The sequence below is a fragment of the Camelina sativa genome, chromosome 2, assembly GCF_030686135.1.
Source record: "Camelina sativa cultivar CO46 ecotype springtype chromosome 2, ASM3068613v1".
Classification (NCBI taxonomy): domain Eukaryota; kingdom Viridiplantae; phylum Streptophyta; class Magnoliopsida; order Brassicales; family Brassicaceae; genus Camelina; species Camelina sativa.
Window position 1 is genome coordinate 11,459,767 of NC_141881.1, and position 69,689 is coordinate 11,529,455.

General features: G+C 37.2%; 7 protein-coding genes, 3 long non-coding RNA genes and 5 pseudogenes across 15 annotated transcripts; 6 read left to right on the forward strand and 9 right to left on the reverse strand.

Moving 5' to 3' along the window:
- The first annotated feature begins 11,263 nt into the window (after positions 1-11,263).
- On the forward strand, positions 11,264-13,183 carry LOC104750203 (B-box zinc finger protein 23-like; annotated as a pseudogene).
- A 163-nt stretch (positions 13,184-13,346) lies between these two features.
- LOC109126531 (putative F-box protein At4g10190 pseudogene) lies at positions 13,347-19,857 on the reverse strand (annotated as a pseudogene).
- A 1,184-nt stretch (positions 19,858-21,041) lies between these two features.
- Positions 21,042-22,649, reverse strand: LOC104750219 (uncharacterized). Of its 3 annotated transcripts, none has more exons than XR_002033987.2 (5): positions 22,353-22,649; positions 21,857-21,940; positions 21,694-21,766; positions 21,420-21,522; positions 21,042-21,261 (listed from the first exon to the last, which is right to left on the reverse strand). It is a non-coding gene; the product is annotated as an uncharacterized LOC104750219 (long non-coding RNA). The 3 variants fall into 3 exon arrangements; XR_015573670.1 differs by having other exon boundaries at positions 21,358-21,522; XR_015573671.1 differs by having other exon boundaries at positions 21,358-21,522; positions 21,668-21,766.
- A 3,818-nt stretch (positions 22,650-26,467) lies between these two features.
- LOC104721189 (light-mediated development protein DET1) lies at positions 26,468-29,918 on the reverse strand. 2 transcript variants are annotated; one of them, XR_756936.2, is made up of 9 exons: positions 28,700-29,538; positions 28,416-28,610; positions 27,907-27,975; positions 27,749-27,805; positions 27,558-27,638; positions 27,310-27,471; positions 27,133-27,193; positions 26,949-27,048; positions 26,468-26,836 (listed from the first exon to the last, which is right to left on the reverse strand). XR_756936.2 is itself a non-coding variant. In XM_010439116.2 (9 exons), exons 1-9 carry the CDS (start codon positions 29,438-29,440, stop codon positions 26,697-26,699), a joined length of 1,641 nt encoding a protein of 546 aa, XP_010437418.2. In that variant the 5' UTR covers positions 29,441-29,918; the 3' UTR covers positions 26,468-26,696. The 2 variants fall into 2 exon arrangements, 1 of the variants encoding a protein (XP_010437418.2); XM_010439116.2 differs by having other exon boundaries at positions 27,133-27,228; positions 28,700-29,918.
- A 73-nt stretch (positions 29,919-29,991) lies between these two features.
- On the reverse strand, positions 29,992-31,029 carry LOC104721200 (phytolongin Phyl1.1 pseudogene; annotated as a pseudogene). Its single transcript, XR_015578303.1, has one exon. The product of XR_015578303.1 is annotated as a phytolongin Phyl1.1 pseudogene (transcript).
- A 3,918-nt stretch (positions 31,030-34,947) lies between these two features.
- Positions 34,948-36,650, forward strand: LOC104721221 (UDP-arabinopyranose mutase 3-like; annotated as a pseudogene). Its single transcript, XR_015578306.1, has 4 exons — positions 34,948-35,333; positions 35,466-35,716; positions 35,800-35,968; positions 36,180-36,650. The product of XR_015578306.1 is annotated as a UDP-arabinopyranose mutase 3-like (transcript).
- Positions 36,651-37,179: 529 nt separating this feature from the next.
- LOC104721208 (RING-H2 finger protein ATL7-like) lies at positions 37,180-38,896 on the reverse strand. Its single transcript, XM_010439137.3, has 3 exons — positions 38,400-38,896; positions 38,221-38,303; positions 37,180-37,717 (listed from the first exon to the last, which is right to left on the reverse strand). The coding sequence occupies exons 1-3, from the start codon at positions 38,643-38,645 to the stop codon at positions 37,339-37,341; spliced, it is 708 nt and encodes a 235-aa protein (XP_010437439.1). The 5' UTR covers positions 38,646-38,896; the 3' UTR covers positions 37,180-37,338.
- A 3,980-nt stretch (positions 38,897-42,876) lies between these two features.
- Positions 42,877-44,053, reverse strand: LOC104721230 (uncharacterized). Its single transcript, XM_010439166.3, has 2 exons — positions 44,044-44,053; positions 42,877-43,367 (listed from the first exon to the last, which is right to left on the reverse strand). Exons 1-2 carry the CDS (start codon positions 44,051-44,053, stop codon positions 42,877-42,879), a joined length of 501 nt encoding a protein of 166 aa, XP_010437468.1.
- An 801-nt stretch (positions 44,054-44,854) lies between these two features.
- LOC104750228 (F-box protein At2g16450 pseudogene) lies at positions 44,855-46,211 on the reverse strand (annotated as a pseudogene).
- An 814-nt stretch (positions 46,212-47,025) lies between these two features.
- Positions 47,026-48,896, reverse strand: LOC104721239 (uncharacterized). The gene is made up of 5 exons (XM_010439178.3): positions 48,611-48,896; positions 48,036-48,106; positions 47,830-47,935; positions 47,564-47,696; positions 47,026-47,484 (listed from the first exon to the last, which is right to left on the reverse strand). Exons 1-5 carry the CDS (start codon positions 48,685-48,687, stop codon positions 47,320-47,322), a joined length of 552 nt encoding a protein of 183 aa, XP_010437480.2. The 5' UTR covers positions 48,688-48,896; the 3' UTR covers positions 47,026-47,319.
- Positions 48,897-48,937: 41 nt separating this feature from the next.
- LOC104721248 (uncharacterized) lies at positions 48,938-51,008 on the forward strand. The gene is made up of 2 exons (XM_087481873.1): positions 48,938-49,769; positions 50,435-51,008. The coding sequence occupies exon 1, from the start codon at positions 49,029-49,031 to the stop codon at positions 49,569-49,571; it is 543 nt and encodes a 180-aa protein (XP_087337999.1). The 5' UTR covers positions 48,938-49,028; the 3' UTR covers positions 49,572-49,769; positions 50,435-51,008.
- Positions 50,601-56,083, reverse strand: LOC104721265 (sucrose-phosphate synthase 4). The gene is made up of 15 exons (XM_010439210.3): positions 55,610-56,083; positions 55,239-55,525; positions 54,909-54,998; positions 54,529-54,782; positions 54,362-54,425; positions 54,050-54,249; positions 53,468-53,948; positions 53,194-53,325; positions 52,930-53,061; positions 52,641-52,817; positions 52,456-52,509; positions 52,300-52,362; positions 51,362-52,201; positions 51,123-51,250; positions 50,601-51,024 (listed from the first exon to the last, which is right to left on the reverse strand). Exons 2-15 carry the CDS (start codon positions 55,494-55,496, stop codon positions 50,748-50,750), a joined length of 3,150 nt encoding a protein of 1,049 aa, XP_010437512.2. The 5' UTR covers positions 55,497-55,525; positions 55,610-56,083; the 3' UTR covers positions 50,601-50,747.
- LOC147948454 (uncharacterized) lies at positions 52,317-53,684 on the forward strand. The gene is made up of 3 exons (XR_015578321.1): positions 52,317-52,430; positions 52,610-53,343; positions 53,438-53,684. It is a non-coding gene; the product is annotated as an uncharacterized LOC147948454 (long non-coding RNA).
- LOC147948455 (uncharacterized) lies at positions 55,595-56,661 on the forward strand. Its single transcript, XR_015578323.1, has 3 exons — positions 55,595-55,700; positions 55,804-55,890; positions 56,262-56,661. It is a non-coding gene; the product is annotated as an uncharacterized LOC147948455 (long non-coding RNA).
- Positions 56,662-66,834: 10,173 nt separating this feature from the next.
- LOC147948456 (uncharacterized) lies at positions 66,835-67,698 on the forward strand. The gene has a single exon (XM_087466962.1). The coding sequence runs from the start codon at positions 66,835-66,837 to the stop codon at positions 67,696-67,698; it is 864 nt and encodes a 287-aa protein (XP_087323088.1).
- The last annotated feature ends 1,991 nt before the right edge of the window (positions 67,699-69,689 follow it).

The window sequence follows — 69,689 nt, forward strand, 5'->3', positions numbered from 1 at the left end:
ACCTTATATGGTAATTATAATCACAATCTAAATCACTATGATTTCGTAACTAACATATTTTCCGCAATTGTGATAATGTATAAGGATAGTTTTAAATTTTAATGCACAAACACACTATTCATTAATTTTTTTTTTCAATATATGTCTTAAAAAATTATGATTAATGTTTTGTTGTATAAAATTTGTTTTTAAATGGTATATCTTTCATATAATAATTTCAATTTCAATTTTAATTTATATAGATATCTTTTAAATTTATTTTAATTTGCATCAGGTTTTTTTTTTTGTTTTACACATTCCCTATAATCTGTCATGTATATTCTATTTCAAAATGTTGTAGGTAAGATTGTGAACGTATGCCAAATGAAGAAATTTAAGCATAGAGAATGTCAAGACGACAAAATGACATTTTAACTCCGAAAAGCAGAGTATGTATCTTCAAGACAATTGTTTTTATCATTTACGCTTATTCTTATGTTTATGTTTTTGTCAAATTTTCATGTATCCTGCTAAATTTTCTTTACAATTACATTGTGTGTGGGCAATATCTACGAGATTACGCGTTTAATTATGCTAAACTTTTTTATGTTTTTTTTTTTTTTTCAGAGTTATTATTTTGTCACGGTAAGTAGGAGAAAATTTAGATTCATTAACTTTGTTTCTATACATAAAAGAACATATAGCATTCGTGTCAATATTCCATACCCATAACGATTTAACACTATTAATGGGAATAATGACGCAGAGTTTCAGATCCTGGAAATAAGGACGCAGAGTTTCCAATCTGTTCACCAAGCAAAATCATAATTCAAAGATATATTTTATTAAATTATTTTAATGTTTATTCAAAATGATAGTTTTTTGTAATTTTCACATTAAATCTTAAAATAGATCTTAGAAATGAATCTAAACAACCAATTAATCAAAATCTTGCCAAAAGTTTTAAATTTTAAATTATAACGATTTGATTTTAGATTTTATCCATTAATTATATATTCAGTTTTTATTACTTTTTTGAACAATCTTCTTAAACAATTGAAATAGATATATCCTTACAAAAAAAACAATCAAAGTATATATTTTAAATCGGGAACAATTATTAAGTAGATTTTGTGCTTACATATGTTAATATATTTTAATGTATAATACCAAAATGATTAAAATACAAATTGTTATAATTGATTGACATTAATTTTGATGATTTATATTAAACAGAAATTGTTTAATACACTTCCCATGTCTATCTCTATATCAGATCTTTGATCAGAAAATAGTTAAAGTCTGAGGGTTTTATCTATAGACCTATATATTTCAAATATCATTGAAGAGCGAGACCAGAACGAGTATTTTGGAAAATAAAAAATAGGATTCAAACAATTTTCGATATAAATATTTTTGGATAACCAGACAATATAAAAAAATTTGGATGTTAAATTCAATTTGTAACTTTAATTGGTAGTAATTATATTTTGTTGGTGGACCATGCGGGGTTGCGGATTTATCTACAAGCTTTTTAAAAAAAAATGAAAAATATATAAGTATATATTTTTATCTAAATAGAATATTAAAATTTTAAAATAATTTATAATATATATAAAATAATTATCAAAATCATTTTTCTTAAATTATGTTTTCTACTTAAGTAAATTATGAAGGAATTCCGATTGACTCACAAACACTATATCGAAGCACGTTGGTAACGCAGCAATGGCAAGGGAGGGGGAGTTTCTGGGGATCGTGGTGGTAAGTTATAAGGCTTTTCTAATAAACCTCAATCTCCATGGAATTCACAAGACTGATCCATTTACAAAGCATAGAGAAATTTATTAGCCTAAAAAATCATAATGATGTGGCTATATATGAAATATATCACTGCAAGGGTTTATTGTTATGCACTACGAAAGTTAAAGTTAGAGATCTATTATTCGGTTACTTTAGGTTAGTCCGTCAAAACATTCATTGTGAATGTGTAATTTTTATTAATGCAACCTTTACAACTTTTAAAAAAAAAATTTATTACTTTTACATGATCAAATTGAATTACATATCGATAAATATTCATATGCTGTTTTGACTCATTATTTTTATTTTTCTATTATTTTTAGCCAAACTAATAATAATATTATATTTTTAATTCTTTTAACTTCAATTTTTTCCTATCAATACTCATTGTAATACCATTTAGTCGATTATTTTTTCTTTTATTTTATCCAAACATATTACCAAAATTTGATACTCTCCATGATTGATCAAATTATAGTGAAATGAAAATGAATATTATATCCAATCAGTAATGGATCATAGTATTTGTATATATTAATATTACTGTCTGATTATTTATTTTTATTATATCAAAATTTCTTATATTATTATTTTATCCAAACACATTATGTAACATATTTCAATTTGTCACGAGTCATATGTATCTGAAAATTTTCCCGCGTGATATAGTATATAGATCATGTCTTATCGAAGACAGATATGAATTTGGGGATTATCGTGTGAACATCCAAATTAATTGACGATTTTAGTGGAGATGACAAGGATCATATCTGAGACGGCGTGTAAACATCAAATTTGATGGAACCATTATAGAGTGAATCATCTAACTTTGTTAGTGTCGATTTCCTCTGGTGAAGATACCAATTGTTTTTTGTCGTTTCATTTTTTCTTTTGTTTTTTTCCTTTTGATCAGAACTTCAACCAATACAAAAAAAATAAGTCTCATATAATTTCCAGCATATGATCCATCTAAAAATAAAATGGACTTCTAAAACTATGGCCCCCAAAGCCTTTGGGTTAAATTAAATAAGACTAATTTATATTTTTGTCAAAATTTAAATATTATAGGTCTGTCATTACTTTTAGTAAAATACAAACAAAATTTATAAAAACAAAAATTAAAAAACCCCGTACGATGATCGTTTTTTTTTATATACAAACAACACTGGATGTAAATGCAGATTCTAGAACAACTTGCTGTGAGGAACAAGTCGTTGTGCCGAACAGAGCATTGTGCCAATCAGGAAGCTGCATCAGATCACAGACGCTTGAGTTGCTGACATGGATGTGTGAGCTGACGTGGCAAGACGTGAGTGGATGTGATAATGTGTCGAGGAAAGTTGATGACTTGGCATTGAAGATAGAGACGAGATTGTACTTGGAGATATGGAAAATATTCTCTGTGATAAATAAGGAAAGGATAAGCTTGAGCAGCAAGCAGTTTCCGTTTGCTTGGAGATATGAAAAATATTCTCCGCAAGAGTTAAGGAAAGGATAAGGCTGAAAAACAAACAGTTTCCTTATCCCGTGATATTTGGAGATTTGCCTTCCAGGGTTTCTCAAGTCGTGTATATATATTAAAGGAGTAGGCCACGAGCCAATTTGAGCACTCTAGAATATTGATACAGTTGTAAACTTCGAAGCCACAAAAATAAGGCTTAGAAAGGGTGTTCCCAGTTCTCTGTGACGTTAATCAGGGTGGTGATTAAGTGCGCAGAGAATTGTTTTTTCTTTCTCTTAGATCTACTCTGGTGAGAGTTTAGATAGAAAAGAGAGAGGGTGAGTTTATTCTCTTAGATCTACACATGTGTGTGTTTAGATAGAAAAGAGAAGAGGGGTCAGATTCATTCTTAGTCGGTTCAATCCTATTGGGTAGAATAGGTTGAGTAAGGGCCGAGACAAAATTGTATCCTTGTAAAAGATAAATTTTGTTAATAAGATTGAATAGAAAAGCGTTGGCTTGGCTCGTTCCAAGTGTGAATCAGTGTGTTGTGCTTCTCTATACCCTTTCAATTGGTATCAGAGCAGATGCCTGATAAAAGAATTGCTTATCTTTTCAACAGGTGAGATCTTGAGACGAGGTATGGAGAATCCACAACAGTTCGTTGATGAGAACAATCCGCTGATGCTTGACGCTGAGCATTATGATGATTGGAAAGCACAAATCAGACAGATGATTCAGAGTCGTGATATGGAAGCCTGGTTCGCTGTTAAAGATGGATGGTCACTTCCAACACTTACGAGCATGAGAGGAGAAACTCTAATAAAACCCTGTAAGCTATGGACGGCTGAGGAGAAGTTAAAGGGAAAACAGAACACTAAAGTGTTATCTACAATTTTCAGCTGCTTGCCGATGGATCTGTTCGCGATGGTGCAAGAGTGTATGTCGGCGAAAGAAGCTTGGGATATTTTGGAAGCCTTCTTTGAGGAAGCCAGAAGGGTGAAGAAGGAAAAATCTGATGTATCACCATCCTGTTGTTTCAACAGTCAACTAAGCTCCCTTTGTCAGGAAGTTGTAGTGCTGAAGATGGTATATAAGGATAAAATGTTTGTCAAGGAATTTCTCAGAAGCTTATCACATGGATATCTTTCTCACAAATCTGATGGTAAAGGTGCTTTAAGTTCTGATGAACAGAAGGTTGATCAGTGTGTAAAATTAGTTCAGACAGATAAACTGCAGATGAGAAAGAACGATCAGAAGGCTGAAGAATCATTCACTCTGAAGACTGTAGAAACTCAGACGTCTGTTCAATGTAATAAGGGAGTACTGATTAAGAAGCAGTTCAGAAGTCTGAAGGGTGTACAACGTCAGCATCAATATTCATCATCTAGATCTGATGCAGAGAAAGATCTCAGAGTTCTGAATATCAAGATTATGGACACTTCCAATCAGAATGTTCTAGACTTGAAAGAAGAAGTGTGTTGAAGTGTTACAACCGTCAAGGCTGTGTTCATACAAAATCTTGTTTGACATAGAGTGATATTGATTCAGCCAAAGAAGATGATGAGAATCAGAAGTCTGTTTTGAAGCCTAAGGATGATGTGGCTGGCTTATCTGTTGAGAAACAAGCCATCGCTCTGTTTAAGGATCTGATTCTGCAGAAAAAAGAGAATTATGATCTGGTGTCTGAGAAGAAAGAGCTGCTCTCTAGAGTCTTCACTCTTGAGAAATTGTTGTCTGAAGAGAAAGTTATTACGTCTCTGTTGAGACAATGTCTTGAAAATCAGCTAAAGATTAACAAGAGACTGAGTAAAGGAGCAAAAGATCTGGACAAGCGGCTGATCACTCACAAGGGTACTATGATTGCAAACTGTGGGATGAAGAACCATGGAAGAAACTCAAGTGGTGACACAAGTGCAGTTAATGGGTCAATAGTGCTGCAAAACAGAGGTGGTGCTGTCAAACGAGCGTCTGAGTTTAACCTGCAGAAGACTAAACAGATGTTTGTTGGGAACAACCTGAGAGGGAAACTGCGTCGTTGTTGGTATTGTGGTGTGATTGGTCATAATAAGGTTGATTGCTACAGATTTAAGAATCGTGTAAGTCAACTATTAAGCTAGAAGAAGTTTCACAATGTTGGAAGAATAGGCAATCAAGTCGTCATTAAGAAGAATGATCTGTATTGTTATAGTGGATCTTCAAGTACCACAATTAACAATGGGCTACACCTCAAATCGATGAAAGAAACAACAAGATCAGAAGTTGAGACAAGAAAGTGGAGTGTCGGAGATCTGAGCAAAAGAACATGTTGCTGTTATTATGCGAGTCAGAGCCTCCACAAAGCTGCATGTTTCAAGTGACTGGATTGTACTATACCACTCACGCATCTGAAGGAGTGTCACAAAGATGTTCGAAGATACATGCGAGTAAACATCAAGAAGCGTAACATGAATTGTTATGTTACACACTCTGTTGATGATCAACAGACTGTTGTATTGAAGCACTGTGGTTGTTCAAGGTACATGACTGTGAATCAAGGAAGGCTACACAAATTTGAAGAAGGCTTAGCTAACATGGTCACTTTTGGAGATGAAGCTGAAGGTAAAATCAAAGGCAAAAGTGCATCTCGGGGTAAAGATCAGCCCACTATGGTGTCTACCTTGTCGATTGTCTAAAAGCCAATCTGGTTAGCATCAGTCAGTTGTGTGACGAGGGTTTAGATGTTGCCTTTACCAAGGAAAGATGTCAGGCAGTTGATGAGCGCAAAAATATTTGAATCCAAGGTCAGCGCTCTGATAATAGCTAATATATCAAAGTTGTCCAATCCACAAGCAAAAGAGTTCAATCAGCAGTCTTCTATGATGTCTAGAGACATGATCTGAGAAGGAGTGTATTAACTAGCTGTTGTCAAGTGTAAGCTGTAGCACTCAGGAAACTATGAGAATCACTTCCATCAAGAAGCTGCTGGAGGGATTCATAAGGGCATAATTGTTGGTTCTGATGCTATTACACAGAGTTGTTCGGATGCAGTTAGTGGTGTTGCATGTAAGAGCCTTGCAAATGGAGTTAAGTTAAAACACCTTGATATATTAGATGGGCGAAGCTACAGAGGTGGCTACTAGGTATGTAGATGTTGTTGCAGGTCAGCGCTTGGCTGCTGGTTGTCTGTGAGTCATGATTGTGGAAAACAGAAGTTGGACAAGTTGGACAAGTTGTGGAGAACAAGGCACGTTTGGTCGTACAAAGCTCTAAGGAGAGTTCGCTAGACACAACACCTTCACTTCAACATGAGGATTGCTAGGAATGGCTTCTTTCAGAAGACTGTTTACTTGGAGCAACTGTAAGGTTCTGAGGATCTTAATCTGCAATTAAACATTCGTCAGACAGATGATGAAGTATTCATATACTAGTGCGAATATGCCAAAAGTTTGATCAGTGCATGTGAGTTACAGAGAAGTGAAGATGAAGCCACACCCATGAGAGTTAGACATGGTCTATCTTAGAAGATGAATCAGGAGACTATGTGAATGGTAATTGGTACGGTGGACTGATCAATTTGTCTGAAGATGTGTTGTACCAGCAAAACAGACATCTGTTATGTTCTTGCAAGCTGTGAGTGGTTCAGTGACAATCATAAAGTCTCACACATGCAACATAGGGTTGATGTTGACAAAAGGAGCCAGCAGAAACTTGAAGAGATCTTGCTCTCTGAATCACCGTGAACGATCTGGTGGTTGTTGCCTTCTGGGAACATAGCTGACCGTCTGCTACGCTCAGAAGCTTGCTAAGGTACCTCGTTCAATTGTTGAATATGAGGTTAATGCCTTGGGAACCTGTTTCAATCACCCGATGAGAATCAAACAATTGAGAACAGCGTACGGTACATTCTTAGACCTTGCATCAATTTTGTGTGATAATCGTTTGTTTGTTAATATTGTTGTAGATCATGTACTAAAATTAAAATTACAAGATCCTGAATATTAGTTTATTCATAGATTAGTTGTGGAGAAACTGATAGTAATAGAACATCAGAGTACTGATTTGCAAATTGCTGATTTGTTTACAAAACCATTGGACTTGGATCAACACATGATTATGGGAAAAGTCATTGGTGTTTGTGGGATCTAATATGTTATGTGAGTTGTGTTAATCAGATACATGGACATGCATCAGAACAGGCCATGGAATTCCTTGAATGTATAAAAGAGCAACACTCGATCTAAACGAAGAGTCAGTGGAAAACAGCTGCCTGTCATGCCAATTCATATGGGGAATCTCGTAAAACGTTGTCGTGAAGAAGGAGGTCAAAGAGCTGAGGAGAGGCATTATTATGCATTCCATTCAGAAAGAAGTACCAGTTGTTTGTAATTTAAAAAAAAAATAGAATTATGTGGCTAGTACGTCTGCAACAGAGTCCTGAAGAATAATAACAAGGGAATGCACAAATATCCGTGGTTGAGAAGTCAAGTGATATCGCTGATAGAAATCAGGAAGATTCAGCAGAAGATCGTTCATATCATCAAACTATGAAGATCATTCATGCATGTTGGATCTAAGCTCTAAGGTAGTGTATCATGAAAAGTCGAAAAAAAAAAAAAAAAATGATGACTTGATACACTCCTGTCAATGCACGCTCCAAAGGAAATTCCAGCTGCCTACTTCACGTTGATGATAAACCATGAGAATCAAAGGCATGCCAGAGCGAAAGGCATGCCAGAGCGAAAGACTAGCCACTGATCATAGAGCTGTTCTTTGAAGATTCACAAAAGGTTGTGGTAGTTTCTGGTGAAGTCCTAAGCAAATGGTTGGCACACATCACATAACAGATCTCAAGGTATGAAAGCCGCTTACTTTAAGAAGTAAAACTAATATACAAGTGCTCTTGATGGTCTATTGCTTTTCTGGTTCCCTCACTTCCTGTGATTAACTATATTTTGGATGTCTGAGGTTGTGTATAAAAGGCTTGAAAAGAAAAAATGTGCTGTAAAATCAATGTTTTGTAGTTAAATTCATATGATTGATTGTTGAAACACGAGGCTGATTGTAAATATTGTTGATAAGAAATGTTTGTATGTTTTTCAACAAGTGTGCACTGATGTGTGTGTTAAGTGTTTCAGGTTTAAGTTTCTTTGTTTCAGCCTATAGGAATGATCATGGCACTCTAAGAGGTAAACTCCAGAAAGCAGCAATGGATCAAGGGTCTGACATCTCGAGTGATGGATTGATCAAAGAGCTGCGTGTTCATCTAATTATTTGGGTGAAAATAAGTGTCCCATGAGTACTGAAGGGTTGGAAGTAGCTGTTACTGAAACTCACAACCTGGTTCAAGTGGTGGAAGTGCTTCAGAGGATTATTGTTGAGTCATCGTGCGTCTGAGGACGATTCAAAATACTGATACTCAGTTTGTATCGATAAATGAGTATAGTGTCAGTTCCATAATACGAAGGAATGGAGCTACATGTACCGGAGACAGATGAGTGTTCATAGACAGAAGGCTGTCCTTGCAAGTGGTTGTTTGACTTTCATGACTGTCGGGTTGTTCAATTGAGTTCCATCTTTGATCAAAGTATTTGTTGCAAGGGACTGTTACCAGAAGATGGATTGTGCTAAGAAGCAATTGTCTATGTCCCACCAGCTGTTTGACATGTGCAGTATCGTCTGTATCACCTAGAAGACATCTTCTTGAGTTAAGAGAGAATCTGCAGAAGTGGGTTGATACTTCAGTGTCGTGAAGTCAACAAAAGAGTGACAGGAGATCATCTCAGCCTTGTTGACCTACAGGTGCATATGATTGTGATGAGACATGTTACCTGCAATGAAGACAGAGGTGTGATACTCTGTTGTTAGGATCGTGATACATCCATTGAAGAACGAACGTTTGTGGTTGGTTCCACTGATGATGTATGAAGATGTTTGAAGCTGCTGGGCTTCTGAAAAATGGTGTCTGAGATTAAGCCTTACTTATGTGATTTGTGGGCTAATCTGTCAACTGTCAAGGGTTTGATCAAGATAGTGATTGTTCTTGTAAGGAACTGTGCATTTGGAGTCTCACAAGACCGATCAACACTTTGTTTGATTATGGTGGAGTAAATGGCTAGGCAGGTATTAGACATGTGAGACTGATGATAGTTGAGTTAACAGATGATCATATGTTTGAATTCCCTACAGATGACGAATTGGAGAAGTGATATGTGCTTAGCTCATCTGATTAGTGAAGCAGAAGTTTGAAAGCATAGATCTTGATACACAAGGTGCTGTTTTTTCCTGCAAAGCTTGTGTATGGTCACATCCACACTGTGATTCGACAAAAGTGTTGTCTGCTGTTCGAATTCTCGGCTACCAGTGTCTTATTGCCCAACATCCAGTTGTGGTTGCAAGGATTGTCAACATGCCTACAAACAAGAAGCTGTTTCAATAGGCGACTTGACTGATCATCAAAGTGCTTAAGGATGTGAAGCACTGTTAGCAGGTAAGTGATTCCCATAACTCAGTATATTGTTGTGATACATATGTCTGTTTTTGACTTAGTTGATCACTCAAACTGGGGGAGAATGATTCTGGTTCTGGTTTTTGTTCAACGCCTAATGATAAGGAGTTCTCTACTTATGGGGGAGAATTCTTGTAGCTACTTGGTTTAGGGGGAGAATCATTGTTTATGGGGGAGATTTAATTGACTAAGTGGTTGATCTTAGGTATGTGGTGGTTATTGATTATAATAAGGTTGTTAATGATTGAGAATATGCCAATTGATTAAGTCTGATTAGAGAGCTATTAAGAACATGGTTTCCGCTGCAGCCCGCTGGGGTTTCTGATTGTTAGGTTCTTAATCATAGTTCTGTTTGAACAATCTGTTGATTGATTTTGCTAGATAATGATTGTTGTTTTGTCTAGTTGTTGCTTGTTCTGTTTTTGGCTTGTGTTTGTTGGAGTGTCTTTTCAGGTTGAACCAGAGAGATGCTTGAGTATCAAACTCAGTCAAAAAGGGGGAGATTGTAAATGCAGATGCTGGTACAACTCGCTGTGAGGAACAAGTCGTTGTGCCGAACAGAGCGTTGTGCCAATCAGGAAGCTGCATCAGATCACAGACGCTTGAGTTGCTGACATGGATGTGTGAGCTGACGTGGCAAGACGTGAGTGGATGTGATAATGTGTCGAGGAAAGTTGATGACTTGGCATTGAAGATAGAGACAAGATTGTACTTGGAGATATGGAAAATATTCTCTGTGATAAATAAGGAAAGGATAAGCTTGAGCAGCAAGCAGTTTCCGTTTGCTTGGAGATATGAAGAATATTCTCTGCAAGAGTTAAGGAAAGGATAAGGCTGAGAAACAAACAGTTTCCTTATCCCGTGATATTTGGAGATTTGCCTTCTAGGGTTTCTCAAGTCGTGTATATATATTCTAGGAGAAGGCCACGAGCCAATTTGAGCACTCTAGAATATTGATACAGTTGTAAACTTCGAAGCCACAAAAATAAGGCTTAGAAAGGGTGTTCCCAGTTCTCTGTGACGTTAATCAGGGTGGTGATTAAGTGCGCAGAGAATTGTTTTTTCTTTCTCTTAGATCTACTCTGGTGAGAGTTTAGATAGAAAAGAGAGAGGGTGAGTTTATTCTCTTAGATCTACACAGGTGTGTGTTTAGATAGAAAAGAGAAGAGGGGTCAGATTCATTCTTAGTCGGGTTCAATCCTATTGGGTAGAATAGGTTGAGTAAGGGCCGTGACAAAATTGTATCCTTGTAAAAGATAAATTTTGTTAATAAGATTGAATAGAAAAGCGTTGGCTTGGCGCGTTCCAAGTGTGAATCAGTGTGTTGTGCTTCTCTATACCCTTTCACTGGAAGCTAGACTGATGGAAACCGCAAGAGTCGTCGCCGAAAAGTGTTTATGAATAGAGATGGCAAGTGGTAAATGAGGATGGAAGAGAAATGAACCTAACCACATCATGATGTGCTTTGTGAACCAATTCAAGCTTGTTCGTTCTTATTTTCCTACTTCTTATTAAACACATTTGCTCTGTTTTCGTATTGCCAATTTTGAAGGATGAAGACACAAAATGAAGTGCGCAAGAAGGCTGAAGCAGAAGTACTTTTCTGTTCAGATGAAGTTATTCTTTGCAATCCATGTGACATTATGGTTCATGAAGCTAATAAAATTTTCCAAAGAGTCGCCTTACAAAAAGATGCAGCCTCAGCCACCACAGCGTCTATGTGAATGTGATATCTCCGCCAGGTTCCATTCTGATTTCTCTTTTGACACTTGCTGAGTTCTTTAGCCGATGTCTCAACAAAACACATATGTATGCAGGAGAGAAAAGGGTATTTCTTCTGCTTATAGGACAGAGCATTACTGCGCAATGACTACGATGGAGCCATTCACACTTGTAATTCTAACCAAAGATTCTTACTGATGCGAGTGTCGGACGTCGCACGGTACGGACAGAATCGAGTGCTCTCGGGCCGAGTGAACTAGGAGCAACTTCTCTCGGACAAGGCGCGGTGGTTCGACTCCAGGGAGAAAACAAACGAAGGAAACCGAGTTTTGCATCAAACAAACGAGCGGTTCGAAAGTTCGCCTTCTGTTCACGTCGTGGTCGAGCGGCTACGGAGGCGGCACAGTACGGACGGTGAAGTTGTGGAACGGCTAGCAAACCAAGGATGGATTCGACTAGAGGAGGTGGAGACGATGATGGAACGACGACACGCGAGGGCTGGCTCGTCTAGCGATACGGTCAACTAGTCGACGGTGAACCCGGTTCGAGGTCGGCTAGGGTTTCTCGGTAGAACAATCCCGGATTGGTTCTAAGGAGATGAGTGAGACAAGAGTCAAAGATTCTCTCTTTGGAAAAGTTTTTATTTTATTTTCATTCAAGTCTGAAGGCTACAAGAAAATAAGAGAGGGTTTAAATAGAGCTAGGTTTAGAAGAGACTAGGGACACGCGGACTCGCAATGGTCCGCACATGTTGCCCTTGACGTGTTCTCTTTGAAATAGAACACGTCGCTCTTCTAAGTGATTCAAATACAACCACACACGTCACTCTACTTAACGTTACAAGGAGAAAGTTCTAGAGTTTGTTCAAAACGCAAAGCATAAGTAAAATAAAAGACACGTCTTCGGCCTTGGCGCGGGAAACGTCTTTGGCTTCGAACGTTTGCGCTAAAGCTCCTCGCCTCGTTAAAACCTCTTCCGGTAAACCTCGTGGGACAAACTCGGAGTGAGGAAAAAGAGTATGATTCCTTGCTTCTAGCAACTTGGTTGCCTTCATCCTTGGGTAAGGATGAAGGCCGTGCAAACGGTCTCTTCTCAAACTTGGAGTGAGGAAAAAGAGTATGATTCCTTGCTTCTAGCGACTTGGTTGCCTTCATCCTTGGGTAAGGATGAAGGCCGTGCGAACGGTCTCTTCTCGAACATTTTCGGTCTGGTCGCGGTCTTGGACGAACACTTGGATAAATAGGTTGATCTTCTGCCTGGTGGACTTGGAAGAGCTCTTAGACCTTGTCGTGGCTCCCGGAGAGATTTCTGGTACGTTGGCCTGCCGTTGTCCTGTAAGTGGTACAAGCGTCTCGGCCGCGTCCGGTGCGTCTCGGTCAGGTTCTAGTCCCGTGCTCACATCACTTACTTTCTCGGAGTCCAAGTTTCTGATCAGTCTTTAAGTAGGTACTGAAGACTCCGGATGCAGGACTTGCTATAGCTCTGAAACTTATCAGATTCACACAAAAGTTTCTAAGAATAGTGAGTATTCAGTGAGGAAACTGAAGCTGGAAACTCAGCTGAGATAGACAATTTTTCCTATTTTTATCATAAGTCCTTCGAGATCACACCCAATGAGCCATTGATGTCTAATATTAAAAAGTTATTAAGTCTACCAACATACATATGTATATATTTTTCCAAGAAAAAGTTGGTAAAGAACTCAAATCTTTTTGGTTAAACTTAACAGACTTATCTCAGGAAATATATAAAACATGACTTTTTAAGTTTTAACCAATAAAACAACCAAAGCAAGGCTTATCACTTGTTTTGGGAATTGCATAGCTATGAATATTACTTAGGAAAATCATAGATTACTAGCTACTAGCTATTGTACTTCCCTTTTGCCTCACTCCAAGAAGTTCTTGGCAAGAACTATGAACCTTGTTGGATTTGAACCAAAGTTGGAACATAACTGACGACAAGTGAGCATCTAGATTCTGCATCATGATGATCTACTTGTATACATTTGTCCTCTCCCACTACGTGTAAGAAAACGTTAGAGATCCCATTTTCACCGCGACACACCAAAACTTTGTTCTCCTGGTCGACCAAGAAATTCATCCCAGTAACAAAGAAAAAATGCTTGTTGATATTAGCTACATCAATTGATAAGAACTTGCTCCATGACGCGGCTCCAGTACTCTCAATCTTAGTTGCAATCCATACATCTCTAATGGATGGCTGCATGGCCCGAGTAGCTAACATACAAAGTTTTTGATCTTCTCTAGTCACTGATAAAGCAAGTTTATGATAAGGAAGATTATCACCCGGAAGAGACACCCTTGCAAATCTCTCTGTTAAAAAATCAAAACCAAGTAAAAAAACCCCACTTGTAAAGTCTTTAGTACAAGCAAGCCAGTAAGTGTTCCCATCCACAGACATGCCGTGGTCCGCACTCGGTGGTATGAACCATTCCCCAGTGATCTTACCAACAACTCTCCACGAATTAGAGGTAAAGTCATATATTTCGTAGTCAAGTAATACTGGCCAAGTATGATTAAACTGATCCATCCTCAAGATTTTGTACTTGTTGCATGAGGATTTGCCGAAGGCAAAGATAGTGAGTCTCTTGAAGGACTTTCTTGGTTTGATCCACTTAACTTCGCGTAAACACGGATTCCAAACAACCAGTCTATTGTCTACGGTGGTACATAGCAATAAGCCGTCACAATGAAAGATGTTGCTTATATTAACTTCTTCTAACGAATCAGAAAGAGGATCGTTTAGGCTAAATTGAGTTGTTATCTTTACCTTGTTGTTGTGTGATAGATTCTAGATCTATCCGAACACCAAACGAATACTGAATACTCCTTTACTGAATTGAATGAAAGATAAAGAGTTACAGAGAGAGTGAACTCGATATCGGAACTAAGATTTGAAAGAGTAACTGAGATCTGTAAACAGCGATCAACATAGATCACTATCCAAGCACATCACTTGGGATCCTAAGCACATCGCTAAAGGAATTCTCATACAGATTCAACATGCCAAACAAATGAACTCTAACGACTCTATTAAAAAGGTTGAAGACGATCGTAACAGAAAAGTCTCTGAGTCAACCCAAGTCTTTGCTTCCTTCTTTAGTCAACTCATCCACACTTGCCACGTCACTCTTCTCTTTCGATAACTCCTGCTGACGTGGCTTCTTTCGATAATAAGATTGATGAATCGTATCAATACTTCCCTCCCGGAGACACAGCTTGTCCTCAAGCTGAAAAGAAGGAAACAACTGCACAAACTCACGAGAGAGCATCCAAGAATCTTCCTCTGCTGTGCGATCAAGCCAATGGATCAGAAACTCTCGCTGCCCCGTTGCATTGTAACGCACTGCCAGAACAGATTCGGGGTATAAGAACTCATCCTCCAAAAACTCCGGTGGATCCGTAGACTGCACTTCAATGTGATTCCCGACCACTGCCTTTAACTGAGAGACATGAAACACATCATGAATCTTAGCCCCTGTTGGAAGTTGAAGTCGATACGCCACTAGACCAATACGCTCAAGCACCTGGAAAGGACCAAAGAACTTCGCGGATAGTTTGTGACAGGGTCTACGAACCACTGTAAGTTGTCTGTACGGTTGTAATTTCAAATAAACCCAGTCCCCCACAGCAAACACCACATCTCTTCGGTGTTTATCAGCTTGACGTTTCATAATATCTTGAGCTCGTCGAAGATTTGCGCGAATCTTAGTCAATACCACATCTCTCTCGCGTAACTGCACTTCTAGCTCCCAATCAGCAGTTGATCCCAACTCAAAAGGCACCACTTGTGGAGGATCCCTTCCGTAAACCACATTGAAAGGAGTAGTTTTAATAGCCGAGTGGTAGGCAGTATTATAAGAATACTCTGCCCACGCCAAATACTTGCCCCAAGTTCGAGGCTGACCAGATGCGAAACACCGTAAATAAGTCTCCAAGCAACGGTTCAGGACCTCCGTCTGACCGTCTGTTTGAGGATGATACGCGGTGCTATACTTCAGCTTAGTCCCAGCCAATCGAAACAAATCCTTCCAAACCAACCCCAAGAACACTCTGTCACGATCAGAAACCATAGATTTTGGAAAACCATGTAACTTGACCACCTCAGAAGTGAACTTCAAGGCCACGTCCATTGCCTTAAATGGATGTTTGAGACCAATGAAATGCGCAGCTTTGCTCAAACGATCCACAACCACCAAAATTACGTTGATACCACAAGATGTCGGTAAGCCTTCAATGAAATCCAGTGATACATCCTCCCAAACAGCTTTTGGTATAGGTAAAGGTTGTAACAGACCCGCTGGAGCTAACGTTGAATACTTGTGAGTCTGGCACACAGCACATTCTGTTACATACTTCTGCACATCTGTATACATACCTTGCCAATGGAACTGAGCTTGAACGCGCTTCAACGTCTTTAATATGCCTGCATGACCTCCCACTTGACTGTCATGAAACTCACGTAAAAGCAATGGTAAAAATCGTGACTGCTTGGGTAAGACCAGTCGTTTTTTATACCATAATCTACCTTCCACCAAATGGTAATTGCCCAGACTATCCGGAGATGATGTTAACTGTATTATCATGCGTTTTATACTCTCATCATTATCAATCTCCTTGTATAAATCATGAAGTTGGATTGCTGACGGAACCACCAATGATAACAAGGACGTGGATATCGGATGAGCAATGCGTGAAAGTCCATCAGCTGCTTTGTTTTCCACCCCAGGTTTATACACAATATCCATATCATAACCCAACAACTTAGTCAACCACCTCTGATACTCCATATTCACTTCCTTCTGATCCAATAAAAACTTCAAACTTCTTTGATCAGTATGTACTTCAAATCTCCTGCCCAACAGATAGTGTTTCCACTTCAAAACTGCTAAAACAATAGCCATTAATTCTCGCTCATATGCAGGTTTGATCTGTTCTCTAGGGGTAAGAGCATGACTAAAGTAAGCCAGAGGCCTTTTGTCTTGAACCAACACTGCACCAACCCCAGTCCCTGACGCATCTGTCTCTAGCACAAAGGTTTTGTCAAAATCTGGTAATCCCAACACTGGTACTGAAGACATTGAAGTCTTAAGTTTATCAAATGCACCCTGCGCAGTGTCAGACCAAGCAAATTTGTCTTTCTTGAGTAAGTCAGTTAACGGTTTAGCAATCATACCATACCCTTGTACGAACTTCCTGTAATAGCCAGTAAGTCCCAGGAATCCGCGAAGCTGCTTAGTGTTCTGTGGTGTTGGCCAGCCAAGCATAGCTTCTGTCTTGACCGCATCTGTAGCCACCCCCTGCGAAGATATAATGTGTCCGAGATATTCAACCTTGTCTACTCCAAATAAACACTTCTTTTGGTTAGCAAACAATTGATTATCCAGCAACAGCTGTAGGACCAAAGACAAATGCTTCACATGATCAGATAATGACAGACTATAAATCAGTATGTCATCAAAGAAGACCACAACAAAACGCCTGAGATAAGGTTTAAACACTGAGTTCATCAATGCCTGAAAGGTAGCTGGGGCATTTGTGAGACCAAAAGGCATCACTAAAAATTCATAATGTCCCTCAAGTGTTCGAAAAGATGTCTTCTGAATGTCTTCTTCTCGCATACGTATTTGGTGATAGCCTGATCTTAGATCGATTTTTGAGAAAATCACTGAACCATGCAACTTATCCAACAGCTGATCTATTACTGGAATCGGAAACTTGTCAGGAACAGTAGCCCTATTCAAGGTTCTGTAATCCACACAGAACCTCCAGGAGGAATCCTTTTTGCGCACCAGCAATACCGGACTTGAAAAGGGGCTGTTACTAACACGAATGATTCCTGAAGTCAACATTTCATCCACCATCTTCTCCATTACTTCCTTTGTAGAGTGTGGGTAACGGTAAGGTCTTACAGAGATAGACTGTACCCCAGGTTTAAGTGTGATTGAGTGTTCCTTACCTCGTATTGGTGGTAAACAAGTAGGTATAGCAAACACTTTCTCGAACTTCTCTAGCAAAGAATTGATAAGGGGTGATACAACAACTTCCGTGGATAACTTCTTCCCTTTTGATAACTCCATCAAATGTTTATCAGTTAGCGCTTTGCGAGGAGGAGAGTCCAAAGTCTTCAACGATAACGGTTGTCCATGTAAAGAAGGATCACCATGTAATGTTACCAATTGTCCCTTATAAGTAAACTGCCACTCCTGCAACTTCCAATCAACTTCTGTTCTTCCCAGTGTTTCCAACCATTGAACTCCGAGAATAACATCCACACCACCCAAGTCTAAAGCAATGAAATCACTGTCAAATGCTACACCACCCAGTTGGAACTGTACTTGTTTACAAATCCCAGAACCTTGGACAGATACACCATTCCCTAACAATATATCCAAACCCGAAACTGTGTAAACCTTGAGTTTAGTACGGGCTGCCATTGTAGGGGTAATGAAATTATGTGAAGCCCCAGAATCAATCAATACTACTACCTTACTCTTCCCTATCTGTCCCCACAATTTTGTTGTCCTTGGAGAATGCAATCCGAGATAAGAGTTAAGAGATAAACATCTCACTTCTGGAGCTTGAATAATCTCCCCTATATCTTCAGGATGCCACTCCTCATCCATTACTTCCAGTTCCAAACCTTCGACCACCGTTAAAATTTGTAAAGCCTTAAGTGGACATACATGACCACGAGTGTAATTACCTTTACACTTAAAGCAAATCCCCTTGCTTCTCATAGCGTCTAATTCTTCTGCTGTGTGACGTTGTCTAGGGGGAAGAACTGGTCGTGTATTAACTGTGGTTTGAGCTCCTTGACCAGCTGCAGCTTGAACTATCAGAGGTTTATGAGTTGTATATTGTTGTGGAGTTCGGGTTACAAAAGGTCTGGAAGTGATGCTAGTCTTGTTATTCTTCTCACTAATTAACTGGCAAAAGGAACTTGATTCCATTCTTAAAACTGCAGCTTTCTGATAATCAATCCCTTTGGGCTCCTTCATCTTGATTACTTCTTTCATCTCCTGTTTCAAACCATTGTAGAATATCTTTTCCAAATGAGAGTCATCTAAACCAGGAACCTGAGCAGATAAGTCTTCAAATTCTGTTACATAAGCTGCTACTGTCCCAGTTTGTTTGATCGCAAACAAACGATTACCAGGATCCGCCTCAATGGATTCAGCAAACCGTAAAAAGAGTCTCTGTTTGAACTCATTCCATGAACAAAACTCTCTGCGATTCATCTCCCAGTTAAACCACTTTAATACATCTCCCTCAAGACTTAACGCAACCATATCAATTTTATCAAAGTCAGAGTAACGACCGACGCGAAAGAACCTCTCTACCTTGGATAACCACTCATAGACTTCGGATCCATCAAAAACAGGCATATCAATCTTCCGCAATAAGCTAGATCTATTCTCCAGTGGTAGATTCCGATCAACATTGACACACGGATAAGGATCAGAATTATACCGTACCTGTGGTGGTGGACTCAACGATTCTGATTGTTCCGGTCTTTTCCCCAGCTGGATTTCAACTCGCGCTAAGGTATTGAGTACGGATTGCATCGTCTCGTCTAACGATTGGATCTTATCATCATGCTCCACCTTCGATTGCACCAAACGGTGGTATCCACCGCGTAGGAATTGCATAAGGTTCTCCGTTGGATTATCCTGGAAGCTCGCCGACTCTATCGGCTCCGATCCACTCGTTTCCGCCATCGCAAACTAACAATCCAGTTACGCCGCACCAATGATAGATTCTAGATCTATCCGAACACCAAACGAATACTGAATACTCCTTTACTGAATTGAATGAAAGATAAAGAGTTACAGAGAGAGTGAACTCGATATCGGAACTAAGATTTGAAAGAGTAACTGAGATCTGTAAACAGCGATCAACATAGATCACTATCCAAGCACATCACTTGGGATCCTAAGCACATCGCTAAAGGAATTCTCATACAGATTCAACATGCCAAACAAATGAACTCTAACGACTCTATTAAAAAGGTTGAAGACGATCGTAACAGAAAAGTCTCTGAGTCAACCCAAGTCTTTGCTTCCTTCTTTAGTCAACTCATCCACACTTGCCACGTCACTCTTCTCTTTCGATAACTCCTGCTGACGTGGCTTCTTTCGATAATAAGATTGATGAATCGTATCATTGTGATTATTATGAAGATCGACGCTCGCCAAATAAACCCTAGAAGCAATCAACATGATGATCAGAGAGTGCCTTGGTGCAGTAGTATAGTGTTTCTTAGCAAGGCTCGCATCGTTGATCAGAGCGTTTGATCTTTTACATGTAGAACGCAGTCCTACCAAAGATACCGCTGGAACCCTAGAGATTATCTCAACTACCAAGTCCTCGGGAAGATCCACTATGTTTGTTTTCTTCATCATCAATCTTCAAAAACTGACTGTTTGTTTGGTAACTTGCTTCCAAAGAAACTAGGGTTGCAAGAGAAGGGGATGAAAGTTATGAGACCTAAAATTTTCATGGCACCTAATTACTCTTTAATTATTAGTCCCGGTTGCTAATTTAATTATTAAAAGCGATTGTTAATTTAATTAGTTTGTGTAATTGTTAATTCCGTGGTCATCTCTAACCCTAAATTATAAAACCTAATGCTGAACAAATAAATATACTTTTTTAGTACTTTACAGTTTTCGATCATAATTACACTTCATTTTTCGTTGTGAAAATATATAATTGTGTGTGTGTTTTTTTCTCATATATTTCATTCACTTCCCCTTTCCCTAACCTAACCCAACCAGGGCATGCATCTTTTAAAAATTATAAGATTACAATAAAAACGAAAAAGATGCAACAAGCGAATATAATTAAAGATGCAACAAGCGAATATACAAGATTTCGAAACTCATGTGAACTGTGAAGTAATATTTAGTGGCGAAAACAATGTTGGGTGTGACAATGTCTTGACGTGTGAAAAAGGATGAGTCTTGATGACCAAACCTGCAAACCACTTCAGGGAAAGGACAATTAAAAAGTGAATTAATGTACAATCAGGATTGTGATGGACCGGCGAGCATTTTTCTGTGCAGTGATTGTGATATGGAGCCATTCACATTACTCGCAATTCTCACCAAAGATTATTTAGCTTCTGGAGTCCAAGTTTCTGATCTTTGATTGAAAACTTCGGATGTACTAAAACTTATCAGATTCACTCAAAAGTGTCTTTGAATAGTCAGTATTCCAGTGAGGAAATGATAAGACACATGAGAAGCAAGTAGAGGGAATAAGGAAGCAGAGGAAGTCAATGGTTGACTATGTCATGAGTTGGAAAATGAGAGCAAAGTCTCTAGACGTCGCAGAGGTTTTGCTGTTGCAGTCTTCAGAGTTATCAATTTAGAGAGCTCAGGACATCTCCACTCCAGCAACTCAAGAGAGTTAATCAAATATAAACTAATCATATATTTAATATTAAACTAATTAAAGTAACCCGCTTAGAACTTAAACAAAAACATCATTCCACTAGAAAACCCCAAAAAGTTGTTCAATCATTAAAATAATAATTTTTAAAACAATTATTTATTTATTATCAAATTTTAATAATCTAAAATGATAAAACAATTATTTCATTTATTTATATTGTATTACAAAAATATTTTACATACTTTCATTATAAACATATACTACAAAATTAAAAAAAAAAAAAAAAAAAAACGCTTGAGAGGTGTGGCAATAGAGGACTGGAGCGTAACGTTTCCAATCTGACCAGGGTGGTTCATGATGATAAGCTGAGAGGTGAAGTTGGCTGCTCCCTTGGCAGGGTCATCCATCTACAAACAACATTAAGAGATATAACAGTTAGTGAGACTGAACACAACCAGAAACAAGCAATTAACACAAAACAAATTTTAAAAAGATTTGGTTACCTTGTTACAACAGCAGATCATCTGCTTGACACCAAGGGTGAAAGCAAGGAGAGCGTGCTTACGGGGTTGTAACTTAACAACGATTGTAACCCAACAACGATAGGTGTTTGTCGTCAATCTCATCTCTACAATCTTTCTAACCCAACAACATGAACAATATAAGACCTAGCAAAGTAACCAGCCAAACAAAGAAACTCAATCAAGTGGCATTAGAAAAATACATTCCCTTCACAAAAGAAACCACAACACATATAAATTGAAAAACACACTCAGATGTAGATAAGAACAAAACTCAAGAAGAGAACATTACAGCCATAGCATGTTCTGCTTACTGACCGGAAAGCATGTCTTAAGATGACCCATGGAGGAGCAAAGCTCGTGACAGCCTTAGCTGTTCTGCTTACTAGCTCTGAAAGATGCAGGAATCAAGAATCAAAACAAGTAACAATTATATAATTACCAATTTAACAGCAACTGAGAACACACAACTGTTTCGCACCTTCATCTTCTTAGGAGGCAAGCTCAAGCTAATGGCTCTTTCGAATAAAGATCTAATTACATCCACTTCTCCCAGCCGGATCTCCTGTACAAAGACAAACATGAGTTACAAGTTAGAAATGCTACAAAGATGGCAATGAAACATAAACTTTGACAGCATGTACCCTGCAAATCATCTCATCAAGAAAGCTGCATATAATTGCATATAATTGAGATATAAAGTGAAGAAGATATTTAGAGTTTGAAGTGAAACAAACCGGAGCCAAAGCAAATGAGCAGAGAGCAAGCAAACATAAATCAGCTATCAATTCAAAACATAACACAAGTAAACAGAACACAGCTCCATCTCTAGATATAAAAAAGACTTCTCTTTTTGGATTTCAAGCTTCCAAGCTTACAAATTTCTCCTAACTAAGAGTACCCTTTTGGATTCAAGCTTCCAAATTCCAAATTAAACAAAGCTAAAAACCTAAAGTAGCCAAATTGAGATGACTCACCGTTTTGCGAGGAGTATGAAGGCGAAGAAGAAGAAGAAGAGTCACCGAACCTCTGCTTCTCGAAGTAGTCGGTCTGACGGGAATTAACCAGGAGCTTCACCGTCTTCGTCGTTGGTTTCAAGTACACATCAACAAACATCAATTCGCCGTTGTTGTCGCGGTCGGAAATCCGAAAACAAATCGGTTTCACACAACGGATTCGATGTGAATTGGTTGAGTTTCCAGATTTTCAAACGAATCGTCTCTTCTATCGCCTTTCCGCTCGAGAGAGAAGAGAGAGAGAGTCGGGGGAAGAATGAAGAAGAAATGGGAAAAAAAAATCTTTTATATTTATGCATTTACCAATAGAAATACGCCACGTCGTGTTACTCAGGGAGTTGCTCAATTACTTCCCAAAGCAACGATACTCTCATTTTTGGACTCGAAAATGAATTTTTAATTGGGATTTTGGAACCCAATTGTGAGAGTACCCCAAAGAGTACTCATCATGCATGTATTGATGAGTACTGTGTAACAAAACTTTGGAGCACGGATTAATTCAGAAGAAGATCCAGCTAGTTCAGGGTGAAGACGATGCAGCCATGTTTGAGAGTTTGGCTGCTGGTATCTCAAAAAAAAATAGTATGCATACCAAGTGTTCACAAAAAATCAGAGAAGAAGAGAGGAGATGTTTGAAAGCTTGGAGGTTTAAATTCAAATATAACAACATTGTCAACAAGACAGAGATCAAACATCAGCTCTTTTTCTAGTGAAGATGTAGTGAAGATGGCAAGTCCTCATCAGTTTTTGTTTTCATGCTACAGTTGTTGGATTGGTGCAGAGGAGGAGAAGGTTTAACAGCCTTAAAAATGCAGAAGCAAGCTCCCATGCATGTCATTGGTGATGTCCAACTTGAGGATGATGCAGACATGCAGCCATTGCACCAGGCGGAGTGCATCAGCTTGTGGCTCTAGATGAAGCCGGATCACAGGCGCATGCTAAAATTTGATTCTGTTTTGGTAAGTTCAACTAGTGTTAATGTTGACTTTGGTGCATACCTAACTGTGGAATGTCATGTTACATCATGGGAAGACTGTTGATAAAGCACGAGAATATAGAGTGTGTTTGGTGGGTGCAATGGCTGCATATAGACGATATAGTGATACAGGAAATGGGATGTATGGCTTAAGTGAAAGAACGGGTCACACGTGGAGTCTAGTTATTGGTGGAAGTGAGGGAAAATATGTGGAGGGCTGCAATTGGAGCTAGCTGAAGTTGCTAAAGGCTTTAAGAGGGAGCTGTTCATCTTCTTCTTCTTCATGAAAAGAATCTGAAACTTAAAAAAACTTGTAAAACTCTAAAAATAGTTCTGTATTGCTAGATTTCTCTCATCTTGAGAGCTAGCTATGTCGATTCTGTGTTTTCTATGAACATTGGATCGATTGGTTACGGTTACGGTTCGTTGGTGAATTGATTTGTGTTGATTGTGAGATTTTTCTGTTACAAAGGTATCAGAGCTGAGACCTTCCTTGGCAACAATGGCGGAGGCTCGTTCGAAGGTTCAATTGACGGAAGCAACAAGAGCTGTGACGAAGGTGGAAGAAACTATGGTTTGCGACATGGCAGAATCGTTGGGGGTGCGAGTTAAGAAGATTCGCCGGAGAATTTCATGGGAAGAGTTTAACGAGAGATAGTTCAAAGGTCTTTGTATGTTTTGCGACGAATTGGAAACTCCAGATCACCATCTCCATCACAAGAACTCGGGACTTCTCATGCTCGACGGCGATGACGATCACTCCTCTTCTAACGACAAAACCGAATTCGATTCTGAAACAAGTGAAACAAATTCGCTGGATCATGGAGAATCGATTGAACAACTGATTCAATTGAACAACTGATTCACTTGATTTGAAAGAATGTGAAGAGAATATGGAGGCAGAGACTGATTCAATTCTTGAACCAATTTGTGTTCAGCATACGGATTTGGTTTTACAACATAAGGTTCCTATCTCTTCCTTGGAACATAGCCTTAAATTTTGTAAACCAACTTTGGATGTTAGTGAGGATTGCCAATATGTGATTGGGACACATCAAGCTCAGGCAACTTCTAATCTTGGAGATGTCAAGGTTAATGCCTGCCAAGTGTTTGATTCAATGTCACAAAGAAGAAAACTGTTGCAACTTTCGAGGAAAAAACTGCTTTCAAAGACTTGGAGGTTCAAGTTCAAAAAACTTGATGTTATGCACGAAGATGTCCAGCAAGTCTCACTGATTTTTCAACATAAGAGTGATACTGAAACAAGATATGATAAGGAGGAATATGAAGAGATGTTCAAGTGGCGAGGGCTGTAAGCGTGAGATGTTGGTTGCTTGATAAAATGCTTGAGATAAGAGATAGTAGTCCAGGACGTGAAGAACAAACTGTTTTTGGGAAGATTATAATGGTGAATGAGTGGCTAAACCAGACAGGATTTGTTCTTCAACGAGTAATGGGAAGCAAAAAGTGTAAGTTTTCTAAGAGGTGGTGGTTCAAGTATAAAGTTGTGGTAGAAGGACTGCTGCATGATTCAAGCAATGATGGTGCTGCAGAAGAGCCTCTCTTATGGCTGCAGAAGAACTCTAAGAAAATGCACATACCTTTAGAGCTTGAGAAAGAGAAGAAGAAACTGAAGTGTCCCAAATCTTGGAAATTTAAGTTTAAAAGCAAGGATTATGGCTGTGACTCGGACAAAGAGAAGTTGATGTTTCATCACCGTTTGGGATTCATTGGGCCGTGGAGATGGTTAACAAGGATTCAAGGATGTGAGCGATGTCATCTGTTTATTAAGCTTACATATGGGAAGATGGTGGTTCAGTATACAGATCATTTGCTTCAAATAATGATGCCATTGAGTGTGGTTATTGTCACGAGGGCAACTATTAAGCTGATAACTGCTGAGACATTGCTCTTTCCAAATGCACTGGTCATGTTAAGGAAGTTGACTCACACCGCAATCGTTCTGCAATGCACATATGATCAAATGCAAGGAGAGGTGGCATCACAATACGAACACAAGAATGGACAACTACGGGCAGTTTCTGGATATAGCAATGAATCACAATACCAAGAGTATTTGTGCTTGTTCTTGTTCTTGGCCAAAATCCTTGCATCACGACCAGAAGTTGTACATGTTTACCTGCTGCAAGGGGTGTTTTAGAACTGAAATTGCAGGAGGATATTTGTTCTGGAAGAAGACAGTGCACATGTTATTTCTTAGGAGTTGGCTGCTGTGAACAACCAACATGTGGGGAGGCTAAGCTGGGAGCATCTCACTTATTTGGTCAATGTTATCTAGTGGTACAGATGAACGTGGGAAAGGAGGTTCCTAGTGTTGATATCACTGCAGCAACCAAGCAGCTCAAGAGGTTTAAAATCAAGCACAAATGGCGATTTAAATTTTTGTCTTTGGTCGTCAAGCTGGAGTTCTATTTGGAACGTCTTGGTGTTAAAATGGAGTATACAATGGCAGTTCCCTTGCCAAATCGGTAGCCATTCTTTACAAAACCTTAAGGTCAAGGTTTCTTGAGAGGGGGAGATTTGATACAGGAAATGGGATGTATGGCTTAAGTGAAAGAACGGGTCACACGTGGAGTCTAGTTATTGGTGGAAGTGAGGGAAAATACGTGGAGGGCTGCAATTAGAGCTAGCTGAAGTTGCTAAAGGCTTTAAGAGGGAGCTGTTCATCTTCTTCTTCATCATGAAAAGAATCTGAAACTTGAAAAAACTTGTAAAACTCTAAAAATAGTTCTGTATTGCTAGGTTTCTCTCATCTTGAGAGCTAGCTATGTCGATTCTGTGTTTTCTATGAACATTGGATCGATTGGTTATGGTTACGGTTCGTTGGTGAATTGATTTGTGTTGATTGTGAGATTTTGCTGTTACATATAGAGAAGATCAGAAACTCTGTCTGTTAGTCTATATGCAGCCATTGCACCAATGGCACACTCTACCGAGGGCACATATATCATGAACCTAATTTGTCTTTAATCACCTAACGTATTAATATCACCCCCACCTAATTCTTGTTTCATCATTCAATGTGATTGTTAATTTAATTGTAACAAGGAAATATTTTGAAGAGTAGTTACAACAGTCGTGTCAAAATTACAATTTATTTCTTTCTTGTGAAAAATTATAAATTGTTTCTTCCTTTTGAGGACAGATACAAACACATTATGCATGTGTATGTGTGAGATTTGTGTGTTTTAAGACATTTCCACAAAATTATGTGTTGTTCTGAGATATTTTGTTTTTTTTTTTATACAAACAAACAATAGATTACAACATGTAGGAGGAGACTACTAGACTAGTGGAAACCACAAGAGTCATCGCCGAAAATGGATATTGACGACAGAAGGCGGCATGAAAAGTGTTTGTTGGATGGAGATGGCAAGTGGTAAATGAGGATGGAAGAGAAATGAACATATCTTCTTGCTTCTACCATCTGCACTTCCACACTCTGGTCCTGTGTTCACCATATTTAATAGACAATAATCAATCCTAACGTTAGATCGTTGTTCTGTTCGGTTCGTTTTTTTTTTCGTTATGTTAATATCTAAACAACTGAAACAACCAACCTGGTTTTATCTTGAATTTCAGCGTTTGCGGTTGCCTTCGAGATATAAACTTAATTGGATTGTCTGAGGATTGCCTATGCCTATCTGCTGCGGAAATTAACTGTAACCATATCCGAAATTATAAGTTAACCAGATGAAGTCAATCATGAAATGGAAGAGAGAATAAGGGGTTTATAACGGTTACCTTTTCATCGAACCGGAAGAGAGATTGGTCGAAATATGGGGAGGGACTCTGTGACTGACAACTGAAAGGCAAAGAGAGTAACATCTTCTTCACAAACTGTGTAGAAAAATTGATTAGATTCGTATCGGAAAAAATTTACTTACAAAAGGAGATTATATGAAGTACATATGTATTAACCTGAGAAAAACTGTTTGCTTTGTTCTTCATGTACTTTAGTTGTTCAAGAGCATGGACGCTGTTAGAATGCGATGTTACAAAGCTCATGAATGGTGTACTACTTGATACTGTAAAGTGATCACTGAATTGTTCAAATAACTGGTAAAGATCTTCTGCTGAGTTCTGCATAAATCAATGTACTAAGTTAAGTTCTAAGTAAATGCAATTTTATCACAAATTATTAACTGGCTAAAATCACATCCATCTACCTGATAAAATGCTACAATGTCAGTTGTCTCCATATTATAAACCGCGAAGAAAGCTGGATGATGATCAGCACTTCTTGTTACCTGAGTTATCCATCAACATCATAAATCTAATTAAACAAATTGTGAAATCTGAATAGGACAATATCAGTTCTACGTAATCCAGGACTTGTATTATACAGAGAGCTGCTTACCCCACCATCTACACTGCCAAATTTAATTAGCAAGTGTTGTCGATCCAAAAACTGAACCTGGGCATCAAGAATACCCAAAAGGTTAGTTTTTCTCTTCATCAAATGCAAAACACTTTGACAAAGATTCCAGTTGCAAGGGAACACATGATTGATTTTACCTTCCAAATAATCAAGTCGACATAGTCCTGGTAATGGAAATAGAACTTCTTCTTAAGACTTTGAACCCTCTGACAAACAAAAAAATCATATCTTTCGATTAATTCAATCCAAGATGTAGTTGACTAATATACAACATACATTGCAAACACGAAGAAAGATGGAAATCACAAAGAACTTATAAGATATTCAACTTAAGTTGTCACTGTCAATTGCATCAATCCTAAACCTTTAAACTTCCATGATTAGGTCAATCCAAGATGTAAATGACTGATATACAACATACATTGCAAACTACGAAAAGAGGTGGAAATCACAAAGAACTTATAAGATTAGCTGCATCAACTTAAGATGTCACTGCCAACTGCATCAATCCTAAACCTTAAACTTCCGTAACCCTCTTATATAATCTAACAACTACAGTAGTTTCCTACTCAGTATCTAAGAGAGGAAGCAGTAACAGATTCTCAGACACAATCATAATGCATAGCCAAGTTCAAGAACAACAAACCAGAACGTTATCAGATTCTTCATTCCAAATCTCTCTGAAGATGAAAGAAAGCAACCGTTGCTTGATACCACTAAGAAACGAATTCGAACCACTAGCTTGACTAGTATGATGCTGCAACCCATTCTCCGCAGAATCATCTTCCTTATTCCCAACTAAACTCTGTTGTTTGCTCTTATCTTGACCCATCATCATTGCCTATATAACAAATCAAAACTTCACAAATCTCAAAACTTTTTGTATACTCCTTTCAAGACCACGAAAGATAACTGTAATCCTCACTTTACCTGAGAGCTAGAATTAAGAAAAAGCTCATCATCTTCACGACAAAAGTAACCAATAGCACGAGCATCAACAAGATGACCAGAATCCCTAATCTGAAGAAGATGAATCCTCTGATAACGCAACGAAAGAATCGCTAAAAGATCATCATATAGAAACACACCCATGTTATGAGCCAAATTGACGAAATCGTGATGAAACGCTCTCTCATCAAGAACCACACCATCATCTAATCTAAGAAGTATGAAAGTGATCTTATCAATCGAAGGAACACCAGGGACAGCGTCAGGGGAAGGAGCAGAGTCATGGATCTGAGCTGTGGAAGTAGCGAAAAGACCGAAACGACGAGTGTGGTGGTAGAGGAAGAAGTCTTTACAGATGAGTTCGTTAGCTGAAGCGAGATTGACTGAGTAGAGTTGAGTGAAGAAGCTATCGAATCTCGAAACACGGCGAGGTAGAGAAGGAGGTGCGGTGGTGGTGGTGGAATCGTCTTGTGTTGTGGAGTAAGTGAGCCAAGAAGGACGATAGACGATGAGTTCTTGGTGGTTACGAGAGAAGCTAATGAGGAAGAGACCGTCTTCGGTGAATTTGCGGAAGCAGTGATCGGGTGATTCGACATCGTAGAGTGTTGAGTTTGGGACTAGGTTTTCGTAGAAGAGTCTTGACCGATTCACGGAAGCGCTTGGAGGTGGAGTTCGAATCTGACGTTCGAATACCCTAGCGGTGATGTTACCGCTTGTGAACATTTGTTTTTGCCCCCACAGGGCACACACAAAAAAAAAAAGGAAGCTTTTGTGAGTTTGTGTTGGTGTTCAGGTTCAGTGGTGAAAATGGAGGAGACGATGGCAGAGAGAGAGAGGTTGGTTTCTCAATCTGTTTTAGATTGGTAATGGGCCTGAGATTTCGGGCTTGAGACTGGCCCAACAGCTGCAATATTGGGTCATTGGTTTATTTGAGTCCGATCGATGGTAGACAGAGGTGGAAGGGCGATGAGAGAATACAAGAGCTTTGGTTGGTTCTTCCTGCAAATGCTATGTTTGCAAACGGTTGCGGTTGTTAACGTTTTAAACGATTTGGATGGGAGTCTATGAGAGCAAGGATCGAATCTAAAGATCAATATGTTTATTGGTGAAGCCTTCTGCCTTCTAAAGACAAGCTTTGTTACTACTCTCATGCATATGCCACTCAAGTTCCACATTAGTTGCCGATTTCACTTATTCAAAAAGGCAAGGGGGCCTATATATTAAGACTCACATATTGGACCATCATCATACTTGAACAAGGATTGAGTTCCAGGTTTGAGAGCTCAAACAGTTTAATCATATATAGAGTGACATTACCATATCGTGAAATCACAAAGAACACTGAAGAGAAAGTAGATCCAACTGTACAAGGCTGTGACACTAAAGCAACACATAAGCCAAATTATAACTTTAGGCTGGCTACACATACAATCAACAATGCTGCATATTTTTGCCTACTGGAATTGCACAAGGGAATGTAAAGAATCGATATCTCGTCTGCACAATTCAGATTCAGAATTTGTAGATCATGAACGAGTACACTCAATGCCTCGACATATAGCCAACCAAATACCAAACAGTGTCAAGCAAATCGCTGCATCAATAGCAAGAACAACTTGAACTAAACGCCGCCATTTCCATTCAAAGCTTTGAGAAACAGAACGTTCCCTACTCGACGATACACACTCCGTTCCTGCTACCGTCGAAGCATCGCTTCTGTTCGGTCTATCATTAGACTTCCTATGCTCTTCAAGCTCAATGCTTCTAACTGAAATCAAATGATCTTTCCCTTTCTTCTTCTCTTGCTTGCCAAACTTCCCCAAAAGCGGAGCTTTAGTCGAATTCGACGAACCTTCGCTCTGTTCACCAAGATTACTATTTTGAGTCTTCAAATCATTGTTAGCACTCTCAGCAACACGTTCAAGTGAAGCTATGAGTCTAGTAACGACAGGAACAAGCTGATGTTCAACATCATCAATAGAACCAATCATAGCAGTAAAGCTGCTTCCTCTACGATTCTTCCTCGCAGCTTTCTTGAACTCATCTCTCAAATGTTCAAGAAACTTAAGAACACTAGATCTCCTTAAAACCTCATCAACAATAGCGAAATACACAAACCCATCTCCTCCTATTAAGAAACCAAACCTCCTCTTCCCGATGGTTTCGAAGTACCAATTGTGAAAAGGCGGAGACTTTTCTAAGCACAAAGCAGCGAGACCTTCGTTACTATGGTCACCACCGTTGTAAGAGTAAAGAATCTGATTGTCTCTTGAGACACAACAGTAATGAACTGTGTTCTTGATTAAACCCATTTGGAAAAGGTTTTGTCTTTTTTTTTGTTTTTTGGTTTAAGCAATCAAGTTGAGACAGAAGAGGAAAGAAGAGAAGTCTGTGATTAGAGCAAAGAAGAAGAGAGAAATTGAGATGAAGAAGTCGAAGAGTAAGTCAAAGAGAAGAAGAAAGTACCAACAAAATCCTTCGGCGATGTATTCAAAATCGAGGATGAATTCTCTCATTCCTCTTCTCTAGGGTTCTTGGGTCATGTGTGTGTGTGTGTGTGTGTGTGAGCTTTGAGAGATGTGAGTCCTCCTATCTTTGTGAAGAAAAAGTCAGAACTCGACGACCAAACAAAAGGACGTGGTCCACAACCCTATTAAAAAAACTATTAATTTCTATGTATATATAAATATAATATAGCTCTGGACGTTTGGTGCTTCAGTTCCATTTGGTTCGGTTCTTGCGGTTCTTTGGTTCCAGCTACAGTTTATAGATATCGGTTTGGTTCCGGTTATTTTATTTTATCCGACATATCAAAAAAGAACCAAACTACCTAAAATACCCGAACAAAACTGACAAAAATGTATTGGTCAGAGTTGGACAACTAAGCTTGTAGAGGATTTGCCAAACATTTTCGATTATATTCGGGTACACAATACACCGGATAAAATACCCAAATCGAAAAAACTAAACCAAAATAAAACCGAAATTTTTGTTTATTGAACTGAATTTATAGATAATTTTTTAATTTTGTTAGAATTTTGGGTTATTCTATCTAATATGTTGTTGATCGACAAACACCACAAATATATTAGCAATTATCATTTCAGCATACCTCACGGCAACAACAAATCATACGGTGAACATCATCTCACAACTGTCAAATTATTTAAGTTTGAAAGAGTTATTATAGATTATCTTTAGTTCAATTTGGTTTTGTAGACTCCTATCATATAAGAAGTGAGTAGATTTGTAGATGGTATAAAAGACGAATGTAGGAAACTGATTAGTTTATTTGGCTATATCTAGCTCACTGCCAAATTTGAAGTTTAAAGGCAAACAATTGTTTTTTTTTTCTTGCAAACTTACATAATCTTCTTTAATTGTTTTTTTTGAATAAAATCTTTTTTAATTATTTCCGTCTAAAAACACTAATATACACTACAAAATAAATTTTGGGCTCTTAAGTGCATTACAAAACAATCTTCCTTTATTGTTTTTTTTTTGTCAAAAAAAAGCCTACTATATTAATTGAGAAGTACAAAATTAAAAATAACCTTAAAAAGTGTAAAAAATTACATATAATTGCCATTAGAAATTGTTAAATAAAGGCTAAAACTGCTGAGACTATAAAAGATAATTAGTAATTATTAAAAATTAAAAATCCTACTATATTAATTAACCAAAATTGCGGGGTTACATAGATAATCAATTCATTTAATTTAAATACATAAACCAAAAAATCTAAACCAAAAAAATATTCCCTTAACAAAATCTTTATCCTCTTAACAAAAAAATATCAAGCCATGAATTCTTAAAAAGCTAAGTTCTTTCAAACGTGTCTATAATCAAAGGTTTAAACTATTTATTCATTGTTACAGCCTCAGTTTTTTTTTATGTCATTTTTTCAATGAGCATATTAAAAATTGAAAAAATTGCTAAGATTCTAAACCAACAATTAAATCATTATAAATAATTTAATTAATAAACTATTTTTGCAAATTTTTTTAAAATAAAATATTCAGCCCGCGGTCTACCGCGGGTTACTACCTAGTATTATATTAATCACAAAGATCATCGTACAAAATGTTCACAATCCCAAATATGTAACAAGACTCCCAAAACCATCACTTTTAAATTTTAATTAAGATTAATGATTCCTAAAATCTACACACTTATGTTTACTTTACTTTGAGTGGGCTAAGATCACTTTTAAATTTTAATTAAGATTAATGATTCCTAAAATCTACACACTTATGTTTACTTTACTTTGAGTGGGCTAAGAGATGAAACATCTAGAGCAATTTCATCATCAAAGTGAATGATATGAATCATAACAAAAAAATATAAATTTCAAATATAGTACTTATATTGTGAAATTTATTCCACACTAGATTTTGCGGCAATCAATACCCAAGTCGAAGTGCACTCATCAGTCATCAGAAAATCAGAAGACTATATATATTTTTTTTTTATGTCCAAAAGATTAAACTAATCATCTAGATTAGAAATTTTAGTTATCGAACCTTAGCTTTAACCAAAAAAAACTAGAATAGAACATAGCTTTGAATTCATCGTGCATAATATATTTTAAAACAGCTACAAAATCATATTACTTAATTATGGAAATTAGAAACTAATCACAAAATTCTCATTCCTACGCATGGCCATTCACCTAATTTGTTTTGTTGTATAAAAACCAGTCACCTAGTGAATCTGTATAATGAGGAAATAGTGAATTAACAATTGAAAAATTTTCAGGCTTTGAAAATTTGAAATATACAAAATGCACTTGTTCAAAAAATTATAGATATGAAACGTGTAATAAAGACATCATTTTAGGTGATACAGATTGAGAAGAAATGACTATCGTACAATGAACCTGAGGAGGAAGAGCTAGTCATCAAGAACATGTGACACTCGATTCCTTCTTTAACGTCTTTATTATTTTTTTTTTTTGGGCAAAACTTTAACGTCTATAATTCCTAAATTTAATGCCCAATTTTCATCTTTAACTTTCTGTTACATCTCTACTTTTCATATAAAATTATTTTAAATTGTTGCCTAGTCTCATACTCGAAATGTTCATATAAATATTTTAACTGACGTGTGTATATCTAGTTTTTTGGACAACCAATATATGATCAAATGTACTGTTTTCACAATTTTGTCCAGTGTACAATAAATAGGATTTCCATATTTTCGCCCAATAGTCAATTTTAGTAAATGGTGTTTGGTAATTTGATTCAAAGCAATAGTCAAGGATTTTCAAACATTATTTTTTTATTAATCAAAAGAGAGAGACAGAGAGTAAATTTATTAACTTTATGCTAAACATGTAACATTGTAAACTTTAAAGGTATGTTTTGTTAATCCTAACTCTTCGCAAATCAAAAATTCATTTTTTCCGAAAAACTCGAAACGACAAAGATTCGGTACGTTTCTTAAATTTTGGAGAGAAAAGACTTCTTCCTCGGATCTTGGGTGTCACATTCATTTATTATTTGATTCAAAGCAATAGTCAAGGATTTTCAAACTTTAATTTTCTACTAACTAAAAGAGAGAGTAAATTTATTAACTTTATGTTAAACACATGTAAATTTTAAGTATTTTTTGTTAACCCTAACTCTCCGCAAATCTAAAATTCGCTTTTCCGAAAAGCTCGAAACGACAAAAATTCGGTACGCTTTTTAAATTTTGGAGCAAAACGGCTTCTTCCTCGGATCTTGGGTATCACATTCGTTTATAATTATATATATAAACACTAGTTAAGATATTATCGAAAATGGTAATTCTTGTTTTTTAAATAATTTATGTATTTTCTATATATCAAATTTAAACATAATAATTTAGGATTTCAAAATAATCTACCAGTCATAATGAACACACCAGAATATATTCTATTAAAGATTTTAACCTATAGTCCTATAGAAGTACAAAAAATGATTCAACTTGCAATATATACTAAATATTTGTTGTAATACATTAATTCCTAAAATTGAAACACAAATTTATTGTAATAGTGTAATACATTAATCATTTGGAATCTTGAATAATCCATAAACCATCTAGAAGGATCTAACTCCAGTTTTGTAAAAAGATAGTAGATGACGTCTTAAAACAAGAAACATCAAGCAAGTTTTGGCAACCAAAAAGAAAAGTGAAAAGCTACTATATTTTATTCTTCAAGTAATATAATGGGATCTTCTCACTTCTCACCTCTATCTCATTATCACACATCACCTTCTCTTTTACTCTCTCTTATCCAACTCTTTTCAATTCCTCAGTCATCTCAAATGGCGCAACTCTCTTCCTCGGTGAATCCAATGCCCATGCTGAAAGATGAGCTCGACATCGTGATCCCAACAATCCGTAACCTGGACTTCTGTGGAGGCCATTCTTTGAGCAATACCATCTGATCATCATTCAGGATGGTCATCCTTTACAGACCATAAAGGTTCCAAAAGGGTTCGACTATGAGCTGTACAACAGGAACGATATCAATCGTATCTTGGGTCAGAAGGCATCTTGCATTTCCTTCAAGGACTCTGCTTGCCGCTGCTTCGGTTACCTGGTCTCCAAGAAGAAGTATATCTATACCATTGATGATGATTGCTTCGTAAGTAGCTTTCTCTCTCTCCCTCTATCTATCACATGTTTGAGTAGCATCATGCCATTATCGGTTTACTTTCAAACTAGATAAAAGGTTTTGTTAGTAAATTAGGGTTTTTTTTTCGGGGCAATGTTGCAGGTTGCAAACGATCCATCGGGGAATGATATCAATGTGATTGAGCAACATGTGATGAACCTCTTAACTCCATCAACCCCACACTTCTTCAACACACTTTATGATCCATACGCAAGTGGTGCCGACTTTGTTCGTGGATACCCTTTTAGTATGCGCGAAGGTGCTTTAACTGTGGTCTCCCATGGCCTTTGGCTCAACATGCCTGACTATGATGCTCCCACTCAGCTTGTGAAGCCACTTGAGAGGAATTCCAGGTAAATAGACAACTAATTTGCTTTTCTTCCCTTTTCTATGAACGTAAACATCACTAAGTTACTCTTTTTTTTGGTCTATGCAGGTACGTTGATGCTGTTATGACCATCCCCAAAGGAACTCTTTTCCCCATGTGTGGTATGAACCTCGCTTTTGACCGTGAGCTCATTGGCCCGGCTATGTACTTTGGACTTATGGGACATGGGCAACCAATTGGAGGTTATGACGACATGTGGGCTGGTTGGTGTGTCAAGGTACGTAGGTGAATTCTACTTAATTTATCATATTTGGCTCTCATAAAATTTTTGCTTTAATGAAAAGAAGTTATATATAGTCTCTTGTGCATTGGTTACTTTTTCATCTTAATACATTCGTCTACGAATCTAATCTAAACTTTGTAAATGAAGAGATGCATTTATATATTTCGTACAATCTATTCTAATGTTTTGGACAATGGACATGTAGGTGATATGTGACCATATGGGGTGGGGAGTGAAGACGGGTCTGCCTTACGTATGGCACAGCAAAGCCAGCTGCAACTGATTCGAGAATCTGGAGAGGGAATACAATGGAATATTCTGGCAGGAAGAGGCGATACCTTTCTTTCAATCAGTTGCTCTACCCAATGAATGCACTTCGGTGCAGCAATGCTACCTCGAGCTGGCTAAGCAAGTGAAGGAGACACTTGGAAAGGTGGATCCTTACTTCATCAAGCTTGCAGATGGAATGGTCACTTGGACTGAAACTTGGGAAGAGCTCAACACTCCAATTGCAACCGAAAACTGAAGCACTAAACGAGGGCGTGGTAAGTAAAAGAGAAGACGTGAATGTTAAAAGAAAAACCCAAAGTACAAGTAAAACTGAAGCACTAAGGTTGATCACATGTGTAACCCTCTATATGCTTCTCTTAATAATAATGTTAAAGAAAAATGGTGTAATATGTTCTTAAGTTATGTGTGTTGCCTTTACCGGCTTATAGGTATGCTATAAATAATGATGTAAACATGATGATGTAATGTAATGCAAAATTATAACTATATATTTTTTCTTCTTTTTACATATATTTCAATTTACTTATTTAGAGACAATTAACTAATTGTGATAAATATTTCTTAAATTGCATGCCTTATTTGTAAACAACAAAGATGCATGCTCAAACATATTTCAAATAAATATTTATAAATAATGCAAACAAAGAACTTGACTAGTGTATATCTGTAGAACGACTGATGAATAATGAAAAGAAAAAGAAAAAAAACTCGATAAAGTTCCATATAGCTAAGTGAGTTTGTTTAGTGGTTTTCGTAACTCGTAAGTAGCACGTACAGAGTCCGACACAACCCAAAACCAGCACTCTAAGCAGTCCATAAAACAACTATGAAGTTAAGTTTGTTGAGATAACCCCACATCAACTCCTTTCATGAGACACGAATGATAACTGACTTTTAATAAGTTGTGACACGAATTTTTCCAAACTTACCCAACTTTTATTATTATAAATTAATCATGCATTTATATCACTCATAGCTAGCAATGTAACAAGTCACAATGCAAGAGAGAGAGCAAAAATTTCTTAAATCCTAACCAGAACATCATCATGAGATAAAGCTTTTGTTTTTGCTTTTTAACCAAGTCTGCGATTCCAACAACCATCCGATGTCGTCCCTACGCTGTTTCGTTCATTCTCTTCTGTGTCCTTAGAGATAACCTCTTGATTATCTCCGTTACCTTCTTGGCCATCATTGATCTGAATTATTGCTTCGGTTGTTGATGACTGGGACTCTGGTTGAGCAGAAGCTCCTCCTCCATTAGAGTTTTCCATGGAAGAGACAACCTCTGGGCCTTGAGGGGACGGCTTCTGGATAAGAGAGAGACGACAAAGAGGGCAAGTTGTATGTGATGTGAGCCATACATCAATACATTCCATGTGAAAAGTGTGCCCACATGATGGCATTTGTTGGAGCTTCTCATTTGCTTGGTAGTCCCCAAGACACACTGAACATCTGTTTTCAAGTCAAAGTCAATCAAACCAGGTGATTTTTAATCATACTTTCTTATGTTTTGGCTCTTCAGCAAAGAAAGAAAACAAACAAATACAAAAGCAGCTACACATGTTATGAGGCCAATAATTATCTAAGAATAAAAGATTCTTTCAAATCACACAAGCACATTCTCCAGAGAAGTTATACAAACCACAACTTATATGACTTTTATAAATCACTTAATCATGAGAAACCCAAAATTGCACCAATTGTAACGGTTTCAATGCAAACTTATACACAAGAAACATTATCCACTTACCAATCACATCAAACATTAATTGGAAAAATCAAAATTATTACGCAAAGCAAAATTGTCATTTCTCTTTCTTATTTCCATCTCTCACTTAATTAGGTTTTAAGTCATACTCACGCAACATTATTTTAAGCTTTTCAATCACCAAAAAGTTACATTTATGAGATATAAGCCTTAAAAAAGATCTGAATCAAGAAAATACGACACTCACTGTGAATCTTTGACAGAGAAGCTCTCCTTGTAGATAACAATGGGAAGCATCTCTCTCACATCTTTGCTCAGTCCTGATTCAGCCTGCAGTTCACATATATTTGAAACAACAAACAAATCAATACAGAACCAAACCCCATCAAAATGATTCAAGAACCACAAAATCTTTCAGAGTCATACAGTTGAGAGATTGTTGTTGGGGGGAACGAGGGCACCACCACGCATTCCAAGAGAAGACCAATCCACATTGGCGGCGCTGTTACGACGGAGGTAAACGATGTAAAGCACGAAGAGGACGATGACTGTGAAACAAATGGGAATAGAGAAGATAAAAGCTTGGTACGCTTTCATTTTCTCAGTTCCGTTCGAGTTCGATGGTATGTAAGTTCCTTGAATTGGGTTTGGGTTTGGGTCGCTGTATGACATCGCCAACACTGTTTTGTTCCACACACCAAGACAAAAAAAAAAAAGGACAAGACTTATTTCACTTTCTGTCTTTGGGTTTGGTTCATTTCTGAGGGGGAATCAATGGTGGTGATAAGATGAGAAAGAGAGAGGTGGGGAGAAGTATTCAGGTGTTGTTATTTGTAAAAGACAACTATATGTGTTGCCTATTTATTTATTTTGAGAGAACATGTCACAACAAAATATAATTATAATATTTATCTAGTAAAATTACATATTAGGATAGGTACAAAATATGAGATATATGTCCATAAACGTATTAGGAAATATATTCTTAAATTTGAATAATTAAAAGTGGTGATTAATGTTGATTTTTTCTAGAGAAACAAGTTTAACATGTGTAGAAATATTGAAACCGTTTTAGGTTGTTGAAAATTTGAGTCATACTCATATTTAAGTAGATTTTTTTTTTTTTTTTAATTCACCAATTACAACTCACACGAGTATTGGACTCTGCTGAAGAACAATTGACACATGTTCGGTTGTTTTTGTTTTAAGCTTTTTGAAAACTAGTAATATTTTATTTTCTTTGACTATATATGATGCTAATTATTTTCTTTGCTAATTAAAGGTTTTTTTTGATGATTTAGCTGGAAATAGCTAAGATATTTGTAAAGAAATAATAATTTTATAGAAACTTCCCTTTTTCTTAAAATAGAAAAATAATACTTTGTCTATTTTTGTCTTCCAAATAAAATATCAGATAATTATATATTTTTAAAAATTTCAAACAATTTAAAATTTTCAAACAATTTTTTATTTCTAGTCTTTGCTTTCAAAAACATGTATTATATAAGCTTTAAACCTGAGTGATAAATCGATGTTACTAATATAAATACATATTTAGACTTTATGTTCTCTTGGTAATTCTAACATACTAATTTTATTACATTTAAAAATAAATATTTTATTAGATATCAAATGGTTAATGGTGCTACAATATATACAATATACATATCAAATTTTATCATTTAAGATAAGAATTGACAAAATTCAATATAAAAAAGCTCAAACAAAAAAAAATCAAAAAAAAAAAAAAACTTCCGGATTAGTTTTAGGTTACTGATCGATGCTCCAAGTTTTTCTTGTCGTGACTTACTTATATAAATAGTAATACAAACATCTCAAATATAATATCTAGACGTGAATTTCTACATAAATAACGAGAAATAATTACGCTATTAGCTGCAAAAATGCATGATATATTTCACCACTTCCAACGTTATGCTAATCTGGATATTCGAGTTCATTTAAAAATAAAATCACTTATTAGTTTTAGTTATTTAACGTTGTTCCAAATTTGTTATTATCGTAACTTACTTTATATAAATAATAATTTATCCATCTCAAATATAACGTTTGGACGTGACTTTTCGAGTAGATTTCCAAAAATAATTGCATTACTAGTTGTTAAAAATGCATCATTACTTGTTAAATATTTTAACATTTTCCAACGAACACGTGTTTCATATAACCCAAATCTATTTTATGCTAATTTGGCATATATCCAAGTCCCGTTAAAAGTGAAAACATTTATTAGTTTTAGGTTAGTGATCGGTGTTTTAATTTTCTTCTTATCATGACTCATTTTATAGAAATAATAATTTATGACGTTAAAACTCGAGAAATAATTACGCTATTAATTGCAAAGTTTACATCATTAATTGATAAATTATTTTACCATTTCCAACAAACACGTGGTTTATATAACTCAAATCTCTTATTATGCTAATGTGGTTAATCCATGCCCATTTAAAAATGAAAAATTATTAGTTTTAGGTTAGTGATTGATTCCAAATTTTTTCTTGTCGTGACTTAGTTTATATAAATAATAATTCAAACATCTCAAATATATTGTCTGAGCGTGAATATCGGCGTAAATCCCGAAATAAGTAATTTTTCGTTATTTAAATTTTTACTAGTTAAATATTTTACTATTCCCAATGAACACATGCTTTAGATAACCTAAATCCATTGTTATGCTAATTTGGCATATATCCAAGTCCAGTTTAAAATGAAAACACTTATTAGTTTTAGGTTAGTGATCGATGCTTCAAAAATTTTTTTATCGTGACTCATTTTGTATAAATAATAATTAAAATATATAAAATGTAACGTCTGAGTGTGAGTTTCAGAGTAAATCTTGAAAAACAATTACACTATTAACTGCAAAATTTTCATCAGTGATTGATAATTATTTTACCATTTCCAACAAACATGTGCTTTATATAACTCAAATCCATTGTTATGCTAATTTAGCATATTCATGCCCATTTTAAAATGAAAAATTATTAGTTTTAGGTTAGCGATTGATTCCAAATTTTTTCTTGTCGTGAATTAATTTATATAAATAATAATTTAAACATCTCAAATATAAAGTCCGAGCGCGTATTTCGGCGTAAATCCTGAAATAAGTAATTTTTCGTCATTTGAATTATTACTTGTTAAATATTTTACCATTTTCAACTAACACATGCTTTATATAATTCAAATCCATTGTTATGCTCATTTGGCATATATCCAAGTCCAGTTTAAAATGAAAACACTTATTAGTTTTAGGTTAGTGATCGATGCTTCAAAATTTTTCTTATCGCGACTCATTTTATATAACTAATAATTTGAATATCTAAATTATAACGTCCGAGTGTGAGGTTCAAAGTAAATTTCGTTAAATAATTACGCTATTAACTGCAAAATTTGCTTCATTAATTGATAATTATTTTATCATTTCCAACTACAAGTGCTTTATATAACTCAAATCCATTGTTATGCAATTTGGCATATACATGCCTATTTTAAAATGAAAAATTATTAGTTTTAAGTTAGTGACCCATATTTTGTTGCGACTCATTTTATATAAATAATAATTTAAATATCTAAAATATAACGTCCGAGTGTAACTTTCAGAGTAAATCTCCAGAAATAATTATGCTATTAGCTGCAAAATCTGCATCATTATTTGATAATTATTTTACCATTTCCAACAAACAAGTGCTTTATATAACTCGAATCCATTGTTATGCTAATTTGACATATCCATACCCATTTTAAAATAAAAAGTTATTAGTTTTAGGTTAGTGATTGATTCTAAATTATTTCTCGTCATGACTTAATTTATATAAATAATAATTCAAACATCTCAAATATAACGGCGTGCATAAAATTTGGCGTGAATCCCGAAATAGTTAATTTCTGTTATTTGAATTATTACTTGTTAATATTTAACCATTTCGAACGAACATGTGCTATACATAATCCAAATCTATGTTATACTAATTTGGAATATCCAGGTGACTTTGCATGCTAGCTACTTTTGTAAAACCATTAACTTTGTTAGTTTTGCGAGGGTTGTTGACTATGATATAGTCTTGTACAAGCTTGTTGATGTGTGTAGCATAGCATGATGCGTAAATGAGTGAATGAAACAAAAAAATGGTACCTAATTAACGTTTACTCTCTTTCTAATCTCTGAAAACAACCATATATATAATTTATTAGATGTATATAAATATACAAGACCACAATAATTCATAAAGGCTGATGTGAGCCAGACTAGGATGAACCGCATTGCATTTGGTGTTTACTGTTTAGTATGATAATGCCACCAACATCTCAAGAAAAGCCATACGTAGAACTCATCCGAAGTTATAATACTTTAATGACAATATGATTCATTCTATAAACAAAAAATATAGAGAATATTCAGATATGGATGATGAACACATCAGCTTTGATCACTCCCACGGACGCGGAGATTCGCAGATTTGCCTTCTCGCTCTGCTTTTTAGTTTTGTCAACGCTTCCCTGTACCTTGTTGGTACGAACGAAGAGACACTTTATTTCAGATTCTCTTTTTGACATCGTCATTGTCAACTTCTAAAGTCAATGGTTTTTTGTTATAAGTTAAGTTCTCTCTCCAAATTGATAATAATATATCCAAGAGACCAAGATAGAAAACGTTCTCTAGAGGATCATATTAACCTCAAAGTTAGATACTTTTTTTTCCCATCACAATAATGAGGCCAATTGCAGAGAAACTCAAAGTGGCATTTCGTTTTTTTTTTTTTTCATTTTAAATTTGGTTTGGATTCGGTTAGAATTGATATTAGTTTGGTTCGGTTTCAATTTGAGAATACTAAACCAACTTCATTGTTACTTATTTAGTAGTTGATATAAACCAATCTTTCAGATATCAATTTAGGATAAATTGGACAAGAAATGAATCGTCCACACTCATTCCTAAATTCTTTAGTTTAGCCGCAAGGTTGGTCATTTCAATGCAATGTTCATGCATAGACCTTGTCCCATCATACTTAATGGTTGTAAGATCTGCCATAAGTTTCCCTGCAAGGGATTTGTCTGCAGTCTTAAACCGTTCTTCTATAGCTGCTAGATAATCTATAGCTTTATCTGCATCTGGAAGGGAAGTTTTGATATTGCTAGCTATGGTCATTTTTAAAAACATCATGCTTAATCTGTTCGCTTTCTCCCAAGCTTTATGGAGAGCCTTTTCTTCCTCAGTACTAATTATAGTTAAGGGATCTGGCTCTTCTTCACGAAGTGCCAAATCCATATCTAGTACTCCTAATGTGAACTCAACTTTCTCTTTCCATTCTGAGAAGTTGGTTCCAGTGAGGATCGGAACAGTAGAGACCATAGATGGCAAATTAGCAGGAAATGATGCTGCGATTTAGAGATATAACAAGCTTTAATTGAGGTTCAAAATTTAAACAACACATTAACAAAAATTATTGAATGCATATGACTTCAAATTATAATGCTCCTGTGGGTAGTCATTATAATATATCCTAATGTCATAGCTTTCAGAAAATTTTTCTTTAATGATGTATTAGATTAATTAAGTTATCTGTGGATATACTTAATTAACTCATGTACAAACATTCTAATAAATTATTGATCATGTTTTATGTCAATAGCCTACCTGTGGGTAGCTAATTAATACATAAACATATCAAAATTTAAATATTTTGGTTTTCTATGTGCATATCATTATATGATAAAAACCATTATGGTTATATCAATTTCTTAATTATGCACATTAAGATAAACCAATCTTTTATACTTATATATATATATATATATATATATATATTAATTTAAACATATATTGTAACTTGAAACTTAAATCATACAAAATTCAAGTGTACAAACATCATAACTTAAAGCCTTAATTTTCAGTTCATTAAACCATAAATCTATTATTCTTAATGGATTAATTAGATGTTCATAACCATAAGCTCTGATACCACATGTTAAACATACTTTTAACATGAACCCTAAGATCTTAAACATCTATATTAATCACATAATAGAATCATAAAGAGGGTTAAAGTAATACCTCCACTCATTGTAGAAATAATGCTTCCTTGAATGGTTTCTTCTTCTTCAATGGCTTAGCTTGAAGACTTGAAAAGAAACTCTTAGATGATCTTTAGGTGGAAGATAAGGTTTCTCTCCCCTTTCCTATAAACTCTTTTCTTTATGTGTTGTTTTTTGTTCTTGTGATGATTTGTGATGGAGCAAACCATCTATTTATAGGTGGGAAGAGGACCTTACTCCTCATTAGGGTTTTGTCTCATGATTTAATCTCAACCATCCATCATAGTAGAGATGAAGACAATGGTGACATGTGTGATAACAAGTGTCTAGTATTGCTTCAAACACAACATGCAACTTCACACTTGTCCTCTTATAAGCTTTAGCATGACATGTAGCTTAATACTTGTCCTTATAAGCATAAGCTTTACATGTAGCTTAACACATGTCCTTTTGGTTCCCAAATGATTAAAATATAACAAACCCAATTAAATAACCTACTAACTATAAGACCACATACATAGGTAAGAAATAATTATTTTCTTATTATTTTCTTACAAATTCATGTTAAATCGAGTAAAGAACAATGAAACATCAAATAAATCTTGGTTTGACCAAATTATCTGTTACAGAGGTTTTTTATATTCTCATAGTATGGAACTGAAAATATAATTGGAACAAATCTTATGAAATGAGACTAATCATTAGTTCAATGATTAAACTTAATTTAGTAAAAGTAAAAAGGTACAAAACAAAAGAGCATAAACGAATAGATAATTAAGTTTGACAAACCCAAAAAAAAAAAACGCAAAAAATAACAATGCTCATTGCTTTCACCTACTCCAAGGATATCTACGTCTTGGCTTATTCCCTTCTCTGTCTGAGTTATCTGAATCTGTGCCTGAACTATCTGTATCCCCAAACGGAGCAGGGAATGACTTGAGCAGTTCTAAATCGTTAACATTAGGATCCTCAACATGGTTTACAAAGGTGCGAACGCTACAAGGTTTCTTAAACCCTTCACCAAAACCTTGGATTTCAACACATCCGAGAGTGTTCCTCTCGGGATTGAAGTAGAAGACATAAAAGGGTTGTCCACATGTATACTTGCGCATCGAAAACACTATTTCATCCGAAGCGGTCGATCCAGCGAAGGAAACTTGGTGACGGAAGAATTTATCATCGGTCCAAGTGTAGGCATGTTTCGACCATTCCTGTTTCTCTACATCCTCAAGAACCCACAAACGCAACTCATTAATTAGTGACACCAACGTCGACCTCACCCTCCCAATAAGTGTACACATCATCCGCGAAATCAAGAATCTCATGAATGTCGACATCATCCTCCCAATAAATCATAGCTAATTTGCCCTTGTAGTTTATCAACCGACAAATCCTTTCTACGAAAATAAAGGTGAATCTTTCAGACCGAACATCAAGACAAACTATCACGTAATCAGTCGGAACATTATGAGACTTGTTCACGTGACTATAACCAGACAAGTCACCACCTAAGTAATACAAAACCCCATCGATGCATACCCCATCACTCTTAATATCATGTCGTAGGGGACATTTTATCTTTCTCCACCTCAAACCTCCATCTCTAAGTGTAAGAATTCTGTGATGACCAGGACCAGATGGGTAAGCCATAAACAATGCCTTGTATTGCTTGCCAACCGGATCAAACCCAAAAAAGCTATACGCCTTTCTGTAACTATACCGTTCAGGTAAGATTGTATGCCTTCCTGTGTTGGGGTTATATATCACAGGTCTACCTTCGTATCGACAACCATGTAAATAGATCAAGCCAGAAGCGTAGCCACAAGAAAAATATTTTAGGTTAGTATAATGATTGATCGTTAAATTGTCTGGAGAGAACTTCACATGATATTCGGCGGCTGCTACAGTAGCCGACGACGATTTCTCATATGAATTCTGAAACTGAGGCGACGAGAAGAACCTCCACACATTGATGCCCATATCATCCTCGTCGTTGCCGTTTTCTGCGATGGCGAATAAGAGGCGTGGCCTAGAGGGCCTGGTCACGAACAAGTCCTTGAAATATGTACTACCTAACATTGATTCCCGCAGCTTCGACACGCAATAAAACCTCGCAACTGACTTTTCAGGCAATCTCGACAGTATATCCAGGATGAGATCATTCGGTATGGGAGATGACGAACTCATGATTACCTATCTAACGAAGAAAGAGATATGCTAAAACTTATATATCAAGTAAAACCTAGAGAAACCCGTTAATAAAAGACCTAGAGAAGCCAGTTAATTGAAGACCTAGAGGCTAGAGAATCGTAGCTATATATCTACTAATTAAAGAGACCTAATGTATATATTTAGTCGGTTAAGAAACAAACAAAAACGGGCTAATTTAACGTCCAAGTAGGCCGCCAGCGTCGGTCAATGTTTCTTGGGGTTTTCATAAACCCATTGATCCCACAACTTTTATACATACTGCAAAAATATAAGAGTCTTTGGACTCTTGGCATTGAAGAAAGAAACGTGTGACTTTTCATTCATTCCATGGCAACTTAGGCTTGAGACTGACTCGGGAAGAAAAATATGATTCCTTTGGCAAAAGCTGAATTGTAGATCCCATTCCTATCATATTTTATTGTTGTAATAACTTTGACATTTGCTTTGACAACCGTTTGATCCTCACACTCAGACATAATATACAAAACCATGTTCTTGAGACCAAAATATTAGACACAACTTGGAAATTAATGAACCAAATATTATGGGCTGTTAAATCAATGAAATTTGGATGAAAAATTAAGAATTGGAGAAGAAAATATGAATCTTGATATGATTCTACCATATTTCCATTTAACTGTATATAAGTTTTAAAAATTTAGAACTCTTATGTTTAAGAGGAGATTATGTAGAGTAGTTTATTGGTCCGACTCGATTTCATGAAAAGTTCAACTGAACGGTTTGCGCATGGACTTTACTTTGGTTTGGGTTGGGACAAAATGATCACCTCTAGCAGAAACACTAGTATGCAATTCATTATGAGATTAAAGACGACCCCAATACAAGAACAAAGCCAAACAGTATGGACTTCATGCTTATGTATGGACTGTCGAGTTTAGACGTTTACATGTAACCACCAATAATTTTGGTTACTGACATTTCCGAAAGAGTTTACAAACAATAGTGTGAGGATTTGACAATGCAAGTGTGTATACTCTATACATTAGTCTACGCAGCTTGATGTTACAATTTAAGGGCTTCGTATTGATAAAAACAACAGTGAGGTTTCTAACTCTTGTTGAATTTAAGCATCTCTTGGCTTTGGGTTCAGCTCTGTCTCCATACTTGTAGGTAGCTTTGGGGTTGAAGAAGCGGCGCCAAACTTGCGGACCAGTATTTTAAAACATGGCAGCAACACAACGTATAGCGAAATGAAGACAAATGGAGTTGCTACGAGCCACCCTAGTAACTGCAATACCAATAAGTACCATAGGAGTTAAATAAACAACTTATCTTTCAGATATGACAACATTGGCAATGCTACTTACCGCATTAGCAATGCTAAAAAAGACTTCCTGAGAGGCTTGACCAGTGAAAACCTTCCTTAAAGCATCTGATGTCAAAGGAAAATGAGGTCCACCAGTGACTTTTTCACCAAGTCTTAGAAAAGGCACCACAAGACTTCAATAAAAAAACACATGAAAAGGAAAACCAAAATCCAAGTCAGGGACAAAACTGATGCATCTTTTTTCAGTAAAAGTGGTAATTCTAAATCACAAGAGATTGAAAGGATATGCATAGCATAAAGGTTTACGCGAGTTCTGCTGGAGTAGCAATGATATTAGCCAACATTACGGTAGGAGCATGACAAGAAGATCCGAGCACCGCAAAAGCTACTCCACATAGAAGAACAGGAACACCTGTTTTCATAGCAAAAAGCACCCTCAAATAAGAATACATTGCAATCTCAAAGCAAAAAACAGTAAGCTTAGGAAACAGAAAATGGTGAGAGACACCTACCACATATGGGAAATACACCCAAGGTGATACCAAGTGCGGCAGAGAAAGCAAGCTGCTTTGGCTCAGTACCTCTACAAAAATCGAAAACGAACACAAAATCAAACTCAAATTACTTTACAACATAAACATCTCTGCAACAGAAAATAGAGATGCTAATACCATCTATCTCTAACAGATGCCCAAAAGATCTTTCAAGAGATACATTAAGATACAATAATAAAGTTTCCACCTTTAACTGTTCTAAAAGGTCTCTCTAACTCTCTTGTGTTCCAACAACAGAGAAAGAGATGCCCTAAAGACCCTCTACGAGCTACATGGAGATACAATGATAAAGACTCTACCTTTAAATGTTCTACACTAGTCTCTCTAACGTTCCAAATTAAGATACCAACACGAAGCAAAATGCACAACTTCAGCTTATATAAAAAGACCAACAATTCAACAAAATAGCACATGAGATCTATATCAAGAAGCAAAATCAGAGTAACCAAACTAGTCTTAGTCCCAGATCCATGTACAGATACGATGATGATCATACAAAACGCGTACAGAGAGAGAGTCAAAAGAAGACAAACCTACGCAAGATCTGGAGAAGAGGATCAGTGATTTTCTTATTAAACCATGCTTTCAATCTACCTTTCGATAAACCCATCACGACTCTACAAAATCTTCACCCAAAAAATTCCCCAGATTCACAAATGAACGTTGATCAGAAAAGCTTTAGCGCGTCTCGCTCTCCTTACGGAACCAACCTAGTCGAAGAAGAAGATGTGTGTTTCCAGAACCGGGTTCGGGTAATCGGGTCAAGTATTGATTTCTTAAACCAGGCCCAAGACCAAGACTAAGCCCAAGTAATTAAGATCCGAAACGATTTAACCGGGTCGACCCGACAACTTTTCTCCATCACTACAAACCCCACAAATTTTCTCGTCGTCGCCGGTGAGTTTGGAGACCTAGCACCGTCGTGGATGAAAACGATTCAACAACAAAATCATGCTTCACGGTGAGAATTGTGTTCACGAGACGTACTACGAGATACTCTCCGTGAAAGAAGATGCGAGCTACGAAGAGATCCGTAATAGCTACCGTTCTGCGATTCTCCACTCTCATCCAGATAAGCTTCTCAACAGTACTCGTCGTAGCTCAGACGACGAGAAGTTTCTGAAGATTCAAAAAGCTTGGGAAGTTTTAAGTGACGCGGAGCTGCGTGTAGTTTACGATAACGATCTTAGATCTTCGAGACATGATGGGATCACTGCTGATGAGATTAGTATTGAGGACATGTCAGTTGAGATTGCTGGTGAAGTTATTGAGGTTTTTTATCAGTGTAGGTGTGGTGATTACTTTTGTGTTGATTCTAGTGAGTTGGGAACAATGGGGTTTGGATTGGTGAGAGATGGTGGTTTTGTTAGAGTTGAGAGATTGGGTGCTTTTGTGGCGTCTGTTGTTCTTCCTTGTGGCTCTTGTTCTTTGAAAACAAGAGTTTGGGTTGATTCTGATATGAAGATTTCTCTTCAAGATGATGATCAATTGTGAGCAATGTGGTGGGCACTGAATTGAGGAATCTCAATGCAAGATGATTTCTTTAGACTGAAGTGATCGTCGTGGTCAGGTTCGGATTGAGGATGGTTATTTGTGATTCTGTGGATAGATTCATTTAGGAAAAGTATAGCTGGAGATGATTTCTTGTGACCAATGGGATCATGGTTGGTTCAGAATTGGGAAATTTCTCTTGTAAGCTTTCTCTGTTGTGACTTTTGTACTCAATTGTTATACTTGTTGAAGAACATTTAGTTCTGTAAGAAACTTAATTATAATGGGAAACAAAAGGGTCCTTTGGTTTTGGCTACTCGTTTTTTCACTCTCTAGTTTCAATCCTGTCTCCTTTTAATATGTGATTCCGTACCTTCTTTAGCGTCCATTGTACTTACTTCTTGCGTAGTTACGTTTGCGAATAAGAATCTGACCTAGAAGAAGTGATGAAAGTGTATCTAGACTATGATTTCTCAAAAGAATGGTATTTCTTCTTCTTCGCCACCATAGATCTACATTTTCTACTTATCTTCCTGTGGTAGTGTCTTCCTTTATCTGATATTTACGGTGAATTTGATTGAGGTTAGATGTCGAGAACCAAGTGGTGATGATTTTGTTCGGGACTGATTGTTGATGATCAGGGTTAATTTCTGTCATATTTTATGGATTTAGTTTTGCTATAGGCATGCACGAGTCATAAGGCTTGGCAGTTGAGGTGTCTCCTTGTGGTTTTGGTAGAATCTTGTACTGATTGAGCATATTTTTGTTTAAGGATCCACAGTTTGCGAACATATGATTGTAAAATTGGACTTCAGGCTCAATTTGATTTTCAATCTTGCTGTCACAACTACTTCCACTTGTGGCAGGGAATTTTCTTACACTGCAAAATACGGATGTGACGAGAACACATTGTTGGTCTGTGGTAGGCAAAAGGAGGGGTGATAGCACACTAGATAGAGTACCATGATCATCAGGTATCAATCTTTCTAAGTTTGAACGTCTAAAGAACTAAGACGAAGCTGAGCATACTTGTTCTATTAAATCTGTGCTAAAGTTAATATTCAACTTTTTCTTTATTGCAGTATACAATATATGAAATTATGTAGTCTTGTTATTTTTCACTGTTTACCAACCGATTGAAGTATATGATGTGAGATAATGTGCTGATATTGAAAACCATTACTTGATCTCATCGGCCTCTAAAGTGGATAGAATTTCCTGAGGTCCGCCATTCTCCGTGACATAGGAAATGTTAGGGTTATCTAGTGGAACTGCGTCTTCTCTTTTGAAATTTTCTTCACTGCGTAGAAGTTTCTCACTATCAGATCCCACTGCACCTTTTAGAATGATGGTTTTGTGGAGGCCACCCAACAAGTCCTCATAGTCTGTGTCTCCCTTTTCTCCCAAAAAGAAAACAGTCTTCGACATGTCAATTCCCCACCTTATAGAAAGGTACCTACATAAAAGCCACCAAGTCATGCTATCTTGACTGTAGATATCTTACATATATTGTATATGGTTGAAGAAACTATTTAGTATTTAGCAGTTTCTAACCTGAGTGCTTGTATTCTTGATGCACATAGTGGTATAACATTTAGCCTTGTTCCCGCTTGCGTATAGACAATATTACACCTTAAACCTCGCATCCGAAGCCTCTGCCTAAGGTCATCAACTCTTCGAGTCTGCCATTTACACATATATACATCAATACTAATTTCATGACTTTAAGCTGTATGTATGCATTAGATTTAAGCTGTCTTCTTGATGAGAGATATATTCTTTGAAAGAGTTACCTTGACTCCTTGTTTCACAGAAATTGCATAGCATCTTGTACTGCATGCACTAGCATACTCTGTGATGTCATCCTCTGTTGCAGTTTCCGTACAGGCAAGTCTCAGAATCATCGACCTTATACCATCACCTGGCCATTTGTATTCCACATGAGTTTCATAGTCTGCATCAACCATCATATCTCTCCATGGATAGTAGATCTCACTTCCGCTGTTGCAAACTATTGCATCAAAATCTTCCAAATTAATCAGGTTTTTCTGCGTAATCTCCACAACTTCTTGTAAGCTTGAACCTGATGCCAGCACAAAACCTATTTTTCCTTTGCCTGATGTCAAATCTGCAGCTTTCATCACCTTGATGATATCGTTTAGATTGGCTTTGATGTTTCCGTTGTCTTCGTAGGAATCAACAGCAACCACAAAGAGCATCTGTCTTCTACCAGGGCTGTAGATAACTGATGGGCGACCTTTCATAGAATTCATTTGGCTTATGGCATCAACTAGTTTCCTCTGTCTAGTACCTGCATCTAGTTCCCCGTTGAGCGTGAAATCTCCTTCTGTGGAGAATCTCAAAGATATGTCATCGACATCTCTTAGAGAATCACTTGTGAGCTCTTCTGGAACTTTCATGATGTCGAGACTACTCGTGGGGTGACGGTTTCTGCAGTGTTCGACATGGGATAGGTAGTTACGGCAGTGCTCTGGCCATGAAAAACGGTGGATGTTCTTAAGTCCGTTTTTTCTACACTCAGCCCAGAGATGTTTGTTAGCAACTAGCTTCAGAAGGGCATCAGAAATGGCTTGTTGATCATGGGGGTCGACTAGGAGACCATTATTCAGTGCCTGCAACACAACATATGCACTCTTAGTAAGCTTTCTGGGATCATTGAGGTGTGACTATGTCTTTATACAATTAACTTTATAATAAGAGATTTAATCACCTTCACGATATCAACAGGCCCTCCATTTCTGGTGGCAACAATGGGCAGACCATAAGCAGCTGCCTGTCATATGTACAACAAATGGTGTGGCATGAAGATCTCATAGGCTGTGCGTATAATAAGTTAAAAAGGTACATTGACATAGGTAATAGTTACCTCAATGAGTGTGAGACCAAACGGCTCCACCAGAGCTGGATTAATGAATACCCCCTTCAAGAGAGGAAACCACCATATAATTATGATATTCATGTGTAGAGAGAGGAGCTATGAGTTCTAGAAATCTGCTTATGATAACTTTTTTGTCATGTAGTTCTAGCTAAGCACATGCTCCTGTTACGTACCTTTGTTTTGGCTGCTAAGCGATAAATATCTGGAACTTCAGATTGTTTGTGATGCTTGGGATAAGCTACTTGTCCGTATAAGTCGTACTGGTCTATCAGCTTTAGTACATTCATGAGAACAACTGAGCTGCTGTCAGGCATCTCTTCGATGTCATCTCGGTTACCTAGTATAAGTACCTGGAACAGTTTTATTTGCAATTTAAGTGGATTAGCAGTATGCACATCCGCAATCTTCATATAAATATAGCTCACTGGATAACAAATGTGTAATAAATGTTGAGAAACTTACCAGGTTGGCTAGTTCTCGAAGAGGCTGACATTCACCAAAAGCTTTGACCAACGTGGTGACATTTTTCTTGTGGTCAGGACGAGACAGCGCGAGTATTGTTGGTTTATGAGGATTTGAGAAAAATCGCATTATCTGCAGGTAATAGGTTCATGGAGTTATTTGCTCCATGGATTGGAAGAAAGGGAAAAACAAGACTGTAACCTTTCTTGCATGAGAATGGATATGGATTCTGTTGGTAATAACACAATAATGTAAAAAGAGTACCTCGGACCATATTGGTGGCACAGGCTTTTTTATCTGGTTTCTGTCAGGGCCAATTAGCGACTTAAGATCACCATCAGGTACCTGTGAATCTTGTGTCAAGACGTAGCTGAAATCCATGCCTGGCGGTATAACCTGATGCCACAAAGACAGGTCAGATTGGTGAATGACTTTATAACCTGATGCACCAGTAAATTGCAGTGTCTATATAAATTATTTTGATACGCATGGTGTTGTCGTTTGTCAGATACTGTGAGAGATGGAAAAGGACTTATACCACCATTCGTGGCATGTATCTGCCAAGGCAGCTGACTCCACGCCGTCTTCTAACCCTGAGCTTTCTCTCCAGCTGTATATCAAAACCATCATACAGCCCCCACTGTGCGTCAATCTCTTGCCGTGTGCTTGTCACTACCATCTCGGCTGCATCTAGGCTCTGTTCTTCAGCTTCTATTCTCCTCATAATCTTATATGTTCTGTCAATATCCTCTCTGGTAAGTCTCCCTTGTTGAAGCAACTGCTCAAACTTATTCCTTCCCAAAGAGTGACCAGTTAGCACCATTGGCACATTTAACGCTCCTGCCAAATGTGCAGCTACTGCTCCTGCATCAGCATAGTGACCATGAATTACATAAGGCCATATTGGTTTCCCTCCGTTCACTTGCTCTCCCAGAGACCTTGCTATGCTAACTATGTGATTTAGTGCCCCATCGACAAACTCGGGGATATGGGGCCAGAGTGACTCCTTTGGTATGTACCTACATTTGACAAACATATGAGTATAGAGAAACTAACTGCTTCGTTTTCAATATTTTCAAATCAGGAATTTGAAATTCAAAGAAGTCTGATGAGATAGTACTTGTCCCGAGAACCGCAGGGGATGCGGATAATGTAGGAGCCACAGCTGTCGCTACCTTCTGGAGGGCATGATAACATCTCAACTGGCTCGCCATAGCTGTAGTCAACCTCTGGTGAACTAATCTGCCGTGTTAAGAGATCAACCCTGTGGACACCTTCAGTGTTTGCCAACGCACGAGCAAGCTCAACAACATACTTCACCTATTCGTCCATTATCAAGACTCGTCAGATTGATGAAAAATTAAGAAAGCCAGAAGCGAAAACGTGAAGCACCGTAAATAACTATGAAGTCTACTAGAAGATGGTTAGATACCTGTCCACCAGTATCAGAGTCTCTTCCAAGCTCCATGTTTTCTCCACGCACGAGTCCATGCATACTGCAGTTGGCAAAGTACGAAACCAAATAGAGGCACGGGGTAAGTCGCATGACCATATTGACAATAGCAAATAATTAGTTCAGATAAACCAATCTCTACTTGCCTGATTAAGACAATATAAAGGTTTCGACTTGATTTATCATCTTCTGACCAAATTTGCATTTCAGAGCGGATACGAGGCATGTGATCTCGGGGTGGTTCGAGAGTTGTAACAACTTCATTTTTCTCCTTCTCTCCATCATTCTTCTCCTTCTCTCCTTCAGAAAGCTCAGAAAGAAGATCCTCTTCTGCATCATTGCGGCCTTGTTCACGTTCTATTCTCCGTTTGGAAAGTCTAATCCCATCATCCCACACAATCTGTGGAATGAAATAAACATACGGAATACGGATTCAATTCAAACGAGCGAGAACTAACCTTTTCTGTATTGCTGATGCATAGGCCTTCAAAGAAATGAAAAGGTGTATCAGTAAAGGGACACAAACCTGCTTTTTCTTGCGTGCGAGATGCCAAATACGCCAGCATATATTCTCAAGCCTGTTACTGCGTTCACGAGTATTCCTTGTTGCTATCACCTGCCACAAGAAGTGAAAGATCTCTCTCACCATCACTTGCGGGTATTGAAATTTACTTATAAATATGTTTGTTTTGGTTTTAGTAAATACAGAACCATCTCCCACATTCTTTGGTTCTTACCATTTTAACTCCGGTCACTTCCATACTTCTGGGAGAATACGTGGAACAATATTCTCTCCAGTGTCCCTTTAATTTGTATATTTACAATTGATATAAGGATTACAGATTGAGAAACAAACCTTGATCCATGTTTTATACAGGTCAGACTCATCGAAACTGTTGACGACCTCTTCCACAAAGTATTTGATGGGACTAAACACCTTCTCTTGATGATCCTTTGTATTCATATCTCCAAACACCTTGTCTTGATGATCCTTCCTGTTCATATCCCCAAGCTTCTGGACGATCTTGGAGTTGCTCTCAAACCTCTTTTTGTTGCTTGTTCCAACATCAAGAATAGCTTCCAGGTAACTGTTGATCCAATCATTTCTTGCCATCTCCTCTGATCGTTGCACTGAAAACTCCTCTGAAAAAAAAAGATACATAAACATCTATAAAACACAACAATAGATAATAAGGACTAAATTCGATTTTTCCGCATTTTACATACCCTGAGTCTACTTCAGCTATAGGGTGGGAAGAGAGAGGCCTAGTTTTGGATTATCAACTTAGCTTGCCATTTTATAATCTCAATACAAAAGGTTCTTCCTTTTTTCTCTTTTTCTTTTTATTCCCTGATATTTTATATTTCAAACCTTGTTTAAATTGTGGTGTGGTTCTGGTTCTCTGTATTATCTCTCTCAGACGGGCATATTACAACGTCATGTAATAACCGTTAAACTCTGGAAAGACAAATATTCTGTCCTAATCTCAATGAGAATCTTCTTTTTAGTAAGTTTTTTTTCTTTTCTTTTGCATTATCAGATTCTCTAAAAGAATAAGAATCACCCATTTCTTTTTTCAAGTTTGTCTCTCTTTTTTTTGTAAGAGATAGAGAATAATGAGTGGCACAAGGCTTTTTCTCCATTTGTTCACATTAGACTTGTTTCTATAGGCCTCATGTTTTCTTGACTCTGCCTTGTCCATCTCTCACTGAACTAACCCGATTAAATACTGTAAATATCTGTTTTCGACTTTGAATTCTACAGTGATCAAGTTATGTTTTCAGTTGGAAGTATAGTAAGCTTTTGTTTCATGTGAATATGATTGGAATTGAGAAAGTTGGGTTCAATGTAATGATGTATATTGTTGTTTATTTGCAGGTAGAGACGTGAAGAAAAGGGATTTAAAGTCGTATAAGTATGTTGTTACCTATGTTTGGCATGTGAAAGTAATGGAACAGAGCATATTCCAGGCTTTCACCCAATTGGATACCTTTAAGCCACTTCAACCCTGAAAAATAATGTGAATGGTGTCTCTACTTGAAGAAGAATCTGAGTAGGAAATGGTAAATGTTAACTGAAAATGGTATGCTTGAAAAGTCTATATAAATCATGTTGATGCTCGTTTGCACAATAATTTATCCACCTGTTTCTAGAAAAAAAAAAAAAAAAGCTATTTGTTTCATGAATGTATATGTAAATGTTCTTTCATCTGGGAAAAAAATCCAAACCCAAAATTGTAATATAATTATTAAATATATTATTCAAATGAACAAAAAAATGACAAAGGCATAGATATTTTCTTTATTGTTCTATATATATCTACCCAAAACGTGTAGTTTTTATATTTTTTTATAAACTTATAATATAGACAATTAGATTTTTTTAAACATTCTATCTGTCCAAAATATGTAGTTTTACTTTTATTTTGTTATAACTTATAATATAGATAATTATTTCTCATTTCTCTTTCGTAGTTTAATTCATTTCTTCTAATGAGTGAAAATATATGATTTGCTCTACCACCACTAAAAGCCTGAAACTGTATATTTCCTCTTAAATTCATCTCTTTAAGGTGATTTTATTTAAACAGTTTTTATTAATAAATTTTGGACATTTGATTTTGACTTGTAAAATTTAGTGCAATTTTATGTGAATTCTGTTCCTCCAAGTTGAGCAATTAAAGAAATAGTCGATTTAGATAATTTAATTGCTTGGTTGGAAAAAAAAAAATTAGGGCAATTTTAAAGAAATGTCACATTAATTTATATTGTTTACTAGTTACAGTCTTCTGTCTATATTGGACTTTGGTCAGATATTATATATAAAAGATAAAAAGCATCATATCACACAAGCCCCATAAATGAATATGTCAAGGAATATCCAAAAACGGGTTAGGAGCTTTGTGACCATTCGACTCTTTGTATGATTCTAGTTCTTCAGTAAAGCTTTCACACCTCATTATTCACAAATTCAGGATAACGTCCACTTGGATCATTACAAAATTACAATGCCCACCGAAAGAGACTCTTAGGATCCATTGCTCAAATGTGGCATTTTCAAAGTATTCTTAAATCCTGCATGTAGAGATTTTTCAGATATTTTATTTGTGTAAATCTGATTTATACAAGACAACTCTCACTATTATTTTTTTCCGAATGACACGTAAAAACTAAAACCTCGGTGCCGGTTTGACACAAATTTGGCAATTAATTGCTAGATTAACACTATAGCCTATCCAATAACTAGAATGACACAATTTTTAGATAAAAATACTAAAAACCCAATTTTTTTTTTAAAAACGAAAATATAATATAGCATTTAATATTTGGATTTTAAAATATGATTAATAAAAAATATAAAATGATTAAAAAATAGACGAAAAACTCAAAAAATTTGTTTTTTTATTTTTTATTTTGTTAAAAAACGAAAATACAATATAACATTTAATATTTTTATTTAAAAATATGATTAATAAAAATATAAAATGATTAAAAATATGATGTTTGTTATTTTAATATAATTTTTTAAAATAAAGTATGATTTCAAATATAATGTATAAAAATAATATTCAAAAAATTGTTTATAAAAATATTATGTATAAAGATATGATTTAAAAATATGAAATTTTAACGGATGGCGATTTTGGCGATTTGCTTCGCCTTTTGAATGAGGGGCTTCGGCGAGCTTGGGAGACGGAAAGAGGGTCTTTCCCGTTCTCCGGTGAGGGAGGTTTGTTGGGGTCAGACAGGAAATCTGATCCTGATTTTCGAAACAATTTTTTCTCCGCTTTGGGATCTTAATCCTATTAATGGAGCTTCGATGCGATTGGGATTTGGTGATTTGGCACGGCTGGATATCATGATTCGATTTGAGGATATTGGTAGAACCGGATCTGAAGGTTTGTTTTTAATTTCAGATTCTGGTTGGGATATGTTGGTCTTAAAAACGGAGATTTCGACTATGGGAGTTTTGGGGTTGGTTCTCGGGTTTTCAGGATATTATTCTCAGCTGATACGCGATTTGGGATTTGTTTGGGCTTTGATTGTGGAAGTTAGATATCGATTTTGGTTGATTGGAGCATCTCGGGATTTATATCAGCGTATCAGGATTGATTTCGGGGTATTTATCTGGGAACTGGGTTTATCTCGACATTACTGTCTATCATTTTCTCTCCTCTTTCTACTCTCTTTCAGTGGTGATTTTCGGTGGTTAGTAGCGGATAGAGCTTGGTTCTTGAGGCTTGTGATTTCTTTAATGTCTCAATCAAGGATTATGAAGGGTAAGGGTTTGCTGATGCGTACGGAAGTTGTCAAAATATCAAACTCGGTCTTGGCTCAGAGGATTCAACAGTTTGATCTCACTCTCATAGGGAGACAGATGAATCCTGGGGTGCAGTGGATTGAGTCTTTGCTATCCACCATGCCCAAGATATGGAAGCTTGAAGACAAAGTGGTGGGAGCTGATTTGGGTCAAGGAACTTTCCAGTTCAATTTTGCAGATGCGGATGATCTTCAAGGAGTTCTTCAGAATGGTCCTTACCATTTTGATAGTTGGATGCTTTCTTTGGTGAAGTGGGAGCCCATTGTATCTTCTACTTATCCTTCTGCCATCAACTTTTGGGTGAGAGTTACTGGCATTCCGATGCACATGTGGGAGGTTGCTACTTTGGAGGCCATTGGCAAGAAAATTGGTATAATCCGAGATATTGATGAAGAATCTGGGAGTGTATGTGTTACGGTCAATGGCTTCAATCCTATTGTTTTCAACCTGTTGGTGCCGTTTGAATCTGGCGATGAAGTGGTGGTGACTCTAGAGTATGAGAAACTATCCGGCTATTGTGGAAATTGTCTTCGTCTTACCCACGATGAGAAGGGTTGTCCGGAGCTGATTAAAGTTGGAGGGAGTCACGTGTTTGAGCATCAATCTGACAAGAGAGGTGTTCAGCGACAACAAGGGATGGGGAATCAAGGGGTTGTCCACAATGATGGTGGCTGGGAGAAGCCTAGAAAGGTTGTCAAGAGAGCTTTGGATTTCCAAGCTTTTGAGTTTCTGCTAGGGCGGGTAATTCCAGGTTGTTTCATCAATCTCGTCACCATGGCTCAGGGAGGGAACAAAAACAGACGTATAGTGCAGTTGCAAGTGGGTCAGGAGATAAGCGGGAGACTCATAGGGTCATGGTGGATACATGGGACCGACTAATTCTTTCCCCCTTAACCGTAAGGGGAAAGGGAAAGCTTGGCCGAAACCGTTGTACAAGGCAAAAAGTAGTTTCATAGAGATGCAGTCTCAAGGGGTTCTTGGTGTTGATTCTGACGTGGTTGATCAAGGTATTGCTCAACAAGGAATCGCTATGGAAAGTTCTCCTCCTCATGGGACTAATGCGGGTTTGGTTGATCCTGAGTTTAATGAAGCGACTGATGATCTTCTTGAGGAGGATGTTACCTTACGTGGTAACCAGACAGAAGAGGGTGAGATTGCGCTCGACCAGGTGAATATGGTTTTGGGAGACTTGGGTTCGGGTGATGTAATCCTCAATGTGGAGGATCCGAAAGGTACTTCCTCATCACCCTTAAAGTTTGATTTGGATGTGAATGTAGTTCAGGCTGCCTTGAAAGAAGTTACTATCTGTCGTAAGGGAATTGAGGGGGCGAGGAGGAATACTTCTCTGCCTAAGAAACAAATTAGGAAGCCTGGTTTGATTTTAGCTTCCCCTGGTAAACGTTTGCTAGCTAAAGCTTTATCTAAACCTGCAGGTGAAGGTAACAAACAGAATGGGTTGGGAAAACAAGGGAACAAGGCTGTGGATGGCAAACCTGCTGGCATTGGTATAAGACCAGCAAAGACAGGGATGGGGGCTCTCCCGAAACCGCCGGCTAAAACGTGAAGGTCCTAAGTTGGAACTGTCAGGGCATTGGGGTTGATCTGACAGAGAATTATTTGGGTGATTTGGGGAGGAAGCATCGACCAGATATTTTGTTTTTATCAGAGACAAAGAAATGTTTTTCTTATTTAAAAAAATTTCAAACAAAATTTGGCTATAATAAATTGTTTACTGTTGAACCCCGCGGGGCTAGTGGTGGTTTGGTTTTATTTTATAAGGATGAAATAAATCTTTCTGTTCTATTTCATAATAATCGTATAATTGATACAAAAGCTGTTTTTGATCATCAATCGGTATATTTATCTTTTGTTTATGGTGATCCGGTTCCCCAACATCGTGGAAAAGTGTGGGATAAATTAACGGATATTGGATCTTTTCGTATTGATCCTTGGTTTATTATTGGAGACTTTAATGAATTAATTGGTAACCATGAGAAGCAGGGTGGTGCCTTGCAGTTAGTTTCTTCCTTCAAACCTTTTATCTCAATGATTAAGGATTGCGGGATGCTTGAATTTCCTTGTTATGGGGATCAATTATCCTGGCGTGGGAATCGGTGTAACAATCAAGTGATTCGTTGCCGACTTGACCGGGCCTTGGGTAATGAAGACTGGCACGCCCTCTATCCCAATTCGAAAGTAGAGTATCTGGAGATGATTGGTTCTGATCATAGTCCAATTTTAGCAACTTGTTTGACGGCGGTCCAGAGACGTCAGAGACAATTTCGGTTTGATAAGCGGTGGTTGGGTAAGGAGGGGTTGGCTGGAGCGGTTGAATCTGGATAGAATCGGACCCGGAATTTTAGGACTCCGGGTTTTGTTGATAAACTAAGGAACTGTAGGAACTCGATTTCCTGGTGGAGGAAAAATAATGTCAGTACTGGTCCATCAATTATTTCTTCTTTGAAGACTGCTCTGCATGATGCGAAGATGGATGACTCGGTTTCGCAGGAAGATATTCGGGGAATCGAGAGAAAATTGAAAGAGGCATACCGGGATGAGGAGAATTATTGGCAACAAAAGAGTAGAAAATTTTGGCTAAGGGTTGGGGACAAAAATACTTCATATTTTCACGCATCTACTAAACAAAGACGGGTTCGGAATAGGATAATTGGTTTATTTGGTGCAAATAACGTTTGGGATGAATCAGCATCGGGCATGGAACATATAGCTACAACATATTTTGAGGATCTGTTCAAGAAATCCGATGGTGGAGGTATAGCTGAAATGCTACAAGCAATAGATCCAATTGTTACGGCAGGTATGAACAGAGATCTCATTAGGGATATCTCGGAAAGGGAAGTTAGACAAGCTCTATTTGCTATGCACCCGGAGAAATGTCCAGGTCCTGACGGGATGACAGCTTTGTTTTTTCAAAGATTTTGGTCTTCTCTCAAAGGGGATGTAGTGGCTTTAATTAAAGATTTTTTTCGCACAGGTAGTTTCGATCCGCTTTTAAATGAGACCAATATTTGTCTCATTCTTAAAGTGGATCGGCCACAGCGGATGGCGGAGTTTAGACCTATAAGTCTATGTAATGTGAGCTATAAGATTATTTCAAAAGTGTTGTGTTTCTGTCTAAAGCGTCTCTTGCCTCGTTTGGTCTCAGAAACTCAATCAGCATTTGTTTCTGGACGGTTAATTACTGATAACATCCTGGTGGCTCAAGAGATGTTTCACGGATTAAATACAAATAATAGGTGTAATTCGGAATTTTTGGCATTTAAAACGGATATGAGTAAGGCATATGATCGGGTAGAGTGGGACTTTCTGGAGGCGGTTTTGGTCAAGTTAGGATTCGATAGGAGATGGATTTCGTGGATTATGTGGTGTGTATCATCAGTGTCATATCAAGTTCTTCTGAATGGCCAGCCAAGAGGTTTTATTAGACCACAGAGGGGGTTACGACAAGGGGACCCTCTTTCACCATACTTATTTATTCTTTGCACGGAATTTTTGATAGCTAATATTAAGAAGGCTGAAAGAGCGGAAAAGTTGACGGGTATTACCATTGCCCGTGGTAGTCCTACTGTTTCGCACCTGCTGTTTGCGGATGATAGTCTGTTCTTCTGCAAAGCTACTGCCTAGGAATGTAGGACGGTTATGAAGATAATTGGTTCCTATGGCAGAGCCTCAGGTCAAGAGGTCAATCTGGCTAAATCATCTATTATGTTTGGCAAAAAGGTTACTCCGGATATTCGATCCCAGATAAAGTCAGTTATTGGGATTTCTACGGAGGGTGGTATGGGTTCTCATTTGGGTATTCCTGAGAACCTTCAAGGTTCGAAAACTAAGGTTTTTAGCTATGTTAAGGATCGGCTAGATGATCGTGTAAATGGCTGGTCTGCCAAGTGTTTGTCGAAGGGTGGCAAGGAAATTATGATTAAATCAGTGGCGTTGGCATTACCTACCCATGTTATGTCGTGTTATAAGCTACCTCAGGAACTAACAACTAAATTGACAAGTGCAATTTCCACTTTCTGGTGGAAATCAAATGATAAAGCTCGTGGTATGCATTGGGTTGCGTGGGACAAATTATGTACAAATAAAGCTGAAGGGGGACTTGGCTTCCGAGCTCTGGAACAATTTAATGAGGCTATGTTGGCCAAACAATTTTGGCGTCTCATTCAATACCCAACGTCTTTAATGGCTAGGGTGATGAAAAGTCGATATTTCAGGAACAAACATCCTCTTATGGCAAAAAAACCATATAATCCGTCCTTTGCTTGGAGAAGTATTTATTCCATTAAGGGTTTGGTGGAGCAGGGGGCTCGATGGGCGGTAGGCTCTGGCCATTCCATTTCGGTTTGGCGTGATCCATGGATACCGGATATTCGCCCTAGACCGGCGAATGGTCGAGGGAGGTTGTGGCTCCCGAGTTTAATGGTTAATCATTTAATTAACCCGGAGACTAAGGATTGGCATTTACCTACTTTGGAGGAGTTTTTTGATCCGGGGGATATTCAACTAATTCGGAGTATGCCGGTTAGTAGAACTAATCAACCGGATAGATTAATATGGCATTATACTAAATCTGGGAAATATTCAGTCAAATCAGGATACCGGTTGGCTAGGGAATTAATTAGGGATGTAGAGTATGGGCCGACGCGTACAGCTTTACGGGCCCATTCGTGGAAACTTGATGTACCCTCCAAGATCCAACATTTTTTCTGGCAGATTGGTTCAGGTACTCTACCTGTGTTGGAGCGTCTTGCACATCGGGGTGTTCGTTGTGATACCGTGTGTAAGAGATGTGATTTTGCGGTGGAAACTATAAACCATGCGCTCTTTGAGTGTCCTAGGTCTCGATGTATTTGGGAGGTGTCGCCTATACGGATGGACCAGGGGGTTTTCCATACACATCAATTTATGCGAATTTAGACTTCATTTTTTGGCGGGCATCTTCGCAATCTGGGGTCTCGGATATGGGTATTCAACTACCATGGATTATTTGGTCAATTTGGAAAGATAGGAATAAAAAGGTTTTCCAGGGTATTGAGGGAGAACCTCTAGGGATTTTGAATCAGGCGGGTACGGATAAATTATTGTGGGAGGAGGCCAAGTCTTACTCAGTGAATTATCTGGTTCCTCTGTCTTTTACGGAGGACAGGGGTTCCTCTCCCTGATGCCAAGTTGATGGTTCTTGGAAAGGTACAGATCCCTACCAGGGTTTGGGCTGGTGGTGCTGCAGTGGAGAGCTTACAACAATCTTGTTGGGAGCACGAAGTCATCGTCGGAGTATTTCTCCTCTACATGCAGAATTACAAGCGTTGATCTGGGCTATGGAGTCTTTACTGGTGGCTGGAGTCGATTGTCAGGCTTTTGAGACGGATAGCGTAGAGCTAACGGCGATGGTGCAGACGCCAGAAGACTGGCTGGCTTTTTCTAATATGCTGGAGGATTTCTCAATGCTTCGCAGTTCCTTTCCCTCCTTCACCCTCACCAGGATTCCTCGAGACGACAATGTTAGGGCCGATTGCCTAGCTCGATCTTCACGATCTCTACCTTCTGATTCTACCTTTGTAAACTCGTATCCTCCTGTTTGGGCAACCAATCATGGAGTTCTCTTTTAATTTTTATAGTTAGGTTGAAAAAAAATATATATATGAAATTTAACATATATAGTTTAAATAAGTTTTATTTAAAATATAATGTATGAAATTATAACTAAAAAATGATGTATATAAAAAATATTAAAATAAGATTTATGAAAATATAATATAATATATAAAAATATGATTTTAAAATATGATGTTAATTTTTTAAATATGATTTAGGAAAATTAAAATGTATAAAATATGTTTTAAATATAAGAGTTTAAAAATATGATTCATAATATGATTTATAAAAAATATAATTAATAAAAATATGACTGAAAAAATATAACTTAAAACAAATCTGTTGTCACTATATTTACATTTTACATCAATAAATCTGTTATCAAACACAAGGTTTTTGGAAGCAAATAAAAAACTGTCATAGCGTAAAAAAACCTGCCATAACATATGGTATTCACATAGATCAATTTAGCAGTTTCTGAAAAATGTTATAAATTTGTTATCAAACGATATATTTTTAATTTAACTAAAAATCTGTCGTAACTTAAAACAAATATGTTATCACTAGAGGTTAACCTAATAATTATTTTTCTGTAGAAAAATCTGTCATGGTACGACAGAATTTTAATCAAGAAAATAAATCTGAAATAACTGTGAAAAATAAATCTGCCAAACATTTTACAAATCTGTCATATATTGTGAAAATCTGGGATGTCTTTATAAATAAGTCTATCGTGAAAAATAAAACTGTCATCAATTATAAATCTGTCATAAATGTAGTTAAAAAAAGGAATTTTATGAGAAATGCCATTTTTGAAATGAAACTTTTAAGAAATGCCATTTTACAATTTTTCTACTTGAGAATGCTATTTTCTAACTATATGCCATATGGCAAAAAGTCAAACTACCCATGAGATAATTGAGAGAAAAAATTTTATGATTGTCTATGGTGGACAAGTATCATCACTCAAGCATATTTTGTCCACTAAAGATATAGAAGGACAAAGTTATGGTGGACAAAAACATGTTCGGAGTTAAATATGGTCCACCGGAGGAACAACACGTTTGATACATCAGCATATCAGCAAGGTGGACAAGTTATTTTGGTAATGATAGACAAATAGAGTACAACCAAACGAATCTGGTCCACTAAAAAGATCGATGGACATAATTGGAGTGGACAAAAACCTGTTCAACATCTTTGGAGTGAGATACACAACATTGTTTATCTACGTAGGTTAGTTTCTCATGATATATCGTTGCCAGAGAGTCATGAGTGATACAAAGATTGAAAAATAAAAGGTTGAGGGTTTCAGTGAAAGAACTAGAGATTTGCAGAGAAATATAGAGGTTTTACCGCTAGAGTGAGAAAGTAAGAGAGAGATAGAAGAAAATGAATATGTGTTTTAGGTTTTTTGCAGAAAAGATTTGTAAATAAATTTTATTTTATTTTCTATCTTGTGGTGTAAAATTGTAGGGGCTATTTTCGTCAATTTTCAGAGTGAGTATGGCAGGCGGGAAAAGAAAATGAAGAAAGTGGCATTGGTTGAAAAGATGGACACTGTTCATGGCAGATTAGATAAAAATCTCTTAAAAAAATCTGTCGTTCAAAATAAGTCTGTCATAAAAAATTATTCATACAAAAATAAATCCGTTGTGCAAAAACAAATCTGTCATACATAAATAAATCTGTCACAACTAGTCGAGCAGACTTTTGAAAATATTTAGATTTTCTTAAAAAAAATTCTGGGAGAGTAAATTTGACTTTATTTTTTTTTCTAATAAAACAAAAAAGAGTATTTTAGGCAAAAAAATAACTCATCTAACCCTCACATTTTATGAGTTAGTTTAGTAATTAACCTCCTAATTTGGGTCAATCTAGTTTTTCTCCCTTTTTTTATACTCTCGACTTTTTTATAGACTTGAATTAGCATAAGCCAAGAAAATTCCTTTATAGGCTTCAACACGAGGGGAGCTTTAGTCAAAACCTTCTCAAATCCAGTTTTCGTTGAATCTAAATCAAAACTATAGGTGAAGACATATTCACTTAAAGAACGACAATGTTGACATCAAAAAGCACTTCTCAAATGTTCTTCATGCGTATATTGGTGTTAGATCCCAAACCAGAAGAGCCACGACCCAAAAACTCGTCTACATCAGATATGCATTGTTAGTGTAAGCTTGAAATAGCTTGAGGTTCAAGCTAAGTATATTTAGGAGATATCTAAATATACATATCTAGAGATTTAGGAGATATCTAAATAATGTAATGTTTCCTAAAAGTTGTTAGGATGAATATTCTTTCTTCTCTATATAAGAAGATGCAGGGTGTTGCATAGCTTATAAGAGAGGTTAGAGAGATTAAGGTTGCTTTAGTTTTGAGAAGTTTCTAAAGTAATAAACGAGAGTTATTCGTTATTCTTGTGTTTTGATTCAATATTTGGTATCAGAGCTTATATTGAATCTCTAAACACAACTTCTCTTTCTTGTTCGTGACTAAAATCGGTGTAAGAGATATGGGTGAAATCGTTGCTATGACGTCCATACCTAAGGAGACCGGTACTTCATCCCTTCAATGTCCAATGCTTACCACAACCAACTATACGGTGTGGGCCATGAAGATGATGGTAGTGCTGCGAGTGAACAAAGTCTGGGAAACGATCGAAACAGGGGAAGCAGAGGCCGATAAGATTGACCTAGCCAAAGCTCTCCTATTCCAATCTATTCCGGAGAATCTGATTTTACAAGTTGGAAACCTTGCTACTCCTAAGGAGGTTTGGGATGCGATCAAGTCACGATACGTTGGAGCTGAGAGAGTAAAAGAGGCGAGGCTGCAAACACTAATGTCGGATTTCGAGAGGATGAAGATGAAGACTTCAGACACGATCGATGATTTTGTGGGAAGGTTGTCGGAGCTTGCATCAAAAGTGGGTGCTTTGGGCGTATCCATTGAAGAGTCTAAGATGGTCAAAAAATTTCTCAACAGCTTGCCGAGGAAGAAGTATATTCATATTATAGCAGCCTTGGAACAAGTTCTTGATCTTAACAGGACAAGTTTTGTGGACATAGTTGGTCGACTTAAGACATATGAGGAGAGGATTCGTGATGAGGAAGATCAAGAAGATGATCAAGCGAAACTTATGTATGCCAACAACTATCAAGAGGGTTATGACCAAGGACGTGGAAGAGGTACTAGAGGTGGTTGGTTCTCGGGTCGAGGAAGAGGACGAGGTTGCAACAATTACCAAAACAGAGACAAGTCACATATTGTTTGTTACCGATGTGACAAGAATGGTCACTATGCCTCAAACTGTCCAGACCGGTTACTTAAACTTCAAGAAATTCAAGATGGTGTAGAATCTGATACTCAAGACGCATAGGAGCTACTAATGCATGAGATTGTGCTTCTCAATGAGAAGAAAATCAAGCCACGTGATTACGAAGTTAAACCGGAAGGAGATAATGTGTGGTATCTTGATAACGGAGCCAGTAATCACATGACTGGAAACCGGAACTACTTTACCAAACTTGATGAAACAATCACGGGGAAGGTGAGATTTGGTGACGACTCAAGAGTCGACATAAAAGGGAGAGGTTCTGTTCTTTTTATCACCAAGTCGGGTGATCGAAATATTCTAGCTCAAGTCTACTGGATACCTGATCTCAAGAGTAATATTCTCATTCTTGGACAAGCTACGGAGATAGGGTGTGAAGTTAGGATGAAGGAGGATTACCTAACACTGCGCGATCGCGATGGGAAGCTTCTTGTAAAGGCAAACAGATCACAGAACATACTCTATAAGGTCCGTATGGAAGCTGAAAGTAACTGTCTGCAAATTAAGGTAGTTGATATCTCTACACGGTGGCAAGAGAGACTAGGTCATGTTAATCTCAGGACCTTAGAATCGATGGTGAAGAGAGAGCTAGTCTTTGGACTGCCGAACATGAGTGTTGTTAAGGAGACGTGTGCATCATGTTTGCTTGGGAAGCAAACGCGAAAGACGTTTCCCAAGGCAACCGTTTTTAGAGCTGAAAAACCTCTTGATTTAATCCATGGAGATCTCTGCGGTCCGATTACACCTGCCACAGCTGCACAGAATAAGTATATATTCGTGCTCATTGACGATCACTCTCGGTACATGTGGTCACTGCTTTTGAAAGATAAGAGCGATGCTTATGATGCTTTCAAACGTTTTAAAGCCCGAGCTGAGCAAGAAATTGGAACAACAATCAAGGTGTTTCGAACAGACAGAGGAGATGAGTTTGTATCGTCTGAGTTCATACGATTTTGTGAAGAATCTGGGATGCAAAGACACTTGACGGCTCCATACTCGCCACAACAGAACGGTGTAGTAGAGAGAAGAAACAGAACCTTGCTTGAAATGACGAGAAGCATTTTAAAACACATGGATGTTCCGAATTACCTTTGGGGAGAGGCTGTAAGGCATTCCACTTATTTGATCAAGAGAGTAGCTACGAGAACGTTGAGTGACAAGACGCCGTACGAGATGTTCAAAGGCAAGAAACCAAACTTGGAGCACTTGCGAGTCTTTGGCTGTATCGGTTATGCTAGAGTTGAAACACAACATCTCAAGAAATTAGATGACAGATCTCGTGCTTTGGTGCATCTTGGAACAGAACATGGTAGGAAAGCTTATCGGTTGTTAAATCCTTCAACAAGGAGAATAACAGTAAGCAGAGATGTCATTTTCGATGAAGCTGAAAGGTGGAATTGGAGTGTTGCAAGTGAAGAAACAGAGGCTCCAGGGTCATTTATCGTGAAATTTGGAGATTTTGGGAATAATGGTCTACACGAAGAAGTAGCAGACTGTGAGAATAATGATTCTGAGGTTGGAATCGAGGTTATAGCAGAAACTCGACAGGAGCAAGAGACAGAAGAAGTTCAGCCTGTACTACGACGCTCAACACGACCAAGTGTGAAATCAAGTTACCTCAATGATTACGTGTTGTTAGCAGAGGAAGAAGTAGAACGCCTTCTGTTAAGCTTAGATGATGAACCAAGATTCTATGAAGAAGCAAAGGAACTACAAGTGTGGAGAGAGCTTGTATGGAGGAACTAAGGTCGATTGAAAGGAACAAAACGTGGAACTTGGTGCAATTACCGAATGGTGTTAAGCCGACTGGCTTGAAATGGGTATTTAAGATCAAACGCAATGCAGATGGCAGCATTAATAAATATAAAGCAATACTCGTTGCTAAAGGGTATGTGCAGAGACACGAGATTGACTTCGACGAGGTGTTTGCTCCAGTGGCATGTATTGAAACAATACGGTTTATCATTGCCTTAGCCGCTTCTAAAGGATGGGAAGTACACCATTTGGATGTAAAAACCGCCTTCTTACACGGAGAA

Excerpts from the sequence above, each read along its gene's own strand:
- LOC104721189 (XM_010439116.2), bottom strand. The coding sequence starts at position 29,440 with ATGTTCACAAGCGGTAACATCACCGCTAGGGTATTCGAACGTCAGATT. Across the intron at positions 27,976-28,415 it reads AAGAATCTGATAACGTTCTG|AGGGTTCAAAGTCTTAAGAA; the intron begins GTTTGTTGTTCT and ends TTTGTTTGTCAG. Across the intron at positions 27,049-27,132 it reads TCTTCCGGTTCGATGAAAAG|TTAATTTCCGCAGCAGATAG; the intron begins GTAACCGTTATA and ends ATATGGTTACAG.
- LOC104721208 (XM_010439137.3), bottom strand. The coding sequence starts at position 38,645 with ATGTCATACAGCGACCCAAACCCAAACCCAATTCAAGGAACTTACATA. Across the intron at positions 38,304-38,399 it reads CCAACAACAATCTCTCAACT|GCTGAATCAGGACTGAGCAA; the intron begins GTATGACTCTGA and ends TGTGAACTGCAG. Across the intron at positions 37,718-38,220 it reads TTCTCTGTCAAAGATTCACA|ATGTTCAGTGTGTCTTGGGG; the intron begins GTGAGTGTCGTA and ends ACTTGAAAACAG.
- LOC104721239 (XM_010439178.3), bottom strand. The coding sequence starts at position 48,687 with ATGGGTTTATCGAAAGGTAGATTGAAAGCATGGTTTAATAAGAAAATC. Across the intron at positions 48,107-48,610 it reads CTTCTCCAGATCTTGCGTAG|AGGTACTGAGCCAAAGCAGC; the intron begins GTTTGTCTTCTT and ends CGATTTTTGTAG. Across the intron at positions 47,697-47,829 it reads GCTACTCCAGCAGAACTCGC|TCTTGTGGTGCCTTTTCTAA; the intron begins GTAAACCTTTAT and ends TTTTTATTGAAG.
- LOC104721248 (XM_087481873.1), top strand. The coding sequence starts at position 49,029 with ATGCTTCACGGTGAGAATTGTGTTCACGAGACGTACTACGAGATACTC.
- LOC104721265 (XM_010439210.3), bottom strand. The coding sequence starts at position 55,496 with ATGGCAAGAAATGATTGGATCAACAGTTACCTGGAAGCTATTCTTGAT. Across the intron at positions 52,510-52,640 it reads GCTTAGCAGCCAAAACAAAG|GGGGTATTCATTAATCCAGC; the intron begins GTACGTAACAGG and ends CCTCTCTTGAAG. Across the intron at positions 52,202-52,299 it reads GGCCTGTTGATATCGTGAAG|GCACTGAATAATGGTCTCCT; the intron begins GTGATTAAATCT and ends GTTGTGTTGCAG.
- LOC147948456 (XM_087466962.1), top strand. The coding sequence starts at position 66,835 with ATGGGTGAAATCGTTGCTATGACGTCCATACCTAAGGAGACCGGTACT.